This window comes from Hibiscus syriacus, unplaced genomic scaffold (genome assembly GCF_006381635.1).
Source record: "Hibiscus syriacus cultivar Baekdansim isolate YM2019G1 unplaced genomic scaffold, ASM638163v2 tig00110607_pilon, whole genome shotgun sequence".
NCBI lineage: Eukaryota > Viridiplantae > Streptophyta > Magnoliopsida > Malvales > Malvaceae > Hibiscus > Hibiscus syriacus.
The window spans coordinates 1,655,192-1,727,280 of NW_024062799.1; the positions used below are offsets into that span (position 1 = coordinate 1,655,192).

At 35.3% G+C, this 72,089-nt stretch overlaps 2 protein-coding genes and 2 pseudogenes across 2 annotated transcripts; all 4 read right to left on the bottom strand.

Moving 5' to 3' along the window:
• Nucleotides 1–24,792: 24,792 nt before the first annotated feature.
• On the bottom strand, nucleotides 24,793–25,646 carry LOC120135316 (NDR1/HIN1-like protein 12). Its single transcript, XM_039151599.1, has one exon. The coding sequence runs from the start codon at nucleotides 25,518–25,520 to the stop codon at nucleotides 24,891–24,893; it is 630 nt and encodes a 209-aa protein (XP_039007530.1). The 5' UTR covers nucleotides 25,521–25,646; the 3' UTR covers nucleotides 24,793–24,890.
• A 797-nt stretch (nucleotides 25,647–26,443) lies between these two features.
• Nucleotides 26,444–29,817, bottom strand: LOC120135256 (annotated as a pseudogene).
• On the bottom strand, nucleotides 29,815–30,830 carry LOC120135403 (two-component response regulator-like APRR5). Its single transcript, XM_039151667.1, has 3 exons — nucleotides 30,235–30,830; nucleotides 29,946–30,107; nucleotides 29,815–29,837 (listed from the first exon to the last, which is right to left on the bottom strand). Exons 1-3 carry the CDS (start codon nucleotides 30,401–30,403, stop codon nucleotides 29,815–29,817), a joined length of 354 nt encoding a protein of 117 aa, XP_039007598.1. The 5' UTR covers nucleotides 30,404–30,830.
• Nucleotides 30,831–48,980: 18,150 nt separating this feature from the next.
• On the bottom strand, nucleotides 48,981–53,330 carry LOC120135405 (annotated as a pseudogene).
• Between the last annotated feature and the right edge of the window lie 18,759 nt (nucleotides 53,331–72,089).

Genomic DNA, 72,089 nt, shown 5'->3' on the forward strand with positions numbered 1-72,089 from the left:
TGCGCTATTAAAAATTAAAAAACTAATGATGTCTTAATTTTTTTCATTACTAATATAAAACATCATCATTAATCTTTTAACAAAAATAATTAAAACAAAATAAAAAGCACAACATATATAAGATTCTAAAAATATAATAAGTAATAAAATAAAAATTACGTCAATAATTAAATGAGTAAAATAAATAGTTTACGTATATTATAATAAGACGCTGCAGCGTGAAAAAGGTAAACAAGTTAATTAAGTTGGGAAGAAATCACCATAGATGCTATAAAAGGCAAAAAGAAAATATAGACGGTGGGGGAAGTGGCGTTATAACTTTGAACCCTAAAAAATATTATTTTTGGAACAACTTCTAAACCAAATCTGTTAGAAAATACACTCAAATTATACACATAGGATTAGCTCTCGTCTTAGCTCTCGTCTTAAAAAGTGAGTAATGTCTCGCGTTATACGGGACTTGAGTTTTTTCCAACGTAAAAATATTTTTCAGATAATGAAATTGAATATTTAATTAATGACCCGTTGACACAAAAACACAGGTCCCCAAGATATTAAAATATTTTAAGAAATTATCGCGTGTACTATTTAATATACCTCGCGTTATATAAAACGTGAGGTATAGTTTTTCCAACCTAATTCACAAGTGCTTGTAGGCATGTTTGAGGGGTATTTTCAGACATTTAATCTCAAAATTTTCGTAATTTATCAGATTAGAGGCGTAGTATTGCAATTCATCTTTTAGTTGAGGCAAATATCAAGACATATTAGATTGTAAGCGAGTTAAATATTGTGTTGAAAATGGTTTCAAAGCTTGTTTTGTGTATGAGAATGCTAAAATGGTTTGATAGGCATATTGAGGGGGTTCGGGTAGTTAATCTGAAAATTTTCATAATTTATAATATTAGAGGCGATTATTGTAAATTATCTTTCAATTCAGGGTAATATCGGCACATACGAGACATTGTAAGCGGGGTAAAAATCGCATTCAAAATAGTTTCAAAGCTTGGTTTTCTACATGAAGAAGAATCTAACATTGTTTGATAGGCATGTTCGGGAAGGGGTAAAAATCATATTGTTGAAGGATAACTTAAACAAATTAATAATTAAAACTTAATTAATAATTTAAACAAATTTTAACATTATATTTGATTTGATGTTATATTTAAAACATAAAAATGTCAGTTTAAAACAAATTAACGATACTAGGGTGTGATCGATTAAGACATTTGTTCTTCCCTGGATTCCTACAAATACTATATAGCTTCGATTGTCCTGTTCTTTCTCGATGTTCGACTAAATCCTCGTCACAGTAAATCTTCGTTGATCGTGAACAACCTTTTTTTCACGTTGTAGTGCAAAATCTGATCGTAGTGTAGGTTCATCATCAACTTCATCTGGATCCCTTTTATTTCCAATGGAAGTAAACTCATAATTATACACATTGAATTCATTTCAAGTGACTATACAGGATCAATGAATTGCATGTAGTTAATTTGTACACAAGAATAAGCATGAATAAAGTGTGGACTAGAGTATTTGAATGTTTGAAATACTATGCAATTACATGTTCTATCATTTAGATTAACGATGTACGTTTTGTGTTGTATTTCTTCCAATGGCCTCAAATATTTCGAAACATATAATTTTTTTGTTCACGAGAGACATATGTCGCATTCATCATGTTTGAGTGTTATAGAAAAGTTTACAATTTTGTGTAGAAGTCTGGATGGATTGTGTGACCACCTACAATCTAGTCAATTACTTCTTTTCTCAAGATTGTAAATAGGTTTCAAACCGATAATATGTCGCTTTGACAGCGGAAGTGATAGACAAATGTTGCACTTCCTTCAATGATGAATCGATCGCCTCAGCCAAGTTCGTTGTCATGTAACCATATCATATACCCCCAACAAATGATCGAAGCCATTTCTCCCTTGGGATTTTAGTAAGGCAGTTGTAGCATTCTTGATTTATGTGTCTCAATTCTTGAAATAGCTACTAAACCTTGCATATGGAATACGAGTGACATATCCATTAAAAATGCAACAATTAATTATAAATAATAAATGAAAAGATATTTGAAACCCAAAAGAGTGAAAGACATACCCATTCGAAGCACCATTACACGTTCATCTTTGTTCCTAAATGTTTGCAAATAATTTACATCAATATAACATAAACAATATCAACGATAAATATGGGGAGATTGCCAAGACGGTCCCAAATACTCGATTGCGTATCTGATCCATATACCTCTATTAGAAATAACACATATCTAACTAGAATGCTTATGCAAAACATGTGTGAGAAAATTTTACTTAAGAAGAATTCTTAAGAGCCTATATCTTTCTTTTCTACTATTGTGAATAATATGGGAATAATTTTCCTATTGTCGTCTTGTGTAACTGCCAACAACATTATTTGTGTGTATATACCTTACAACCAAGTGTGTCGATCTAAACCATTGGCTTGCAGTGGCGGAATGCATTAACACACTTCGGATATGTCTAAAATAGCCATACAATTGGCACATACCTTGTACGACATGCTCATTTTTGTACGCCCGCACAGTTTTCAGTTTCACATTCGTTTCCGATATGTGTTTTCTTCATCGATTTCAGCCATAGTCGTAACTCTTGTACGATTCTTTCCATTGACCATACACTTTTTATTGAGTCTGATACTTACATACCATGTTTATAGTAGTAATGTGTAGTTTTATTGAAATGTAATTGCAATAATACAACTAAAAACTGTTATATGTAGATTTGCTTTGACCAGTGGTATAAAGGCGTCACAAAACATGTGAACATCTAAGTTTGAATGATCCTGAATGAGCCTACTAACGGTGCATGTATGAGCTTGGTCGTATTTTGTCAGTTTTCATAGGTTGTTCATAGTCTTCAAGCGAGATACATGAACCCTCTAATTACATGCATTGTACTTATGGACACATTAAGCCATGTACTTGTCCGTGTATGTTTTTTTCACAGTCGACGTAACCGAGCGTCATATATTATAGTTCTTAATGGCAGCCACAATGAGTTCTTTTGTTCTGAATGTCATTCCAATATAGAGCTCACTATCACCATGTTGGTTGTATTGATCAAGTTGTGGGAGTTGCAAAAATTATAAAGCGTTGAAAGGTTTCATATCAACCATTATGAAGTGGGATGATGGTTGGTAATAAGAAACATGAGGTACGTTATGTGAAATGTCATCATCATTGCTCCCACCTACATACGAGGGTTCTTTGGTTCTTCATTGAAGAGGTATGCCTTGTCACATTAGGGCTGATATCTTACCAATTATCATCAAGAATATCACCCTCAAATAAAATATTTTAGCATCATCAACTGCAGGATAACAAAAGTAACAGTTGTGTATTGATCATGAGACCGCTCACAAACTGTAATACCAAATCAAATTTAATAGCATTAACACAATAATGTCTTTATATAGATGCTGAGAAATCGTCAAATAAGTTAAACTCTTAATGTTCTTGCAACCTTATTTCCTGCTAAGAAGATTATAAAACCACACAAATATTGTATGGATTGTATGTTGCACGTTGCGTTGGTCATAGATTCAGGTCAAATTCCAAGCTAGCTACGCAAAAATGTTGTGGCAACGAAAACGATGATACACTTAAGTCATTGCCCCAACTTTGCGTACTTAATAAATTGAAGTCGTTATGTAAATTAGTTGTAAAACTATGAACATTAGGATCGAAGACAAAATCTATCCGTCTTTAATTTGGGACACTGGTAACATCAATATCATAAAAAAAATTGTGTATAGCTCAAGGGGCCCTCATAATGAATACTGCATATGGAAATCAAGTATCACATCACCATCGTCCTCAATGTTGTATATTGATTAGGTTACTAGTTTCAACAACGTTGATAGTCGATACTTCAACAGTTCAAGTTTATTCCTACGACCATATGGAACATTGTTCTTGACTTCTTTCATCAACTTCTTATACGTTAATTTCTTTGATAATGTTATTGCCACAGTATGTGTAGATTGAAAGACGATTCTAGGAGATCCATCACGTATCATTTTGCCATCATAGTACTAAAGCAGTAACACTTCATCTTCTCGATATATTTTAAAATATCTACGAATCATGCAAGAGAAGAAATATATGAGTGAAATTGTAACGACTTCAAACTATGTAATAAAATTGAGAAACATCAAATAAACTTACGATTAAAACAATTGTTGATCAGTTCCCTTATCTTTACATTCACTTCAATTATATATAATTCATTTGTTTATCTTTACTTGCTTGAAAGAATGATTCGAATGGAAGTTTCTTTTTTCAAAAGAATATATTCTTGACGTGATTTGGAAGGGATATGTAACACCCCCAACCCGTTTCTAACCCGGATTTGAGTCTGAGGTGTCACATTGACTTTTTAAACATTTTTCTTCTACAGAATAAATAAAAGTTAAATTCATAATTAAAAAAATGATTACTTTTTATTCATTTAAAATCCATTGGTTTACAAAACATATCAGAGCTTATACAATTTACATCTTTATACTACATGCCAACTACACTCTATATAACAAAACATTTATACTCCATTTTAATTCTGATATGTGGAAAGGAGAATCTGACCTGTCTTGCTCCTCTTTGCTTCTCTTCCCTTTTCCGGAACCTACGTGTGAAACACTTACACTCTAAGTCTGACTTAGTGAGGCATTAAACTTATAAGAGAAACTTTAGCTATCTAAACATGTATAAACATGTCATTTCATGATGACACACAAAACAATATAACATTAAATATAATGTAATATAAACATAAAAATATCACACATCATCATATAAATCATATAATACAATTCCTATCACACAAAAGCATATACAACACATGTATCTCTTTATTAGCCTATGTACACATGTGAGAACTATGGATATGTGAGTCTATTGAGGTTCTGCACTATGTTGTCAACACAGCTCGTATGGGGTCCCACTAGGGGAATATGAATTTGTCCCCAAAGATCACAATGAAATGTCCCGAAGGACCACTATGTTTCGAAGGACCACGTAGAACCCTCGACTCTTGGCATGACAACTATACCTCTAGCCCTCGTGACATATAACATGGGCATTATTATTTATCATTTCACACATTCACATGTATATATCACTGTTCATATGATTTCATATTCATATGCCACTTATCTTATAACACTTCCCATGTGTTCATATAACATGTATATCATTTTCATCTCTTGTTCACATATGTTCTTGTATATCATATATATCACATATGCGCATAGATCATTTTCATATTCACATATCACATATAACATGGCTTATCACATATGCTTGTATTCTTTTATATTCACCTAGATCATGTAACCTATTTCATACTTATATATATATATATATCACTTATATTATTTATTTTATATATAAATTAATCTATTTAATTCAAGTTCATCTAATTCATATAATCTTCTCATATTGCTCCATAAATATCTATCATATAACCCGTGTGTCATAATTTTATTTAAACATATGAATCTTCCTCTTCTAGCTCATCTTATATGTTCATATTATTACTTATGCTCAAGCCTTCTAGTTAATATATTATTCCCATCTCATCTTATAGGTCAATATTATTTAGCTTACTTCGCTCATATCATTTCTCATAAACTCACTTTTATCATATCCTCATATTATTACCTAATTTATCTCATATCATGTATTTACATAGTCTTATATTTTCATTTCCATATATCCCATAGATCTTATCACATAACTTATCCTTTATACTCATTTAATTTCTTAACTTATTTTATATTCTATTATCATCACTTAATAGTGTCTTTACAGAAATCACATAGCACATACAAGAACAAATCAATTCATATAAACAAGCATCCATACACTCATATTAAACACATGTTACTATTCATAAATTTATACGCAACACTATAGGAAATAGAATTGTCGCAAGTCTTATTTCCATCAACCATCTTATAATATCGAATATGCACTCACCTTAGCCTCATTAAGTTCCAATCCACTTTTATGATTTTATTTCTTTCGATCGAATCATAACTCGTTGATCGTTCTGGAACTTGTTCGTGCTCGCTATCTACATAATTATACATAGATCCATATCAGTATTCTAATCTTTTCATTCCTTAAACTAAAAGAAAGGTTGATTTCATCTTTTATTTAAGGTAAGCATCGATACACTCTGTAGTGTATCGATGCATCCCTTAACATGTATATCGATGCACTACCTATGCATCGGTACATAAATTACATTCGATGTTTTCATCTTACGGAGGTGCATCGATACACACTTCCTGTGCATCGATACACACTGAATAATTTCTGAAAATTTACCCTTGATGCATCTGTACATGTTGAATGTGTACCGATGCACACTAGCCCAACTAATTTATGCACGGAAATTCACTCTTTTCAGCTTAATTGCTTCATATATCATCCCTTTTCTTATTATTAACTTACATACACATGCTTAAACTCATTTATTCTCATTTATCACATCTTTATCCTCAAAATCCTATGTTCTAAATGGAATTCAAGAATCATACCAAATTTTCTATATGTTCTAAATCCAGATCTATCACTCCAAATCTCTTAATTCAACTATTGACAAGTCAAATTTAACTTTAAATTCTACTTATCAGCTCGTTTCCAAAATTTCATTTAAAAACTCCTAATCTTTAATCTCTCTTAACTCCTTCATCTTATAGTTTTAAGACAAATTAAGCTTTCCTTAAGCTTAATTATCATCTAATGATCATAAAAAATTAGCTGACCCTATTCCCATATATAATGGGATAAGGGGGAGGTAGGATAGTAGGCTGCCCCCAACGCCAGGTTGAGAGCAGCTTTCGTGGGAGACCTCCGACAGTCAGAATTATGAATTGCCCACTGTGGGACTTGATCCCACGACCACAAGGTTAAGAGCCTTGCGCTCTACCAACTGAGCTGGATGGCCAATTCCATCTAATCATCATAACCAAATCTTAAATTCAGATAAATATCAACCAACAAGAAATCTTACCTTTGCTCTTGGCTTCCACTCGTGAAGAAGAAAGGAGAATAAGAGAATTCTGGAAACTTAAACCTTATCTCTATTTACTTCCACGTGTTATATCCTATTTAAAGGGGGAAATAAAACCTTTCTTATGAAATTAATATTATACCCTTCAAGGATTTCTATAATTATCATCTAATCCAATAAGAATTTATTCCTATTTAAGTCATTGAACTTTTTAACTTGTTTCGAAATCGAGCATATAGTTTTTAAAATTTGCAATTTAGTCACTGATCATGATTTGGGATGTTACAAATCACTCCTCATTTTAAGAAAATTCGTCATCGAATTTTCATTGAACATATTGATAAAACATTACCCACATATAACTTCAAATTTCTTATTCTACATTTACTACTTCAATCTTTCACGGTTTGCACTTAATAACTTGTCTTTGATGAACCCCAATACATTCTATAATACACTTACTTTGTACCTTTATAAATTCTTGTCGTATTATTTACCATGTAAACAATATCATTCATTCTTACTCAAAGTCACAATTCAATTGATTTCCTTCATCATATAATTAAACATACACTTTTGTAAAATCAAACAATCTCTTTATTCAACCTTACCTATTTTTTGTTGTTTCTGTATCAACTTATAATCCATACTCTTGGTCCACATACTCTTGTCCTACCACTTATACTCATCTCTGAGTACCAATCTTCATTGCTTCTTCATAACTTTGATAATCCACTTTACTTACAGAAAACTTCATTATTTACCATCTTTTGTACATATAATTCATTCTTTAAAACCCTCTTTTTAAAACATACAAATATTTATTTTCTTGTCTACATCATATCTATATGATCAAAATACACAACCACATCTAAATTCATATCATACTTAATTAACTTAACTTTATCTTTCCTTCAAATCTTATAACTCTATCACCTTTACTAATACAGTTAGTTAATAACAACTGTTAAATCTAGCACAAGCACTGATCAACCACTCATATACATCCTTTCCAATCGGAATTATCCCAACCATAGCTTATTTAACTTATCAAATCCACATTTATTCTCATACACCATGAAATTTCCATTATTCAAATTTAACATTTTGACTTCCTTTGTCTTATAAACTGATCACTGATGTATCCATTCTTAAACTCTTCTTATCAATCCTTAGTTTTACTCAAACATACAAATTCTCATTTCCTTCACTATACCACATTACTATGATCCAAGTATACAACTGTATCTAGATCCACTTCATATTTGATTATCTTAACCTGACAATATCTTAAAATCTTATAACCCCAATACATTTTCATCCAATAATCTTGTTAGCCCACACTAACTCTTTCTATCTAAAATACAAACCCTTATTATATCCGCGCTCTTGCTTATACACAATATTATCCCTTCGTTTCAAACTCATAAGCTATAACTTTATACATATCTTATACGTTTGTCACTGATACACTTATTCTTGAACTCTTCTACCAATTATCACTGCATCATTTGATCTTTTAACGCTCATATGGTGACATCTGTTAACCATATTCTATCTTATTCACGAAATAACAAAAGTACTCCATATCACTTTTTCGATTCAAAACAGTGAAACTTTCTATCACTATTCAGATATGATTTTAACTTTCTGAAATCAACCTTCGATTTTACGATGCACTTCCTGAGGTGTCCGCTCTTCATCTGCCTGGCCAGGGCAGATGAATTACTTCCACCATTAGGTTTATCAGCTATCGATTCACTTCGACAATTCCTCTAATCAATTTTTGCTATATCATACTTCTATTATAACGTAATAATCTAATTCTATTACCAAGATAGCACACTCCTTACGCTATCTGATCAGAAATTTTTCACTTTGAGTTGACATGTACATATTTTAAAACTCTTTTACCTTTGGTTTAAGCCTAGAATCGGCTAAACCTTAGCTTTGATACCATTAAATGTAACACCCAACCCGTTTCAGACCCAGATTCGAGTCCGAGGTGTCACATTGACTTTTCAAACATTTTTCTTCTACAGAATAAATAAAAGTTAAATTCACAATTCAAAAAAATGATTACTTTACATTCATTTAAAATCCATTGGTTTATAAAGCATATCATAACTTATACAATTTACATATTTAGACTACATACCAACTACACTCTATATAACAAAACACTTATACTCCATTTCAATTCTTATCTGATCTGTGGAAAGGAGAATTTGACCTGTCTTGCTCCTCTTTGCTTCTCTTCCCTTTTCCGGAACCTACGTGTGAAACACTCACACGCTAAGTCTATGACTTAGTGAGACATTAAACTTATTAGAGAAACTTTAGCTATCTAAACATGTATGAACATGTCATTTCATGATGCCACACAAAACAATATAACATTCAATATAATGTAATATACACATAAACATATCACACATCATCATATAAATCATATAATACAATTCCTATCACACAAAAGCATATGCAACACATGTTATCTCTTTATTAGCCTATGTACACATGTGAGAACTATGGATATGTGAGTCTATTGAGGTTGTGCACTATGCTATCACCACAGCTCGTACGGGGTCCCACTAGGTGAATATGAATTTGTCCCCAAAGATCACAATGAAATGTCTCGAAGGACCACTATGTTTCGAAGGACCACGTAGAACCCTCGACTCTTGGCATGGCAACTATACCTCCAGCCCTCGCGACATATAACATAGGCATTATTATTTATCATTTCACACATTCACATGTACATATTACTGTTCATATGATTTCATATTCATATATCACTTATCTTATAACACTTCCCATGTGTTCATAAAACATGTATATCATTTTCATCTATTATTCACATATGTTCCTGTATATCATATATATCACATATGCACATAGATCATTTTCATATTCACATATCACATGTCACATATAATATAGTGTTGAAAATATTTTGATGTTTCGATATAACAAATTAAGTTAAATGAATTTTAAGATTTTACAAATGATTTTCTAAAAGTATATTCGATTTAATTACTCGAATATCAAGCTATTACTCCAAGTGTTTCAAGATCAATTTTAAACCTTACTAAATGTGTAAATTTGTGTTTTATACTTAAACTATTTTTAAACAAATTTTCACAAAGTATTTTGAACCAAAATCAAGCCTAAAATCAATTTTTCAATGGCATGCACCGATACACCAATCCATGCATCGATACATCAATTAATTTCTTGAACATCGAATGCATTTTATGCATCGATGCACATACCATGCATCGTTTCACAAGACTATGCATCGATGCACTCAGGCTTTTTCAAAACATTGAATACATTTTATGCATCGATGCACTCTTAGTGAACCGATGCACTGAGAGTCCAACGGTCAAAATATTTGAATTTTACACTGATGTACCTAGGGCATGCATCGATGCACAGACGCTCCTATCCACTTTCATTAATTATTTTCACACTTAAACGACTCTATTGACTCCACTAATCATCCCCAACGTTCAAAATCATTTGAAGGTGTATTTAAACAAGCTTAGAAGCCATTGATCAATAACAAGAAACATCAAGCAACTAGAATCAAGAGAGAATCAAAGAGAAAGCATCAAACCTCAAATTTGAGCATTTCAAGCCTATTTTTCATTCAATATTCATTTTTGCTTTCAAGAACACTACTTGTACTCAATTGTATTCATTCTTGAGTGTTCTTTTCTTTGTTCTAGAATTGTGCAAACAATCTACCTTGTGAGGATTTCCTTGTAAGTTTGCAAATTTGTATTGTTCTCTTTGGGAGAGAGTATTCTTAAAAATTTGGGGTATAATTCTTGAGGGTTTGTAAGGTTACTCTTTGTCCTTAAAAGAAAGATAAATTAGTGAATTTGTGTAAAATCCTTAGTGTGGATAGCTAAGGTAGTGGACGTAGAATTTGGTTGAGAAAGTCGAACCACTCTAAATCGCTGTGCAATTACTTTCAATTTTCTGCAAAAGCTTCCACCAAATTTTTAATTGCCAATTCACTCCCATCTTGGCCGATTTCGTCAATCGATTAACTCAACAATTGGTATCAGAGCCTAACTCATTTGAAGGTTTAATCGCCTCTTGAATCGATTCGGGAAGAGTTACATCGATAATCAAAGTCATCAATGGACTCCACTTCAAACTTCGACTCCGGTCTCGATTCGATGCCTGTCAATAAGCCTCCTTTCTTCAATGGGGCTAACTATGCCTATTGAAAAAAATAGGATGATGTACTTCATTCAAGCAAGTGACATGGGAGCATGGAATGTTGTAGAAGACGGATATATCAAGCCCCTTACTCATCCAAGAATGTGGAGTGAAGGAGAGACAAGATTGTTCCAGCTCAACTCTAAAGCCATTCATATCATATTTTGTACTCTTGGACCAGATGAATACGGAAGAGTTTCATCTTGTACAACCGACAAAGAAATATGGGACAAGCTTCAAGTCACTCATGAAGGTACCGATGAGGTAAAAAAATCTAAAATTAGTATTCTAACGCATAGCTATGAAAATTTCAGGATGAAACCAAATGAAGATATCAAAGTTATGACGGATAGATTCTCAACGATTATCAATGGTCTCAAATCATATGGAGAGATCATTTCAAATGAAAAGCTTGTGAGGAAGTTAGTCTGCTCTCTTCCAAAATCACGGTAATCAAAGAAGACAGCAATCATCGAGTCTAAGGACCTAACGTCCTTAACTCTTGAAGAACTAATCGGTTCCCTCCTCACTCATGAAATGATGCTTGAAGATGAGGTGGACCTCGATAAGATTGACGAGACACCAAAGGAGAAGGAGAAGAAGAAAAATATTGGAGTTACTCTCAAATTCACAAAAGATGAGAGTGATTCGAATGAAGATGACGGTGACGAGGAAATGGCATTGTTTGCCAAACGGTTCAGAAAAATGATGAGACCTTATCGAGGAAGAAAATTCAAATGAAATGAAGGCCTCAAAAATGAACCAAAAGAGAAGGACCCGATCATTTGCTATGAATGCAAAAAGCCGATGCATGCCAAATATGATTGTCCACAATTGAAGAGAAATGGTCAATCAAAGAATAAGCACAAGGCTCATGTGGCTACATGGAGCGATGAAGAAGGTTCCGATGAAGAGGAACAAGAAGTAGCAAACTTGTGCTTGATGGCATTCGGGGAAGATTCTAAGGTAACCTCTAACTCATCTGATTTTGATGATTTATCATATGATGAGCTATTATAGGAATATAATGGGTTGGCTTCGGATTATGAGAAATTGTTTTTAAAATATAAAAATGATGTTTCAAAATTGAAAAATGAAAACAAACTCATATCCAAAACCAACAACGATCTTTAAAGTAAAATCAAAGATTTGCAAATCAAACTAGAAGAGTTTGAAAAGAAAATTTTGGATTTGCAAAATTTACTTTCAAAGGTTAATGATGATCATCAAAAGAAAATTGATGATCTTAAAACTTCTTTTGTTAAAGTTGGAACAAAACGTTTTGAAAAATGAGAAAATTCAAAATCCAACTTTTTTAGAAAAGATTTTAAAAACTACAATCATAGAGGTCCCCAAAGAACCTCTAATGAAAAAATCATTAGAAGTATGTGGGTTCCTAAAGAACTCATTACTACTAAAGATAAAGATATCCTACACAAATGGATACCTATGGGGACTAGGATTTTGGAAACTAATGAATATGGACCCAAAAGAATTTGGGTACCAAAAATCAAAAATTAATCTATGTTTGTAGGGAAAGGAGCATTGCTACAAGGCACGGGAAACAAATTCAAATTCATGGTACCTTGATAGTGGATGCTCGAGACACATGACCGGGGACAAAAATCGGTTCATAGAGCTTAACGCAAAAAATGGAGGAGAAGTGACTTTTGGTGATAATTCAAAAGGTCACATTGAAGGTATAGGTACAATAGGTAATACCTCTTCCATACAAATTAAAAAAGCTTTATATGTGAATAGATTAAAGCATAATCTTTTAAGTATTAGTCAATTTTTTGATAAAGGATTCAATGTCATGTTTGAAACTAATGGTTGTAAAGTTATTGACATTGCATCTAATCAGATTATGCTTGTTGGTCATAGAATATGAAACATTTACATGGTGCATTTAGATTCTATTATTGTGACTAATTTATGCCTAGCTGAAAAAGATGAGCATGATAGTTGGTTATGGCATAGGAGACTAGGACATGCTAGCATGAGTGTTTTGCAACGATTAATTTAAGGAGACTTAGTAAGAGGGCTGCCTAAACTAAAATTTGATAATGATAAAATCTGTGATGCTTGTGCTAAAGGAAAACAAAAGTGAGTTTCTTTTAAATCCATTAATGACGTATCAACTAGTAGAGTATTACAATTGATCCATATAGATCTTTTTGGGCCAACTAGGACTACTAGCTTGGGTGGAAAACAATATGCATTTGTCTTGGTAGATGACTATTCTAGATATACTTGGGTTATATTCTTAAGTACTAAAGATGAAGCATTAGAAAAAATCATCACGTTTTCAAAAGTAATCCAAAACGAAAAATGTTACTCTATAACTAGTGTTAGGAGTGATCATGGAACTGAATTTAAAAATCTTGGATTTATTGAGTTTTGTAATTCTAATGGTATTAGCCATAATTTTTCAGCACCTAGAACCCCTCAACAAAATGGAGTTATTGAGAGGAAAAATCGAACTTTAGAAGAAATGGCTAGAACCATGCTTTGTGAAAACAATTTGCCAAAATATTTTTGGGCGGAAGCTACAAATACCGCTTGTTATGTTATAAATCGAGTAATAATTAGGCCTATTTTAAAGAAAACTCCATATGAACTTTTCAAAAATAAAAATCCTAACATTAGTTATTTTCATCCTTTTAGATGTAAGTGTTTTGTTTTAAACAACGATAAAGACAATCTTGGAATATTTGATGCTAAAAGTGGTGAAGGAATTTTTCTGGGTTATTCCTTAAATTCTAAAGCTTATTGAGTATTTAATAAAAGAACTTTAGTTGTAGAAGAGTCTATACATGTTGTTTTCGATGATAACCTTCTTCCGAGGAAGGATTCTTGTGTGAATGATGATGCAGGTGTTATAAATACAAATGACGTTAGACATGACGTTGAAGAACCATCATCAAAGGAAGAAACAAAAAATGAGGAAACTCATGATCCTCTCGAGAATCCAACCATTGAAGAAAGGAAAGTCTCTTACCCAAGGGAATACAGCTATGTCAAGGATAGTGAGATTATAGGTGATCCATCCAAAGGGGTAACAACTTGATCTTATATTTATAATTATGTTGCATTTATCTCATGCATAGAGCCTAAGAATATTAAAGAAACATTAAATGATGAACATTGGATTATGGCTATGCAAGAAGAGTTAAATCAATTTGAGAGAAGTAAAGTTTGGACACTAATTGAAAGGCCTAGTAATAAATCTACTGTAACTACTATATGGGTATTTAGGAATAAGCTTGATGAGAGTGGTAATATAGTGAGAAACAAGGCTAGACTTGTTGCTCAAGGGTATTCTCAAGAAGAGGGCATAGATTATGATGAAACATACGCTCCCGTAGCTAGGATGGAAACAATTAGAATGTTATTAGCATTTGCATGTTTTCATGAATTTAAATTATATCAAATGGATGTTAAAAGTGCATTTTTAAATGGTTTTATAAAGGAAGAAGTGTATGTGGAACAACCTCCAGGTTTTGAAGATTTAAAATTTCCAAATCATGTTCTTAAATTGACAAAAGAACTTTATTGTTTAAAACAAGCTCCTAGAGCTTGGTATGAAAGATTCTCAAATTTTTTAATTGAAAAAGGTTTTTCAAAAGGGAAGGTTGACACTATATTTTTTTTAAAGCATAAAGGTAAAGATTTGTTAGTAGTTCAAATTTATGTTGATGATATAATATTTGGTTATACTAATGATGTTCTTTGCCAAGAATTTTCTAAGATAATGCAAAGTGAATTTGAGATGAGCATGATGAGGGAGCTCTCATTTTTCTTGGGACTCCAAATCAAGAAAAGAAAAGATGGCATCTTCATGAAACAAGCTAAGTACGTCAAAGATATGCTCAAGAAGTTTGGACTGGAAAATGGCAAGTCTCATGACACTCCAATGAGCTCTTCAACAAAGCTTGACTTAGATGAAGGAGGTAAATGTGTAGATGTTAAATTATATAGGTCAATGATTGGATCTTTACTTTATCTAACTGCAAGCAGACCGGACATTATGTTTAGTGTTTGCTTATGTCCTAGATTTCAATCATGCCCTAAGGAATCACATTTACTAGTTGTTAAGAGAATTTTTAGATACCTTAAGGACACTCCTAGTTTAGGACTTTGGTATCCTAGAGACTCTAGCTTTAGCTTGCATGCCTTTTCTGATGCGGATTATGAAGGATGAAAATTAGATAGGAAAAGCACCTCCGATACTTGCCAATTCCTTGGAAATATTCTGATTTCTTGGTTTTCAAAGAAACAAAATTGTGTTGCATTATCTACCATTGAAGTCAAATACATTTCAGCTGGTAGTTGTTGTGCACAAGTTTTATGGATGAAACAACAACTTTTTGATTATGGAATTGAAGTAGGTACCATTCCTATCAAGTGTGACAATACTAGTGCTATTTGTCTCACTAAAAATCCCATCCAACACTCTAGAACTAAGCATATTGAAATAAGGCATCATTTCATTAGAGACCATGTCACTAAGGAAGATGTAGTTCTAAAATTCGTTGATACTTTGTATCAATTAGCAGATATTTTTATAAAGCCTTTAGACAAGGAAAGATTTTGGACACTTAGGAGAGAATTAGGTTTAACCAACCTATCTTCATTTAGTGTTTAAAATAATTTTAGCACTTTTAAGAATAAATGAAAAATTCTTATAATAATAATTTTTGATTGCATTCTATGCTATTAGTTAGGGGGAGTTTATGTTATTTGATGAAAATTAATTTTATGTTCAAATGTTGTTTAAAGATTAATTTGATTAATTGAACATGATTAATTTTCAATATATGAGTTGTCAATACCACTAGAGCTAATTAATTTAGCATTTTAAGTGTTTAAAACAGATTTTTGACATTTTTGTGCTTCATGCATCGATACACTTAACAGTGCATCGATGCATCCCTTTGAATGTGCATCGATGCACAGGGTCATGCATTGATGCATCCGTCGGGTTTGTGGGTTTATATTCCTCTTTTTCCTTTATTTTCAAAACCCTAAAACTAAACATACACCCGCCGTTTGTCTCTCTCTCTCTAAAAATCTCCTTTCTTACTCCAAAATCATCATTTTTGGTCGGAATCTTCAAGCTTTTAACTTCTAATCATGCTTCAATCATTAATTCGTGCAAAACATCATTACATCTCTCTCAATCTGAAATTTCAAGGTAAACTTTTCTAAAAACTCTATTTTATCAATTTTTGATCTTAGGGATAGTTTTTGATTAGTTCTAGATGAACATTATATCGGGCATTGGTTATATGATGATTTTAAACTAGATTTTACAACAAATTTGATCAAAAACACATAATTTTTCAAAATTTTCTTTGAAATTCGAAATTAAAAAAAATGAAAATCATTGATGTTTTTGACTTCATTATATTGTTTTTATAAAAACTATGTGTATTGCAATATTTCCAATGATATTTTCAAATAGTTTTCAAAACTTTGCCCATTAGGATTGTTTTAGAGAACTTTGATTATTGCAAACTCAATTGAGTTTTGGGATTGATTAAATTGCATACATATGTTTCAATTTGCAGGATATATTTCTTATTCCGAATCCTAAGCCATGTCTAATCCCAAACGCCCTAGGACTTCGTCAAGCCATTCTCGTTCAAACCAACCTCCTAATCTCGTTCCTCCTCCACCTACATCTCTATTAGGATCTTGTTTTAACATGCCTGAGCGTCGTAGAGACGAATTGTACTCTAGGTACATAAATTCTTTTCAAACTTATAGAATCCGGGAAGAGCGTATTCCTTCTCTTCAAGCTATGATAGATATTAACTTTGAATACCTTCCGATTCTTAAAGCTTGGAAGTTTGATAAATTGCTTCAGCTCAAACCTATCGTCTATCAACAATTAGTCCACATTTTCTATTCCAATGCGGTATATATTCAAAATGAAACTCAATGTGGAACTATATAGCCATTAGATCTTATCTTTTAGGCCAATATATTAATATTGACCCCGAGACTATATCTTTCCGTTTTAGGTTAGATGATGATGGGATATATAATGAGAATGAAACTGTAGATTATCCATATGTTCCAAACGCTAGTGTTAGTACTCTACGATCTCATCACGGTCGTTTTCTTCATTTGATGATATCTTGGTGGTTTAGACCATTCGGAGGTAGGTACTCCACTCTTCGTATTAGGGATTTGTGGTGGATGCACTGTCTCAAGAATAAAATCAAAATCAATCTACCCCATATTATCTTCAGTCAACTAGTTGATGTCATAAACATTGTTCCTTCAAAACATGTTGAAACATTAGTTTATGGATGTCTTCTTAGTAACCTCTTTATCAAACTTGGTCTAGATGTCTCTCTCGACAATCCTATCCCACTCCAAAACCAAATCAATCTTACTTTCTTGAAGAAAGCAGATTGGAAACAAGACGAGGTAACCGGTCAATGGGTTTTTAGACCCGGTAAGCAAACTCCGGGAGCTAGTTCCTCACGAGCTGCTCCAAGCTCCTCTCGTGCTCCTCCTCCTCCGGCTTCGGCTTCGACTACTGACGATGATCACGTACCCGATGACGAGGTTGCACCGGAACCAGCTCCACAAGAAGATCAAATGCCTCCATTTTTTCGTTCGTTTTTAGAGGCATTTGATTTACGGTATGCTTCCATCGAATCCCACTTAACTACTACTCACGAAGTAGTAAATCAACGCTTAGACACTTTGGAAGCTCGTCAGATGGAGTTTCAAATGGAGATGCTTGCACGCATGGATGCTCTCTCTCTTGAGATGCAAGCCCGATTTCCTCCTTCGCCTCCCGATCCTTCTATGGATGACTAGACTTATTTTATTTTGATTGTATTTGGGATTAAAACTTAAAACTTAGATTGTTAAAACATTTTGAATTGTTTAACTATTGTTGGATGTTTGAACTGTTTGGTTTGATCTTTATGAGCTTCATGTTTATTAATTTTTGCATTATTGACATCTTAGTTGCATTATGACCAATTTACCATTTCACATTTGATTTGAATATTGATTATGAACACTAATGGCTAACCTCTCTTTTGATCTTTGATCTTAGCAGCTTAAGCTATATTCAATTAAAATGTTTAATCAATTGGCTATGTTTTTCAAAGCCTTCAGTTTTGAGTCTTTATGATTTAACAAAAAGTGGGAGAATTGTTAAAAGTTTTAAAGGGGAGAAGTGTTATAGTAAGGGGGAGTAATTTGGAGTAATTTCAAAATTGATTTCAAAACTTATTTTCAAAGGAAATCTTAAAATTACTCAAGAGTTTTGTTATATCAAAAAGGGGGAGATTGTTGAAAACATTTTGATGTTTCGATATAACAAATTAAGTTAAATGAATTTTAAGATTTTAAAAATGATTTTCTAAAAGTATATTCGATTTAATTACTCGAATATCAAGCTATTACTCCAAGTCCTTCAAGATCAATTTTAAACCTTACTAAATGTGTAAATTTGTGTTTTATACTTAAACTATTTTTAAACAAATTTTCACAAAGTATTTTGAACCAAAATCAAGCCTAAAATCAAATTTTCAAGGGCATGCACTGATGTATGCATCGATGCATCAATTAATTTCTTGAACATAATGCATTTTATATATCGATGTACATACCAAGCATCGATGCACTCAGTACATTTGATGCATCGATGCACAAGACTATGCATCGATGCACTCAGGCTTTTTCAAAACATCGAATGCATTTTATGCATCGATGCACTCTTAGTACACCGATGCACTGAGAGTCCAACGGTCAAAATATTTGAATTTTACACTGATGCACCTAGGGCATGCATCGATGCACAGACGCTCTCATCCACTTTCATTAATTGTTTTCACACTTAAACGGCTCTATTGACTCCACTAATCATCCCCAACGTTCAGAATCATTTGTAGGTGTATTTAAACAAGCTTAGAAGCCATTGATCAATAACAAGAAACATCAAGCAACTAGAATCAAGAGAGAATCAAAGAGAAAGCATCAAACCTCAAGTTTGAGCATTTCAAGCCTATTTTTCATTCAATATTCATTTTCGCTTTCAAGAACATCAATTGTATTCATTATTGAGTATTTTTTTCTTTGTTCTAGAATTGTGCAAATAATCTACCTTGTGAGGATTTCCTTGTAAGTTTGCAAATTTGTATTGTTCTCTTTGGGAGAGAGTGTTCTCAAGAATTTGGGTTATAATTCTTGAGGGTTTGTAAGGTTACTCTTTGTCCTCAAAAGAAAGACAAATTAGTGAATTTGTTGAAAATCCTTAGTGTGGATAGCTAAGGTAGTGGACGTAGACTTTGGTTAAGAAAGTCAAACCACTCTAAATCACTGTGCAATTACTTTCAATTTTCTACAAAAGCTTCCACCAAATTTTTAATTGCCAATTCACCCCCCTCTTGGCCGATTCCGTCAATCGATTAACTCAACATATAGCTTATCACATATGCTTGTATTCTTTTATATTCACCTAGATCATGTAACCTATTTCATACTTATATATATATCACTTCTATTATTTCTTTTATATACAAATTAATCTATTTAATTCAAGTTCATCTAATTCCTATAATCTTCTCATATGGCTCCATAAATATCTATCATAACACTCATGTGTCATAATTTTATTTAAACATATGAATCTTCCTCATCTAGCTCATCTTATATGTTCATATTATCACTTATGCTCAATACTTCTAGTTAATATATTATTCTCATCTCATCCTATAGGTCAATATTATTTAGCTTACTTCGCTCATATCATTTCTCATAAACTCACTTTTATAATATTCTCATATTATTACGTAATTTATCTCATATCATGTATTTGTATAGTCTTATATTTTCATTTCCATATATCACATAGATCTTATCACATAACTTATCCTTTATACTCATTTAATTTATTAACTTATTTTGTATTCTCTTATCATCACTTAATAGTGTCTTTACAGAAATCACATAGCACATACAAGAACATATCAATTCATATAAACAAGCATCCATACACTTATATTAAAAACATGTTACTATTTATAAATTCACACGCAACACTATAGGAAATAGACTTGTTGCAAGTCTTATTTCCATCAACCATCATATACTATCGAATATGTACTCACCTTGGTCTCACTAAGTTCCAATCCTCTTTTACGATTTCCTTTATTTCGGTCGAATCTTAACTTGATGATCGTTCCGGAACTTGTTCGTGCTCGCTATCTACATAATTATACACAGATCCATATCATTATTCTAATCTTTTAATTCCTTAAACTAAAAGAAATGATGATTTCATCTTTTATTTAAGGTAGGCATCGGTACACTCTGTAGTGTATCGATGCATCCCTTAACGTGTGTATCGATGCACTACCTATGCATCTTACATTCGATGTTTTCATCTTACGGGGGTACATAGATGCACGGGAATCGATACACACTTCATGTGCATCGATACACACTGAATAATTTATGGAAATTTACCCTTGATGCGTCGGTACATGTTGAATGTGTACCAATGCACACTAGGCCAGAATTCCAATTTATGACGAAAATTCACTCTTTTCAGCTTAATTGCTTCATATATCATCCCCTTTCTTATTCTTAACTTACATACTCATGCTTAAACTCGTTTATTCTCATTTATCATATCTTTATCCTCAAAATTCTATATTCCAAATGGAATTCAAGAATTATACCAAATTTTCTATATGTTCTAAATTCAATTATATCACTCCAAATCTCTTAATTCAGCTATTAACAAGTCAAATTTAACTTCAAATTCTACTTATCAACTCTTTTCCAAAATTTCATTTAAAAACTCCTAATCTTTAATCTCTCTTAACTCATTCATCTTATATTTTTAAGACAAATTAAGCTTTCCTTAAGCTTAATTATCATCTAATGATCATAACCAAATCTTAAATTCAGGTAAATATCAACAACAAGAAATCTTACCTTTTCTCTTGGCTTCCACTCTTGAAGAAGAAAGGAGAAGAAGAGAATTCTAGAAACTGAAACCTTATCTCTCTTTACTTCTACGTGTTATATCTTATATAAAGGGGAAATAAAATCTTTCTTGTGAAATTACTATTATACCCTTCAAATATTTCCATAATTATCATCTAATCCAATAAGGAATTATTCCTATTTAAGTAATTGAACTTTTTAACTTGTTTCGCAATCGAGCACATAGTTTTCAAAATTTGCAATTTAGTCACTGACCCTGATTTGGGATGTTACAAGATATGTGCCTACAAAGATTCTTAAAGTAAAGTGGCAAGCAACTTGCATTTTGTAGAACACGAGTTCAAAAAAGATTCCTGATGTGGCGACAGTTGATTTGATGTGGTAGTTTAATGTGAAATGAAATAGACCTCACGTTTTGCATGGCACGATTTCACTACCACGTCACGTAGAGGTTCTTGACCTTTTTGAATTTTTTTATTCTATAGAACCTAACCATCTCCGCGAAACCTTCTTTTTCCTTCATAAATGATTTATCCATTCTAAAAAAACTTGAAAAAGGCATCCTCTTTCAGTGGCATCTTTTCTTTATCCACACTAAGATAGTTAACATAAGTGTCTCTACAACATCAAATATAACCAATATTGTTCTTCGTGGTCAAAACGAATCTGCACGATGCGTTGTTCAAGGCATCCTCTTATTGTGGTATCTAGATTTCTACTTAGGCCTGTCGAGAAACTTCTTGCTCCATCAATTAGGTCCAATCAAACACCTTTTCAGAAACGTTGTTGTGCTTTTTTCCTTTGCGTTTTGTACCCATGAGTTTTATTTGCGTTTCTTTATTGTCTTGGTACCCCTTTATTATAGAAGACATCCTCTTCTAATGGAAACATCTACTAGTCCCGTATGCTAATATATGCAACATACATCAACGACTTTAGATAATTTTTGGAGCTATTTACGCCACTACAAGTTATTTAAAAAATATGTTTGTTGGTTTTAAAATGTTTGAAATTTTTTTAATGCGATGCTTACAATTTCTCGTATGTGTCCATATCAATTTCAATTGAAAGATAAATTGCAATACTACGCCTCTAAGCTCAAACATTACACAAATTCTTTTATTAACTTCCTGAAAATACTCAACGAACATGTCTATCAATCCATTTTAGCTTGTTCTTCATGCACAAAGCAAGCTTTGGTACCATTTTAAACACGATTTTTACTCCACTTATAATGTCTCGTATGTGCTGATATTAGACTAAACTGAAATACAAGTTCATATATTATGCACTAATCTAATAAGTTACGAGAATTTTACAATTTATGATCTCGTGTTTTGAACCCAACAAGGTCAATTATGTCACGTTAGATTTTATTTGATTCAAATTCAACGTACATCGAGTCTTGTGTAACACGGGTTCCTTTTTGACACGTTGGATATTATTCGATTTAAAGCATTGTGCCTTTTCAAAGTACATTGCGTCTTGGAAAACCCAAGTTCTATCGATTCCTCACTTCAGGACGGGTGTGAGGACTATTATAAATAGGGGTCCATTTTGGAAGGTTTTCTAAACATATTTCAAAGAAAAATGACAAAGAAAATATGTTTTAATATTGTGGAGTTATTCCCGAGAGAATTGTTAAAATAAATTTTTATACATGTGGCTTCTAATTCTATCATTGATTTTGTCAATACGTAATTGAGTTGCAAGACTTTTCATGAAGTTACGGATCACAACTACATTTTTCAAAATGTTTCAATGATAAATTTCGACTTCATGCCATGAAATCAAGCCGAGAAAATGTTTCATGAAAGATGTCTTGTTGCTAATAATCATGAAGCTTTATATAGAGATGATGTAAGGTATGGCTCATAAATATACCGGTAAAGAGTACAGTGTTAATTTTGTAATTATGTACCAGATTTATTTATTATAAGTAGAGATGTAACCTAAACCTATGTGATATTGAATAAAAACTTCTAGCGCCACTTAGGCACCGAGGACGTAAGCACATTGCTGAACCTCGTTAAAATTCGTGTGTTCTTCCGTTTTATTTTCCCTATTCTTCAACAGATGACATGTATAATTATTTTAGTGGAAGGAACTCGGAGTTCGGTCTGTATTGTTTGAAGAAAGCAGACGATAAAAGTAATATCAACGTCATATATGTCTATGGTCTTATTCTAATTTATTCTGGTGGCAAATTAAGAGATGAAGGACTTTGAATCGTGAAAGCTCACGATTTCGCCAATTTAGAAGTTATTCGTTCAGAGATGAATCTGTTTTTACGCTTAATGTCGTGGAGTCATCACAACATTGCCTTTCCAAAACAAATCGAAGTTTGTAATTGTCCTAACAACTGTTTGCGTAATTCATACCAAGTTTGGAAAATGGACTATAACTATTTATGTACTTGTTATGATTCTTGTTTTTGGAGCCATGAAACAATTTTGTTTTGTAACATTTTACATAGATATTGAATTTTAATTTTAATTACTATTATCTATTTATAACGATAGTTTTTATGTTATTTTATTATATATTATACAATAAAAATATAATGATTAAATTAAATTTGAGGTTCGTCCAAAAGATGTGATACTTGAAATTTCTCGGGACGTTTCAATATCTTGGGGACCTCGCATTTTTTGTAACACGATTTTATTAAGTGAAATATTAAATTGCATTCTCTGAAAAGTGTTTCCTTGGGGAAAAAACTCGCGTCCTATATAACGAGAGGATTTTACTCGTTTTTAGGACGCGAGATAGTGCTAAGTATGCATTTTAAAAGTATTTTTTTCTAACAAATCTTGTTTGACGTACTGTTCCAAAAATTTTTTGGAATTTTTTAAACTAATAACGTCGGGGTAGTGGCCAACTTTAGTTGATGCTAATTATCAAAAAAAAAAAACTTTAGTTGATGCTTTGTGCCATTTCAAAAGTTATAGTACTAAAATTAGTCCTTAATTTTTATTAAAAGAGTCATTTTTTAATTTTATTTTAGAGCATTTTAATTCTAAAATTTTATTTTTTGGTAAAAAATTCATTAATATTTTACAAAATAATTACTTTAATTTTTATTTTTTTTCTGAATATTTTAGCTCTCAATATTTTATTCTAATTAAAAAATTCATATTTTGAAGTATTAATTACATATTAACTAATAATTTTTATTTATAAACAGCTTTTTATCAAAATACTAAAAAAATAAGGGATAAAATGGCCATTTGATAAAGGTTAGGCTAAATTTGACATTATATCATTCCAAAACTCTGCACCGACAGATCACTATTTACTTCACTACTACTTTACTAATTACACTCTGCACTGAAACTCAGCCACCAGATTGAAGAATGAAGAAGACCAATCCCATTTGCATCCATTAATACACTCTTGACCATTCCTTACATTTTCCTCTTAGAGTTCCATTTGTTTTTTCTGCAGATAATTTGTGTATTAATAAAACATAAAAGAAGCTTACAAAACTATGCAAAAGTACAAGGAACCAAAGCTGCACTAAAATTCATGAAACAAAGCCAGAAGAAAGAAGCCAGAATAAGCTTTTTAAAGTAAAAGCCATTTACATATGCTTCATACATCAACTTTACATGGAGGAGCTCCGACCAAAGGCACCGGTCCTGTCACCCCCTTCTTCAAACCAACCCAAACATCGCATTTCACATAAACGTCGTACTTCACTGTCTTTATAGCACCCGCCTTCCATCTCAACTTCCCCAACACCACCACCCTCATCGCCACCACTCCGTAAGTCTCATCCATCATCAGTCCATTCACCACCTCCACCGAAGCAGGCACCGTCGCACTGCCGAGAACCGGAGAAAACGCCACTGTGGTCTTCGTCTCGTGGAACAGTGGTGGTAAGTCCAGTGGGGGAGTGATCTGTTGGTTTTTGTACAGAACATAAGCTTGCAACTTGTCGTAAAGGATGGAGACTCTCCTGTTGGGGTTTCGTGTGACTATGGTGAATTGCATGGAGGTGGAAATGAAGGGTTGGGAAGTGGCGTTGAGTTGGTAGATGGCGGCGCTTACGACGGTGAAACGAGGCTTGTGGGGACGGTAAATGAGCCATAGGGTAAGTGCAGTAATTCCTAGTAAGAGGAGGAAAATGAAAAGACATAAGCCACAAGACCGGCCTCCGCCTCTTCCACCTCCTCCTCCGTGGCTTTGTTTTGGTGGCTTGTGTTTGCTTTCTTTTGGCATTTCGTCTTTTGGGTTTTCTTAGTCTGTCATGGGAAATCGAAGGTATTTGTAGTGCAAAATGGATGGAAAGTGAAAATAAAGAAAGGTTTTGGGTGGTGATGACCGGCCGAATGACAATTTTGAAAAAGATAGAAGGAATAATATGTTATTTGTAACGCGTAAGAAATAGAACAGAACAGGGGAGGATTGGGTCCATCAATGATGCCTCGATGGCTGTTAAAGTGGGCTTTGTGTTTTGATAAAAGCAAATGAAGCTTTCTCTTTTGTTTCTTTTGAATTTTCATATATTAGTCCCATTGATTTTTTTAGTTTCTAACTTATTCAGAGGGAGTGGGGTTAAAAAAGAGAATTAAAAAAAAAGCAAATGAAGACGTGATTTAGTCATGACCGATGAGTAACTGTAAGTTAGTTCTATTCACACACTATTGTAAAGTTAATTAGGCACTGATTTTATGCTATTCGAAGCCACGTGAATCAGATATGAACACGTACTAGTACAAAGTTGATAAGAAAACATAATTAACTTAAAATATGCTATTCAAAGTTGGGTAGAGCTACCAAGCTGAGTGGTAGCTTTAGTCGTTGGGACCACTTTTCTAGTAGGACATTTAAATAACACCTACAAATACAAATTATTATGCTTGTGATTTCCAAATTATTTGTCCAAACTTTGTAGTTTGTCGCCTTATCCAACATTAACGAAGTTGGGTTTTCGGTAAACTTGAAGGAAAAAACTTTCAAAAAGAAATTCGAGTTAAAACGTGGGAAATAATATAGAAAGAAAAGGAATAATATAGAAATAAATAGAAATTTAAATTATTTTGAACATAAAATAATGTTTATTAGTCGCAATAATGCATGTTTAAAGAAGGCACTAGTAAGAGAAACAAATCAAAAAAATCTCTACGATGCAGGGTAAGCAGATGAGTGGTGGAACTCGAGCACCGGCAAGAAACACCGACAAAATGGATAAGTTTTTTACCCGAATCCATGCATAGGTGGCTGCTGCTTCATGCTTGCTGGGCAGTTGGAACCCGTTCCCACAGTCATTGAATCGGGTCCCATTAATATTCAACTGTTCACACGTCAGACTTCCATGCTTTTCTTCCTTTCTTCCACGTGAAACAACATCCCCCATTTTAACTCGTATATTGAACCAAATTAAATTATCTATATACAACAAACCCTGCCAAACTACAATAAGTCGGTTGTCCAACGTATATTCAAACACACATCTGATATATACCAGGAAAAAGGAGACTACCTCACCACTCACGATATAATAATACCGCCTACTTGAGTTGGATGCAAAAACCTACAGTCATCATCCATGGCAAATTACTCGAGGAGCTGGCAAAATATTTCGGCTATCTGTATGATTCGTCTTTATTCCTTACAAATCAAACTTCTTGGAGATGTTGCAACAGCAATAACATGGCTTCATGTTTTCAACAAGACTTAAGATACTTGACATTGCCTACAGGGGTGTCATGTTGCACTTGACGGACAAACTGTCCTTTTACATGGGGACGCTGCTCTGCCAGACGCTTCTGGTTCTGATATCAAACCTGTTTAGGTTAAAAAAAAGGATACACTGTCATAAGTATAGAACCATAGTTCTAATCCTTGTACCTTACCAAAAGGAATATTAGTGTAGTAATATTAATGTACCTTTTTCTCAAAGCATCGATCTTTCCGCTTAAGTCGGAATTTTGTCAAAGCGGCTTCTCTTTGGCTGGAGTGATGAGCATCCATCCTTTTTAATCCATCATGAACAAAGCAATTGCTACTACTGGAAATATCCTCGGTTGTGCTGTCATTAATTGCTGCAGCAATAGCAGCACTGGCACTGGCATTGCCACAACACATACGACCTTCATGAGCGAAGCTCTTCTCATGATTTGAGACATCATTACACAAGTGACTGCAAGAACTCTGATCGTCAACAGGAGAACTGCACCTTAGTTCCTCAACAGGCTCCTGCTTGACCTGCCCTTGAACAGTTTGAACAACAGTAGAATTGGTAGCTTCATCAGACAAGAGATTACCCTGTTCTCTGAGTCATGAACAGGATTTGAATGCACTGAGGTGCTCACGGGAAGGGGAGAATGTTCTTGCATTGCTGCTTGTTTGGGACTACATCCAATATCCAGCCTCACCCCTGTAACAGAAAACAGCCCAAGTGATGCTTTTGAATATTTTCTCACATTGACCCTTCACTGGACTAGGAAGAATCTCCCAACTATCACTCGGTGTAACAACATGAAGTTCAGAAATACCATTGTTACCTTCCAGGTCTCGTATGGGTTTACTGTCATTCCTTTAATGCAACACGGTTGCCATCTACGGTAGGGAAAATGGACTTTAGTGACTTCCTATTCTTATACCTGTATTTCAATAAATAGAGATGTAGCACACAGCCATATTTCCTTCAAAATTGAATGAATTCTGTACGAAGAATATTGATAGAATTTATTTGATCCAAAAGTTTACTTCATCCTGAATTCAGTTGCCCGTTCACATCAAATTAAGGAATCCAATTACTTTATTCTGGTTTACTAAGTCCTTTATTCTGGTCCACTAAGTCCGTTACTTGGCACAGGCAAAATAAAGAATGCTCGCTACAGATCACGGAGGAGAAGGATTTCAGCCCCCTGAAATGTATATATATATATAGACATAGATATAGATAGATAGATATACCTTACCTTTACCTAATCTCTAATTCTCCCAAAAATGTTTCTAATAAATAGTGGTTCAAGAAACAAAATTTTCAGGAATAGCCAAAGAAATCCTTCATTAAGAATAATAAAATATGGAGAAAGAACAAAACATTATTAAATCATAAGATCAAGTAACTTTTTTGGTTAATTCAACAAAGATCAAATAAACAATAAAATCGCATCTTATTTTTGCCTAAACATCTATAGACCTCAAGCTCAATTATACAGAAAATAAAAGAAAGGAAACAGAATGTTTACCATGAGAAAGCTGATGCATCAGAACGATTTAATATATGCTTTTCACCGGTACCTTGATTCTTTGTGCTTACTGAACAAGATCTTCTCATAGAAAACTCCAACTGTGGAGAAAATTCAGACTTGTTTGGACCATCACTGATCACAAAGGTGCCCTTGGGGTGTTTATCAAATGAAGCAATTAAATCAATAGCTCCAGTAGAAGATTCCATTAATTTGTCGTTGCAGCCAACTCCCAGGGTAGCATGCCCATTTCTTCCTTCACTTTGTAGTCCAACAGTATCATGTGTCGTCCTTTCAAGGAAAGCAGAGCTTTCTTCCAATTTTGGTGCAATGGATTCACCAGTGTCACTGCAATGGGCAACCTCCTTTACAAATCCCTTTGAATTTTTGGAGACAAATAGCTTGCCATATATCCCTGCTCGTGAAGAGGAAAACATTTCTCTTTTAGCAGATATTAGAAAGGGAAAAATTAAGAAGAATTAAAACAGGGTAAAAAGAGATTGTAACATACCTTCAGCTTGACCCTCATTTTTAAGTGACTCTTGACCCAGTTTGAAAACATTTTCCTGATGCTCTCTGCCTGTATAGCTAATATATGAACTTGTACACTTCCATTGCGAAAGTCCCTGCATATTTCACATGTATGTACTCTAAGCTTCCAAGTAAGGCGTTCTACAAGAGCTGTGCACAAGTGGTGGCAACACATGCAGTCTCTATGTGGAACTACAAGAAGCCAATCTACTCTGGAAAAGAATGTTTGCTCACATACTCACCGAACCAACACTTGTCAAGTAGATTGCAGTATCATTAATGACCCCTCATAAAAACGAACAATTCTCGACTAATACTTAACTTGTCATAGTGGAAACAACTAACCAATTATTCATTTTCTTGGCTTTCGGACATTCAAAGAACACTACATGGATGCCTTTATTAAATCCAACACCAAAAGATAAGAAAATGCTCACTTGGGTATCACTTTCGTCTTTAATATTCTGTGTAGATGATCCATAATCACTGGATTGGTTACTCTCATCATTGTTCTCAGCCGTGGCTTCAACTTTATGTTCTGACATAGGCAGATTATGTGGAGCACATCCACCAGCTAGCGGATACAATGTAAAGCAAATACCAGAAAATTAAAAAAAAAATCAATCCAAGTTAAATGCTTGATTTCAACCAAGAAACAATGTAACAAAATGTGAGCAAATTGCATACCATATGTCATGCTGCCACAGATTTCTCAACTCATTCGTCCGAACAGGCTTGATAAGAAAGTCAGCTGCACCTTTAACATACACTTCAGAACCATGCTAAATGAATATTCCGATAGCATCTGTTTAGTTATATAAACAAAAAGGATTTTAGCTTCATTCCTAATCAAGTATAATTAATAAATCAAAGATGGTATAGCATCAATATAATTTTAGTTGAAATTGCATACTTATAACTGGAATATTATTGCAGATATCATGTTCCGTGACCAAAGTAAGAAGCGCGTATCCAGATATTGAAGGCAACTCTACTTCAGTCAATATATGATCAATGTTATGAGGTCGATCCTTTAGAGTCTCCCACGCCATTAAACCATCAGGAACAGCCGCAACTATTGAGAAAACAATAAGGCGTTAAAAACAGAAGGGAAATCAAACAACTAATATAATTTAATAGGTAGATCTAGATAAATAGAATAATAACGATTTAACAAAATGAAGGGAAGGTAAAGAAGAAACCTATGTAACTGCATTTACGAAGAAGAGCGGTGATAATCTGACGAGTTGAATCATCGGCTTCGACTAAAAGTACTCTGAGAACCATTCGCGGCAAGAATATTTCCCATAAGGATCCATCATTTTCTTCGTTACTCTTCTTCTCCGCCGCACCTACTTCCATTTCAACCATTTTCAGATACCATATTCAGTGGAAAGGAAGAAAGGAAATTTGTTAGCAGTGCAATTATCCAATTAACTTCATCCTCAATAAAAAGAAAAAAAAGTGAAGAATATCTGAAGTTTTGAGAGAATCGAAAACCGCCTGAGTGTAATTTGATATCCATCTTTTGTTTATAGCCGCGAAAACCACATAAAATATCTTCGTCTGCTTTGAATAAACCAAAAAGAAAGTGAAGCGAAGCGAAGCGAAGCTAAGACTTTGTGATTTTTTTTTCTTCATGCGGATCAAAACACAGGTTGGGGGAGGAATCGGATCAAAAGGTGAGCCGCCATTGGCTTCTGGTTGGTGAAGCTGATGTGGCGCAACTCGGACTACTGTTCTTTCACGTGATTCACTGTGATGGGAGTGGAGAAATCTAGTGATCTTACACGCTGTGAGGGGGAGCCGCGCGGGACATGTGTTGAATGGTACGATATTCAAGGTAAGATATTATCTGAAGTTTCCACAACGTGGTAACACGTGGTACCTCATGGTTCAGAATTCGACACGTGGAAAATCTTGGATTTGTGGCTTTCATCTTACGTTTTGGTTGATGTGAGGAGGGCTGTTGACTGTTTCCAGTACTATCAAATTTAAATTTTAAATTAGATCATATATTATTTGACAAATTCAAAAGAAATAAAAATTTTACCCGCGCGTATGAGGAAAGTACGGCTTAGGATTTTGCAGTTCCTCATTCCTTAGGATGGGATCGTAGTCGTAGATAAGACATGGTGGCTCTGGTCACATCAGTTTGAAAGTTTAATCAAGTAAATTTTATATAATATGTATGGTAAGCACAAACTCTTTAGAGTTCGTTTGATTCACGAAATGTAAACTTATTAATAGAAATAAAAATTTATAAGGGAATATGATTGCTGAGAATGTTGTATTTTATGTTTAGTTGATTTAGCAGGAATGTAAGATTACCGTGTTTGATTAAAGGAATAAAATATTATTGGAATGTATATTTAACCAAATTATCCTTATTATATATTTGTTTTTTCACAAGTTGAAAAATATTTATATATTTTCTTTAAAAAATTAAATTCATAAAATTTATATAATTTTTTTACAAAATTAAAAATATAAAAAAGTTTAATGAAAGGGTAAAATTTATTTTAACCCCTGAATTTCATATAGAATTTTAATTATAGATTTGTTTTGTAAATCTAAAATAGTTTAAGGATAAATTTGTAATTTAACATTCGTAAAATTTTTATTATTCAATGACAGAATAAGGATATTTTTGAAAGAAATTTTTTTAAGGGCATTTTAGTCCAAAACGTCGGTAATCCAACAATACCTAAAGAAATGGAGGTAATGACATTCCCGGTAATATACTCAAAAAAATCCACTATTGGTAATGTAAGATTACCGGGAATGACATTCCCGACTAACCAAACGGAGGAATGTGAATTTCATTCTTATGAGAATCTCACATTCCCCTAACCAAACACAGCCTTAAAAACATAACATATCCATATTAGGTTATTATCAATATAGGCCTATTTACATAAATATCACTAATTTAAAAATCAATTATTAATTTATTATTATATAAAAATTCAATTATTATTTGACATCCATTTTAAATTATTTATAAAAGAATATTCTTTTATGTCATATAAAATAAAATACTTCTTATAAAATGTATCTTTAATTTTTTTCGAAACTCATTTAATAAAATACGAAAGAATGTAGAAAACGACAACCTCTTTCGTCACCCATGATGGATGATTTTCCTGATATATCACCGTTGAATAGTATATTTTCTGATCAGGCACCGTTCAGACTATATTTCCTAATCTAACACCCTTTGCAGAAAGGTGCGGTCCCTGCAACGTGTTTTACGCTGATTTGATGTCACGTGGGGTAAGGCGCGCCCCTGAAGCGCGTCTTATGCTGACATGGTAAACACGTGTGTACAGGGGTATAGCGCGGTGCAGTGGCCGCACCTTACCCCAGAATCTGCCACGCGTCAGTAAGGTATGCCTTGGGTATAATTACCCACCTACCTCGACGTTTCACCCCCCATCCTCAATTATTTTCATCACACCAAATTCTCTCAACTTCTCTCAAATACTCTTATAATCTCTATCTAAAGTATATTTTATTATATTTTTAATATTTTGTATTTAATTTATTTAAGTATTTAATTTATTTAATATTTTATTTAATTAATTTTTTTGCAGATATAAAATGGAAGACGGTCTACTTCGCTTGGATGAAAATCATATATCTCGACACTTTGTTGATACGATAACATTTTAACGTTTTAATTTAATTTAAATTATTAGTAATTATTTGTTGATTTATTTAATGTATGATTATTAGATTAAGAATTAATTTTTGTAATTATTTAATTTTAGAAGAAGGACCGTGTATTAGATCCATTCATTGGGAATCTTAAGTTAGTGATACCTAGTCGTTTCTTGTCGTATTTAGTAGAGGCTGGATTCGGTTACATAGGTAGATATCAGGGTCACTGTAAGATAGAACCAGACCTTATTTCTAACTTAGTAGAGCGGTGGAGGCCGGAGACCCATACATTACATCTTCCGTGCGGAGAGTGCACGATTACACTTGAGGATGTTGCTATGCACCTGGGGCTTCCGGTGGATGGAGATGTGATATCGGGGATCGCGCAGGGTTCCTGGACTGCTTTGTGACGGGATAATCTAGGACGTGTCCCGGAAAGTTTTAATGGTGGTCGGATACCATTAAATTGGTTAGATGCCAATTTTCAAGAGTTGAGCGAGGACGCGTCAGATGATGAAGTTAAAATGTATGCATACTGCAACTGATAGGAGGGTTGTTGATGCCGGACAAATCGTGCAACCAAGTTCACTGTAGGTGGTTGCGACATCTTGTCGACTTTCGTCTGGCCGAATCACTCAGTTGGGGCTCGGCAGTTTTGGCTTTTTTGTACAGGGAGATTTGTCGAGCCACTGACTACAGGTGTAATGCTATCGGCGGATGTCTTCTCCTGTTGCAGTCTTGGGCATGATATCGATTGCCCTTTTTATGTCCCGTTGTGAAGAATCCATTCGTATTTCCGCTACTCTTGAGGTAATTATAAAACTGATTTCGTATATTAATCATTTTATATAGGGTATAATAAATTTTTTTTCTCGAATAGGTGGTCGACTGATTGGAAAAATCATCAGGAGCTACCCAATGATTTAGAAAAAATTAGGGTGCTCATCAATCAGAAAGCTGGCACACATGTTGAATTTTAATGTTTAAAAATCGATTTTAGATTATAGTTATATTTTTGATAAAAATTATATATATATATATTTGTTTTAATTTGAATGGGTTTCATATTCTAATGATGATGTGAGGACGGCGATCCCACCTGAGTTGAGGGGCCCATCAGATGTTTGGATGGCGATGGTCCCTTTGATCTGTTATGCGACCGTCGAGTGGCACTCCATTGATCGTGTGCTTCGGTAATTTGGTTATTTTCAACCAATTCCGGAAGCACCTCGCAATATGGACGAGTTGCATAGCACAAATAGACGCGGCAAGACCCATACAGATTGGTTGGTGAGGCATCATGAGTGGGTGTTGTTGTGAGAGGATCGACATTGGCGCCTTCCCCGTAAAGAGCCCATTTTTATGACCTCTTGATGGTTGCTGATGGTTATTATGACTGGTTCAACAGAAACGGGAAATCGTTTCTACTTCCTGATGATGCACGCGGGCGGACCTTTCCACGACGTCGACAGAGTCGTTCACCGATATAGTACCATCACCCTCCGACTCGTGGACGGAGAGCATGTGCTTCCGGTTCATCCTCAGCTGCACCAGCATGACCTTCACAGCAGCCACCATCTGCAGCGACTTACATACCACATCCATATGTTATGCCGTCACCGCCATTCCCTTACCCGATATCGCCGCCGCCACCATCACCTGGTTTTATGACCCCGCCGCCACCACCTTCATAGAGTTATATGACCCCTCCTGGATGCTATTATGGGTCTATGTTTGCAGATTTGACTTGGGGTTCATATGCTAGATATTTGACAGGTTCAGCCTAATCATCCATGGCCGCAGCACAGACACCTCCTGTACAGTTTTCACACTCAACGATGTCTGGGTTTTATGAGTTTTCCCAGTTTTTGCAGGCCGGAGGGATAGTCAGTCATACACCTCTAGGGTCCTTATTCTATGGAGGTGCTTCATCGTCATCAGTTTCTCATCAAAAAAATTTAGCTGCTCAGGACGACGACGACGACGATGATGGTGATGATGATGACAGTGAGGAGTCACAACCAGTGATACGAAGAAATCCTCCTCGAGACCGACAGCCATCGCCCTACGGTACACATTCGCGTCGCATGCATCGATAGATTTGTTTTTATTATTTGTATTAGTACTTTTATTGTAGTTGTTTATTGGACTTTTATTATTTATCATTTAATGCTTACTTTAATTCGTTAATATGGTTCGATTTATTTTAATTTATTTTGATAAATTTGTTGGACTTTTTGTTAATTTATTTTGCTTAATTTTGTTTATTACCATTTAATATTAGTTATTGTAATTTGATTATCATTTACCATTTAATACTTATTGTATCGTTAATATCAATTATTTGTTAATATAACGCCAACATCCAATCTCGTATAATTGTATCGATTTTTTAAAATTCATCAGCGGTTATCGAATAACATTAACTTGAATTAAATACAAATTAAAGTACAATAATTATTAATTGATAAACAACTACATCATTTCCTCATCAATTGTTACTTGATGACAACAGAAGTGGACATGTTTTTCTAGTGTGTCATAGGTTTCTACAATGTCCACATCTTCTGTCTTGTCTAGATCTTTCTCGAATATCCTTATCACAATGAATTCGATTGGATTTTGGACGACCACGCTCTCTCAATAAACTCCGATTTGGTACAATCGAAAGCCAATCTTGAATCTCATCAGGGTCTTTGTCATTACCTATGGGGGAACTCAAATTCGTATACCTTAAAAACTTCAGATAGTAGGTATACGTGATCCACAAAATAATTATAGTCTTGACGTGTATGCGAGCAAGCTGCTATCACATAAGAGCATGGATATTTCAGAGCTTGAAAAAACCTGCAGTCGCACGTTCTATCCCTTATATTTACTCTTAACGACACATCTTCAATCCCTTGAAGAGGTCGCGACAACTCTGTGACACGAAACATTTCATGTCTTCTAGAGAAACTTGTTACAGACATCCCATTTGATGCATCAATTTTTTTCTGTAGATCTGCAAATAATCTAGGGTGATACACATGACTGCCTTGCATCCAGGTTTGAGCTTGTCCCCCGAGCTTCGCAAAAAGCGCCCCCTAACGAAAATATATAGTCTTTACCAAAGCCGCTACAGGTATGTGACGTGCACCCTTTAAGGTTGAATTGATTGCCTCTGCCAAGTTCTTCGTCATGTGTCCATATCGATATCCACGATCATATGTGTTCGTCCACATTTCTTTATCGATGAGGCTGATGTAATCGTATCCTTCCTCGTTCTTCGCCCGCAAATCTTGAAGCATTGATTCAAACGTTCGAGGTAAAAGTTCGTAACCTGATCAAAAAATGTATAACTTACTAACCTGATCAAAATGATCAAAAAGAAAACAAACTACATCAGTTTCACATACCTATGCGCACAAGTAATTGACGCTCATCATTCTTTTTGTATCTTCCATAGTAGTTCGCAGCAATGTGTCAGAGACAATACATATGTTGGACAAAGAGTGGTTGCCACATTGGACCCAAAGACTCCATTGCTGCTTTGATCCCAGCTCCGCGATCTGAAATGACACAGATTTTTTCCCTCGTGATAACATGTGCACGTAAATTTCAGAGAAACAAAGCCCAAGAATCTGTATCTTCTCCTTCGACAAGAGCAAAAGCAACTGGAAGAATGTTGCGATTGTCATCTTGGACAACTGCCAATAATAAAACTTGCTTGTATTTTTCATACAAGAAAGTCTCGTCGATCTGGACCACAGGCTTCCAGTATTTGACAACATTAACACACTGTGGGTAAGTCCAAAAAACCCGGTAGAATTGGCATCGATCGCGGAGAACTCGATCATTATGGTATGCATAAGAGGTTTCAAAGTCCACAATTGTCCCAGGATTCAACCTCTGTACCAGTCTAAACCATCTTGGAAGTTCGTTGTAAGATGCATCCCATTCGCCATGAAGTTTGACATTGACATTTTGTTTTGCCAACCAAGCTTTTTTATAGGATACAGTGTACTCATACTGCGATTGTATAGCTGAAATCAACACAACAACAGCTATATGAGAGCTTGCTTTTACCATGAGCATGATGGCATGACATATCACTTCAGAGTCCAAGTTTGGATGATCTTGGTTGACCCCTCCAGCACAACATGTGTGAGGACCGTTGTATATTGTTAGCTCCCATCTGTTGTTTTTCCTCATCCTATTCGATACGCGAACCATCCAATTGCATCTGTTTTCGCGTCGGGTACAATAGCATACATATTTTTCTGTCGTGGAGCGGTCGACTCTCGATTGAATAGAATTACGGATATTGTAATTTTTTATAGTCATCATCGCTTCTTCTTTGCTTGAAAACTCCATGCCTAAATATAACTCACCATTATTTATTGATGAGTAATATCCATAGTCACCGAGATGAGTCATATCAAAAAATTCTGGACAATACATTGCACCATAATCAGCTTCATACATATGTGCTGGAGGGTCAGTTTGTGTCATATTTGCTGGAACTTCATCTACATCACCATCATCATCGGAGTTGAATTACGGTGATTTTGGGTGAATGAATAATCCAGTCTCAGTACCATTCGCACCAGGCTCACGAAGCGGTTCTTTTGGTGGAGATTATGGTTCCTCCATGTTCTCCACATTTAGGTCGAAGAACATACTACTTGCACGCATTCCCCTTGAACTGGAAGGCATATCGACATTCAGATCGAAAAAGCTAGCAGTCAAATGCCTCCCCCTGGAGCTTGAAGTCATCGTGTCAAATGGAAACTGCACAGATTGTTGCATCGATGGCATCTCCATATTAAGGTCAAAGGGATTTGCAGATGAATGCCTTCCCCTTGAATTGGACGTGATGTTGCCATACGGATTGTTCGTCGACTCACCTCGATACATATCGTAAGGAGTTGCGGATGAATGTCCCCCCATTATGGCATTAAAATCATCAAATGCCTCCCCCTGGAGCTTGAAGTCATCGTGTCAAATGGAAACTGCACAGATTGTTGCATCGATGGCATCTCCATATTAAGGTCAAAGGGATTTGCAGATGAATGCCTTCCCCTTGAATTGGACGTGATGTTGCCATACGGATTGTTCGTCGACTCACCTCGATACATATCGTAAGGAGTTGCGGATGAATGTCCCCCCATTATGGCATTAAAATCATTACACATTACTGTCGTCGGGTTGTCAACTTGATCAACTTGTTCAGCCAGCCCATAGTGGGAGCTTAATGATTGACCCCGAACAACACGCACTTGAATAAAATTTGCATACATCTCAATATCAGCATCTGAATAATTACTTTGAGCTTCAACCATCATTCAACATTATCATTGTTCAAAAGTTCGAATGTTGTATAAGTTAATGGCAACAATGATGTTGGAAATATGTACTGCAACGACGATATTCTTCTACTACTTCCAAAATGAATATTCCTCGAAATCTTTGTTATCAGCTCCTCAAGAGTTATGTTTCTCTTCAATGATATTTTAACACGCACAACATGTGTGAGGACCATTATATATTGTTAGTTCCCATATGCTGTTTTTCCTCTTCCTCTTCGATACGCGAACCATCCAATTGCATCCGTTTTCGCGTCGGGCACAATAGCATACATATTTTCTGTCGTGGAGCGGTCGACTCTCGATTGAACAGAATTACATATATTGTAATTTTTATAGCCATCATCGCTTCTTCTTTGCTTGAAAACTCCATGCCTAAATATAACTCACCATTATTTATTGATGAGTAATCTCCATAGTCACCAAAATGAGGCATATCCAAAAATTCTGGACCATATATTGCACCATAATCAGCTTCATACATGTGTGCTGGAGGGTCAGTTTGTGTCACATTTGCTGGAACTTCATCCACATCATCATCATCATCATCGGAGTTGAATTGCGGTGATTTTGGGGGAATAATCAAGTCTCAGTACCATCCGCACCAGGCTCACGAGCGGTTCTTTGGTGGAGATTATGGTTCCTCCATGCTCTCCACATTTAGGTCGGAGAACCTACTACTTGCACGCCTTCCCCTTGAACTGGAAGGCATATCGACATTCAGATTGAAAAAGCTCGCAGTCGAATGCCTTCCCTGGAGCTTGAAGTCATCGTGTCAAATGGAAAATGAACAGATTATTGCGTCGATGGCATCTCCATATTAAGGTCAAAGGGATTTGTAGATGAATGTCTTTCCCTTGAACTGGACGCGATGTTGCCATACGAATTGTTCGTCGACCCACCTCGGTACATATCGTAAGGAGTTGCGGATGAATGTCTCCTCATTATGGCATTAAAATCATTACACATTACTGTCGTCGGGCTGTCAACTTGATCAACTTGTTCAGCCAGCCCATAGTGGGAGCTTAATGATTGACCCCGAACAACACGCACTTGAATCAAATTTGCATACATCTTAATATCGGCGTCTGAATAATTACTTTGAGCTTCAACCATAATTTCAACATCATCATTGTTCAAAAGTTCGAACGCTGTATAAGTTAATAGCAACAATGATGTTGGAAATCTGTACTACAACGACGACATTCTTCTACTACTTCCAACATGAATCTTCCTCGAAATCTTTGTTATCAGCTCCTCAAGAGTTATGTTTCTCTTCAATGATATTTTAACACGCACAACATGTGTGAGGACCGTTGTATATTGTTAGTTCCCATCTGTTATTTTTCCTCTTCCTCTTCGATACGCGAACCATCCAATTGCATCCGTTTTCGCGTCGGGCACAGTAGTATGCATATTTTTCTGTCGTGGAGTGGTTGACTCTCGATTGAACATAATTACGGATATTGTAATTTTTTATAGCCATCATCGCTTCTTCTTTGTTTGAAAAATCCATGCCTAAATATAACTCACCATTATTTATTGTTTGTGTCACATTTGCTGGAACTTCATCCATATCATCATCATCATCGGAGTTGAATTGCGGTGATTTTGGGTGAATGAATAATCCAGTCTCAGTACCATCCGCACCAGGCTCATGAAGCGGTTCTTCTGGTGGAGATTATGGTTCCTCCATGCTCTCCACATTTAGGTCGAAGAACCTACTACTTACACGCCTTCCTCTTGAACTGGAAGGCATATCGACATTCAGATCGAAAAAGCTCGCAGTCGAATGCCTCCCCCTGGAGCTTGAAGTCATCGTGTCAAATACAAACTGCACAGATTGTTGCGTCGATGTCAACTCCATATTAAGGTCAAAGGGATTTGCATATGAATGTCTTCCCCTTGAACTGGACACGATGTTGCCATACAGATTGTTTGTCGACCCACCTCGGTACATATCGTAAGGAGTTACGGATGAATGTCTCCCCATTATGACTTTAAAATCATTACACATTACTGTCTTCGGGCTGTCAACTTGATCAACTTGTTCAGCCAGCCCATAGTGGGAGCTTAATAATTGACCCCGAACAACACGCACTTGAATAAAATTTGCATACATCTCAATATCAGCGTCTGAATAATTACTTTGAACTTCAACCATCATTTCAACATTATCATTGTTCAAAAGTTCGAATGTTGTATAAGTTAATGGCAACAATGATGTTGGAAATATGTACTGCAACGACGACATTCTTCTACTACTTCCAAAATGAATATTCCTCGAAATCTTCGTTATCAGCTCCTCAAGAGTTATGTTTCTCTTCAATGATATTTTAACACGCACAACATGTGTGAGGACCGTTGTATATTGTTAGTTCCCATATGTTGTTTTTCCTCTTCCTCTTCGATACGCGAACCATCCAATTGCATCCATTTTCGCGTCGGGCACAATAGCATACATATTTTCTATCGTGGAGCGGTCGACTCTCGATTGAACAGAATTACGGATATTGTAATTTTTATAGCCATCATCGCTTCTTCTTTGCTTGAAAACTCCATGCCTAAATATAACTCACCATTATTTATTGATGAGTAATATCCATAGTCACCGATATGAGGCATATCCAAAAATTATGGACCATACATTACACCATAATCAACTTCATACATGTGTGCTGGAGGGTCAGTTTGTGTCACATTTGCTGGAACTTCATCCACATCATCATCATCATCAGAGTTGAATTGCGGTGATTTTGGGTGAATGAATAATCCAGTCTCAGTACCATTCGCACCAGGCTCATGAAGCGGTTCTTCTGGTGGAGATTATGGTTCCTCCATGCTCTCCACATTTAGGTCGAAGAACCTACTACTTGCACGCCTTCCCCTTGAACTGGAAGGCATATCGACATTCAGATCAAAAACGCTCGCAGTCGAATGCTTCCCCTTGGAGCTTGAAGTCATCGTTTCAAATAGAAACTGCACAGATTGTTGCGTCGATGGCATCTCCATATTATGGTCTAAGGGATTTGCAGATGAATGCCTTCCCCTTGAACTGGACGCGATGTTGCCATACGGATTGTTCGTCGACCCACCTCGGTACATATCGTAAGGAGTTGCGGATGAATGTCTCCCTATTATGGCATTAAAATCATTACACATTACTGTCGTCGGGCTGTCAACTTGATCAACTTGTTCAGCTAGCCTATAGTGGGAGCTTAATGATTGACCCCGAACAACACGCACTTGAATAAAATTTGCATACATCTCAATATCGGCGTCTGAATAATTACTTTGAGCTTCAACCATCATTTTAACATCATCATTGTTCAAAAGTTCGAACGCTGTATAAGTTAATGACAACAATGATGTTGGAAATCTGTACTGCAACGACAACATTCTTCTGCTACTTCTAACATGAATCTTTCTCGAAATCTTCGTTATCAGCTCCTCAAGAGTTATGTTTCTCTTCAATGATATTTTAACACGCTCATTTGATACGAAAACAACGCCGGTTTCATCTTCTCGAATTTCAACATCATAATAAACAATAGCTGAAAGTCACACCATTCTTTGAGTTTAAAAGTGCGTCAATATTATATATGCAAAAAACAATTGAAACAATGCTGATTAAATAAATAATATATGAACGAAAATATAACACAATAATATTTTTAAACATAAACGTAAATAATTTAAATAATATAATTTTTTTATTATTACATGTACCGTAAAACTATTTCGAAGTATATTCCCGCTTTCTAATTTAAAAACACAGAAATTAATTGACAACAATTAGTATAATATTTTTCAAATAATCATAATAAACATTAAGTATAATAAAAAAATTTATCACAAAATTACCTTATAACGAAAAATCGCACGAACTTCTGAATAAAATATAAGAAGTTAGTCAGATTGTTGTATTAATTTTTTTTCTAATCGAGAGTAGATGTTAGGAGTTACCATAGGGGAAGAGTATTTATAGCTGGAAAAAACTACAAGACGTGGTACCTGCATCGCGCCTTACATAATTATATCAGATAAAGCTAAGGTGTGGCCCCTGTTCCGCGCCTAATATAATTGTGTTAAAGGTAAGGCGCGGCCCCTGCCCTTTGTCATACTCCTAGGTGGCCTAAGGCGTGCCCCCAGGGCCACACTTTATACATGTGTATACTATGTCAGCATAAGACGTGTTTCAGGGGGCGCGCCTTACCCCACGTGGCACCAAATCAGCATAAAACGCGTTACAGGGACTGTGCCTTTCTTCAAAGGGTGTTAGATCGAAAAATATAATCTAAACGACGTCTAATCAAAAATATACTGTTCAACTGTGATATATTGAGAAAATCGCCCCCATGATGATCCTGGCAACCATGAAAAAGCCAAGCGACAAGAAGATGATCCACCGGATAAGGGCGGATCTAACCCCCTCTAAACGGTGTTCAATTGGAATAAACAGGTTTTTGGTTACATTGGTACTAAAAATGTATCATGGCTCGCTTGAGAGGCATTCAAAAATCTCTTTGCATCCGTAAATCTTGGTTTCTTTCTAATTTGGAATCAAATCTTGATCAAGAGGAACTTCTTTGGAGGCAAAATCTAGATTTGACTGGACTTCTAAAGGTAATCGTAACACCCGTTACTTTCACCAAAGAGCTATTTACCGACGACAAAAAAAACAAAATTTCCAAACTAAGCTATCTTCCGGGGATTGGTGTTCAGATATTGATATCCTGCGCGATGAGGCTGGTTCTTTTTTCAATCTCTCACTAATGATCATACTCCTGTTGGTAACTTGCCTCGCAAATGTGCCTTTCCACCTATTCCAGAGTCTCTCCTCTATCTTGTTATAGTTCCTTCTCCAGACGAGATTCATAGAGCCCTTATGAACATGGCTCCCCTGAAATCGCCGGGCTAGGACGGTTTACATGGTAAATTTTATCATAAACACTGGAAAGTTATGGGCCCAATTGTTTGTAAGTTCATCCAAGATATCTTCAAAGGGGGTGACATCGATCCTGACATCAATAAGACTATTCTTGTTCTTATTTCAAAGTCGAACCACCCTGAAACTTTTAAGAATTTTAGACCCATAAGTCTCTGCACTGTTCTATATAAGCTTTTCACCAAGGTGATAGTGGAGCGACTCAAACCTATCTTCCCGAAGCTGATTTAATGTAACTAAACAAGTTTTATTCGGGAAGATCAGTTGTCGACAATATTATCCTCATTCAAGAAATCGTGCATGCTATGAGATCTCGCCTTAATGGATGGATTGCCCTGTCACTTTCCTTCGCTGGTCGTATGACTCTGGGAAAATCTATGCTATTAGCCATTCCCACCTATTTATGCAACCCACTATCTTACCCATGGGTGTTTGCAAAGAGATCGAAACTATTATCGAAGGTTTCTTTGGAGCTCTAACCCTTCTACTCGGGAAGTCTATCTTGTCCATTGGGAGGCTTTATGTCAGCCCCTTAATCACGGCGTTTCGGGCTTCTGAAATATGTTTGATTTTAATATTGCTTTTGTTTACAAGCTTAGGTTTAAACTGATGACCGAACCTGACAACCTGTGCACTCGCCTTCTCTGCCAAATGTATAAAATCACTACTTATACTACTTCGGTCTACCGCAACAATTGTTTGCCTTTGTGGCGAGCTCTCGCCAATCATCAGGAATTCCGGGCAAACATAGCTTGGTCCGTTGGTAATGGCTCCCTCGTTCAGGTTCTTGAAGATGAGTGGATCCCCCTTCTTAGTCCTCTTCGCCAATGTCTTACTCATTGTCGAATCCATGCTAATATTTCCTTTAAAGATATTACGACTAAAGCAGACCATTGGAACTTCGATACTCTCCGATCTTTGTTTCCAAAATCTGTTCTCCAATGTATTAGAGGAATCCGTTGCCCCGATCCGAACGACAACAATGATATGTATATCTGGAAAAGCAATCCCAATCTAAAGTTTGATATCAAGTCGACATATAAAGTAGAAGAGCTGCTACTTGGGATACGCCCTCCATGATCTAGAATAAAATTTGGCATCTCCCTATACCTCAACGAATTCACTGCTTCCTATGGCTAACTCATCATGAGAAGCTTTTAACCAATGCTGAGCGTTCCAAATGGGGAATCTCTGATTCTGCTCATTGCCAAATATGCTCAAGGGACTACGAATCAAATCTCCATGCCCTTCGTGATTGCCCTCAGACTTCCGCTCTGTGGAAACAAATCATTCCTCAAACATGGAGTCATTTTTTCTCTTTGATATGAGTTGCTGGTTACAAAATAATATTTCCTGTAACTTGATTCACCCTATTTGGGAGTTGCCTTGGAATCTTATTTTTGCTTCTTTTATTTGGAAAATTTAGAAGCGTAAGCATAAGCTGGGCCATGTACTATAATGACAGTTCAAATACTCATAACACTTGCCCTTTGCTGCAGGAAAAGCCTAGCTATTGGAAAGCTCCTGAACTCGAATGGATTTGCCTCGAGGTGGATGGAGTAATATCTCAAGCTACTGGAGTTGGATCAATCGGTTCTCTTCTGAGATAATGTTGGCTATTGGATTCTCGGGTTTTACAAAGTTTTGGGTATCATCGATGTTCTACATACTGAACTTTCGGAAATCTATTTTGGCCTTCAAATTGCTTGGCAGTATGTGTTGATTTATGTTTTATAATATTTTGATATAACAAATTATGAGAAAATGTTTTGAACTTAATTGAAATTGTTCAAAATTTTCAAAAATAATTCAAAGTCCATTAAATTAGAATTTGAGCATAAATTATTTTTATGCGTACGTAGTACCGATACTGTTCATGTGGTAAGATATCAAAGGTAAGAGAAATATCGATACTCTCTAGGTAGTATCGATACTACCAGTTGTTTTTCAAATTGCTCAAATTCCAGAATGCAAAATAGGTATCGATGCTCAAAGGGGTTGTCGAAACGATTTTTTTTCTAAAATAACATTTAATTATTTATGAAGTAATTTAAAATCTCGCCTCGAATAATATAGTGTTTTCTTTTTAAATTAGATAAAACACTATTTAAGAAGTCGCCACCCATATTTGATTAAGGTGTGATTGGACACCTAAAATATTTTTTATTTTAATAAAATTTATTTTAAAAATTATTAAAATAACACAAAAAAGGTCTACATAGCAGAAAATGAGTTTGGTAGTCAGTTACGTGTATGGAAGGATTAACACTCCTACAACGCCCTAAATTGGTACCTTGTCCATTAATTATTTGTCTTTGCAATAAAATTTGCAAGTTCAAATTTTATTTAATTTAAGATCCCTTCAAATAAAATTCTTGAATTTTGGAATGAAATATCATAATATTTAATTATTTCCTATCGAAAGAAATTGATCTCTCATATTTTGAGACAATCAACTCCTACTTCAATCGAAACAAATAAATATTATAATTTCACCCTGATATTCAATGCAAGAAATGAAATTAATTTAATTTAAAATTACCAATCCTTTTAGAAAGAAGAAGAATATTTGATTTATTTAAAGAATTTGAGATTATTGGTTCTATTCTCACTCATGAGTCGATGATAAAAGAAGAAGAAGATGATGATGAAGAAGAAAAAACAAGAAGAATGAGGTAGACATTGCATTCAAATCTACCAATGAGAGTAATCAATACTCAAGTGAAGAGGCGGATGAAGATGATGTTGAAGAAGAAGAGATGGTCAGGTTCTTTAAAAGATTCAAGACAATCATGGCTTCTAAGGAAGTGAAACATGAATCAAGGAAAAAGAAAGGTCCCCCGGTGTGCTTCGAATGTCAAAGAATGAGGCATGTCAAGTACGATTGTCCCTCCTAAAGAAGAAGATCAAGTAAGAAGAAGGCATTTATGGCGGCTTGGAGTGATGAAGATGACTCCAATGATGAAGATGAAGTAGCCAATCTATGCTTCATGGCCATCAAAGAATATTCAATGGTAACTTCTAGCTCTAGTGAATCAAATTCTTATTCTTTTAATGAGTTACAAGTTGCCTATGATGAATTGTATTTGGAATTTGAGACTATGAATTCCAAATATAAGAAATTGATTTCAAAATTCAAAGTTGCAAATGATTTTCTCTTGAAAGCTAAATTGGATTTTGAAAAGCAAAATGAAACTTTGAAAATGATTTTGAGCTTTCAAAAACCAAAATTGAAGATTTGGAAAAAGAAAATCTTGAATTGAAAGTTAAGCTGGAATGTTTGACAAAAGAAAAAAAAGTCATTTCTAAAAACAATTCATCAATGTTAAAAATGACAAAATACTCACATTGTCATTTTCATGGTCACAAGGAACATACTTGTCCTTTAAAGAAAGGAAAATGCTTTAAAATTAAACAAGTATGAATTCTTAAGGGAACAATGGACATTGAAACTAACGTTCAAGGATCCAAAGCAATTTGGATACCAAAATCCAAATGAATGTCTCTTGTAGGTGTGGGAGATATGGTGATGAAACTGAAGATATTCAAATGCTCTAGCCATACTTAAAAGGAATGTGTAATCTCTAAGCTTATTTTGATTATTTTGCATAATTGGTTGCTCATTTAGTTTAAGCATGCATGAGTTTTGATTTTAAATAATTTTACGTTTTCTATCTCATGTATGTTAAAAAGTGTTGTGATGAACATTTTCTAAAGTTTTAATGATTTTTCATAAGTGTTTGTTCATCATAATGAATTTTGGCCAAAATTGGTTTTAATGTTTTGTTTTTACAAATTTTAATTTTTGACCTTAATTTAAATTTTTATGCATGTGATTTATTGCAAATGATCTCTCTAACAATTAATATCAATTTTTCAAATGCATAACATTTTTTGATAGCTTTATGCACATGCACTTAAATACAACAATTGGTATTGCATAAAGTATATTAAACTTGGATATATTGAATTTCTTGTGCTACTAACATGTTTGTCCATCTTTGTTTAAATTTAATATCTTTTAAGTGTCAAGCTTTTAAAGTCAATTTTTGTTTGAAATTCTTTTATTGAGGGGAGCTTTGATTTTTCAAATGATTTCATGCTAAAATTTACCACTTACACTCAATTTTTATTTTTGAACAATTAAATTTGAATTATTTTTATATAATAAAAAGAGGGAGAAGTATGAGTTTGGAAAAATCAATTTTAAGAATGAAAAAAGGGGACTTTAATATTTTCCAAATATTATTCTTTTTCATTAAATATTTTATTAAGGGGAGTTTTGTCAAAACAAATTTTCAAATGTTTTTTTATATAAAAAATGGGAGATCGTTGAACTATGTTTTATAATATTTTGATACAACAAATTATGGCAAAATATTTTTGGACTTGATTGAATTTGTTTAAAGTTTTCAAAAATAATTCAAAGTCCATTAAACTAAAATTTGAGTACAAATTGTTTTTATGGGTATGTAGTACCAATACTGTTCTTACAGTATCGATATTACATGAATATTACCGATATTGTTCATGTGGTACCGATACCAAAGGTAAGAGAAGTATTGATACTCTCTAGGTAGTATCGATACTACTAGTTGTTTTCCAAATTGCTCAAATTTCACAATGCAAAATAGGTACGGATACTCAAAGGGGTACCGATATTACTTTACATTGTGATATCGATACCATGAAGCATAGTATCAATATTGGTCAAACCCAACGGTCTTTAACGACTAGTTTATTTAAATATTACAAAGGTAGTACCGATACTCATTAAAGGAGTACCGATACACTCTGTCCTGTGCAATTTTATTTTGCAGAAAATTATTCCCCAACGGCTCCAAAACATCCCAACAACTATAAACAACCACAAACTCATTCCAACATATAAAAACAAGTTGAGGACTCTTGAAGAAGGTTACACAACACCTATCCAAACAATTCACATCAAGAGAAGAACTTTTCACTCTTTTTATTTCCTTTTCTCTTGTACATATTTGTGTTTTGAGCTCATTGCAAATCTTTTATTTGTTTTCTTGTGAGCTTAAATCTTGTAAACATATTTTCTTTGAGAGGTTTTTCTTGTTTACATCTTATTCCTTTTGTAAAAGTGATTGATTCTAGCTTAGCCTTTGAAAAGCTAGGGAGTTGTAAATGTTATATCTTTATCCTGAAAAAAGAAAGAACAAATTAGTGAATTTGTTAGAAAATCTTTAGCAAGGAGATAATTTAATAGATGTAGACTTGGTTGAGAAGTCGAACCACTATAAATCATTGTGCAAATTATTTCATCTTTATACTCCTTACTCCCTAATCTAAAAAAAATCAATTCACCTCCTGTTGGCAAATCATTCGGCTGATCATTTGAGCTTCATCAGAATCCTAACAATGGTTTTAAAATTCAAGTTCAACCGGATAGTCAACAAGCAGTTCGTACGGTGAATAATATGGATGCTAATAACTCTCCTTTTTCCTTGGTTCGCGCTTAGCAAGAATCCGAGACACGGCGTGGATGACAGAGGTCGTTTGGACGCCTCGTGAAGGAAATCGTCCTGCAATGCTGCTGCAACATTGATCAGGACGGTATGGGTCCCAACATTAAGGCTTCTGTTTTTAAGCTGGTACTCTTTTAGTTAAAAAAAAAGGTGTATTCAACGCATCATGTGATTCAAACAAAATTAGTTAAGACTCTTTTGTGACATGGATCTATAGGCTTGTATCCATAGTATTCTCATCCCTCTTGACTTTTGAGATTATAAAAGCCCATTTTGTCAAAGAAGACAGTCTCGCACATGGTGGCTTTGAAGGGGCCTGCCTCTTAGGTAAAACAACAAAACACCAAACAGGGTACGACATCTATCATCCACATGCAAATAGACTATAACTAAAGCATGAAAAAAACTTTACTCGCCCACTCACTATTTCCAAGATAAGAATACACAATTTGCTCTTATCCACAGACAAAAAACATGCTACTCCATCAGTTTCACAAGAAACAGAGAGGTTCTAGCATGAACTAAATATATGAGATCCTGCAATAACAAAAAGTGTGCATAAATGGATTGATTGCTTAGACACGAGCAGTGCCTTCAGTGAACTTTGGATCCTCGCGTCTATATCGGCCATTAGGTTTGATTCCAAAACCTTTTGGATCGGCAAAGACATTTTTGAGAAGTTGGCTCCTAGCAGGAATGAGGCTTTCATCTGTTAACTCAACAGCATCCTCTACCACTTCATCTATCTTCTTATCTATGGCCTTTAACTCTGCTTCACTGGACAGACTGTTCTCAATGAGGTACTTCTTCAGGGCTTTGATGGGATCTCTTGCAGCATAGTAATCTTTCTCAGCTACCAAAGAAGTAGCAAGACATTGAAAAATTTCATTTCTAAAAAACACCCTAATTAAGAACAGAATCATGTACAATATTGCTCAGGATCAGTAATTGACTTCGAAACTCATTACCTTCATCCCTAATCTCTAAGAACACAATCATTTATCTTTCAATCGGTATGCTTAAACTGTGACATAACGAACCGATCTTTATGGAACATAGAGAGCATAGAAAACAAAGTATTCAAGACAATATTATAGGATCAGTACAACAGACATGCATGCAGATTGTTCTTGTTTTACCATTCAAAGTTGCAATGTAATAATGGCACGAAGCTATAAAACAATCGAATGGTTATCAGGTCTCGAAGCTCATCAGGGTCGGCCAATAAATGTCCTCTAAACCTATAAGTCTCGCATTCCACCAATGTCGGACCTTCACCTCGCCTAGCCCGACCGATTGCCTCCTTAGCAACTTCTCTGACCTTCAAAACATCCATTCCATCAACATGGATGCCAGACATCCCAAAGGCAGGTCCTTTCTTATAAATATGAGGATCATAAGTAGCCCTCAAATGGGACATCCCAATAGCCCACAAATTATTCTCAACAACAAACACAATGAACAATTTCTACAACGCCGCCATATTCAAGCACTCAAAGAACTGTCCATTATTGCAAGTCCCATTCCCAAAAAATGCCAAGGTAACATGATCGCAGTCGACTTCTTTTAAAACCTCCCTCTTGTATTTGGAGGTAAAAGTCGCTCTCGTGGCAATGGGAATCCCTTCACCGATAAAAGCAACCCATCAACCAGATTGTGTTCAAGGGAAAACATATGCATCGACCCACCTTGGTCGCGGCAGTAGCCGGTGGTCTTACCGAAGAGCTCACTCATGACGGCACGTAACGGAACTCCTTTGCTCAATGCGTGCACGTGATCACGGTATGTGCTCACCACAGAATCCTGCTACTTCAAGAGCTTAATAAAACCTCTGGAAACAGCTTCTTGGCCGTTGTAAAGATGAACAAAGGCAAACATTTTGCCTCTGTAATACATCTGAGCACACATATCCTCAAATGCTCTTCCTAATACCATATCCTCGTATAATTCCAAACCTTCCTCTTTCGTTATCGGCTGAAAATAAAAAGAGAAGCAAAATTGAACACAAATAGATTTGTTAGGGAACCATTTATGAACCATGACTTAATTTGACTATGACAGAAATGGGATTTTACCAGACTGGTGGAGGATTTGGATTTCTTCTGCTTAACATAATCGGAGATGGCGATGACAGTCTCTGATCAACGGATGAGTTTGAATTTGGAAGACGAAGTGTGGCGGAGTTTGCGGGTAGATTCGAGGAATTGGGAAGTGGGCTTGGCGAAAGCGAGGGGTTTGTCGTGAGGTGAAGTGGAGAAAGGTTGGGTACTGAACTTGGTTGCAGAAAAAGCGGTAGACACTTTTGTTCTGATACACAAAGAGCTCGGAGAAGAAGAGAAAATGGGGAGGTGAGGGAAATAAATGAAGTTAAACTGCAAGCAAGACAGTTAAATTTGTGATTATTTTTGGGTCGGAATAGGGATTAAATGGGACGAGATAGATTGAGAGGTATTCGAGATCGATTGATTAAGTCTCGATAAATACTCGGATCGAATGAACTCGATCAAGCTCGAGCTCGATACGTTCTTAATGAGTCGAAACAAGTTACTTGATATTCGACTCGAAAATCTTGTGAGTAGCTCGAAAATATAATATATTAAGATTTTATTTTTTAAAAAATAAATTATTAATAATATTAATATTTATGTATTGATTTTTTTTAAAAATACAGTAGATTTTCATGTATTTAAGGTTTAGGTTCGAGTTTGAAGTTTCAATCGAGTTAAGTTTAAGAGAAAAAAATTTGATGTGAATAAATGGTTTTGAAAATAATTTGGGAGTCGCCATCGGCCTTTTGGGTCAGGTAGGTCGAATACCTAAAATTATTTTTTAAAAGAGTTTTAAGAATACATCAATTAAAAAATGAACTGATCTGCGTTTATAACCAAAAATTCGTTCTTTTTAATAATAAGAAGGGATTCGTGGTCGGTTACGTTTAGGAAGGATTAGCACCCCTACAACGCCCAAAATTGGTATTTTTAATTATAAATTGTCTCTATTATTAAAATTTAAAAAATTCAAAATATATTTAATTTATAATCATATTATTTTAAAATATATTTATTTATTTAAAATATCAGAAAAGGACTTCTAGGTGCCTTAAGACAGCTCTTTTATTAATATTAAAAAAAATAAATATTAAAATGTAATAATTTTTCATAAAAGTGATTTAAATAAAACTAAATTATAATTTTTAATTTAAACAATATATATATATATATATATATATATATTACATGACTAAGATAATAATTAAAGTAATAATTTAAACATATTGAAATTAAAAGGATAATAATAAAATAATTGCAATCTAATAATAAATAAATAAATAAAATTAAAACTATAATATAAACACACTTAACGTTATATTAATAATAAAATACCATCTATAAATATAAGAAAAGCAATCTTTGTAAATGAATAGAATAAATACTAAAAGAAATTTATGTTTTAATAAATAGTTATATAAAAAGTCAAATATTAATGTATATTATGATTAAAATGGATGAAATGGAAAGTAAATTTAAGATACCAATTATAAATAAATGCAAAGAAAATAAAGTAAGAAAAAAATAAAGTCAAAGATACAAACATCAAGATTACAAATAATTAAGGAAATGAAACATTAAAGGTGAATTAATCTGTTATGAATAGTTAATTGACAACAAATTTGGGAAAGTATTAAAACAAAGATAATTTAAATTAAAACAATTAATCATATTCATATAAAATTCATAGTCAACGTTGAGAATTTATAAAAATTAGTGATTAATTTATAAAATGTCAAAATTAAGGGACATTATTCGAAATACCATAAAGCCTAAATATTATCAGTATAATTTAACCTATATAATTATATGAGACTAAAATTAAATTTGTTTAAAATTAAAAGGATTAATCATGGTATTTTACCTTAAGCATGTAAATATACAGATAATGATTAAAATAGAATAAAATAAAATTCGAAGATAATATTAATATGTTCATAAATTGATTTCAGTGGCAAAAATGAAAGTTTATAAACTTCAGATGACTATGCGTTTATTTTAACTATTTTGAAATTACACCCAGACCCCTCATCAAAACGACGCCGTTTTGATGAGGGTATAAATACCCTAAAAATCGGCTCCCTTGAGCCATTTCTTTCATTTTTCCATTTCAGCTTCTCTCTCTAGGAGAGAGAAGCTCTGCCTTCTCTCTAAAACAGAGAGGGGACCATCGGTCGGCAGCCGTGCTCCGGTACCGTCGACCACCGCCGCCGGCCACCGCCGCCTTTGGCCGAAAACACAAAATTTCCCCAAATATAGATCCGAGTGATCTCAACCCAAATCTGACCCTCGTTTATCCTAAAAAGCTATGTATTTTCGCAAATCTAAAGAAATACCTTTGGTATTTCGATTTTAACGGTGGCTGATATGGGTGCGTGGGAACGCCGGTGATGGCGTGGCTTCCTCGGTAAGTATCTCTCTATTTTTTATTTTGATATTTGATGGATTTTGGTGGCTGTTTGGCTTTCTGGCTTCCTTGTTCTCCTCTCCGTTTTTTTTTTCTTTCTTTGCTCTGTGTCTTGGTTGCTCCCCTCTCTTTATCTTGCAGGTGATGGTTGTTTTATAGCCTCGTCGGAGCTTGTCTCGGACCGGTCCCAAGAGTGGATTTCGGTGAGTCACCGAACTGTGTGGTGACTCACCCTGGGCATCGACGTGTGGGGGGCAGCTGGCTTCTGGAATCCTCAATGGTGTCATGGTAACGGCTGGACACGGCAATGGCAGAGGTGGCACCGCGTGGTAGCTGAAGAGTCGGCTGGAAACGTGGCTGTTCTGGAGGCAGCGGCGGCTGTAGTCCATAGGGTTATCATAACCCTAGGGTTTTTGTTGGAGAACTTTGGACCCTTGGATCTGCCTTGATCTGACGGTGGAAAATCAAGGCGGCTGGAGAAGAAGATGGAACCCTAATCTGTTTAGGGTTTCCAAACTTGGGCTAGTTCGGGTTGGGCTTCTCTGATTTGGGCCTATAATAAATAAAATTAATTATTTATTTCATAATAATAATAATATAATATAATAATAATAATAAACAAATTAATAATAATAAATAAAACAAATGAAAAAAAAAACCAAAAAAAAACTAGTGTCTTCAGCTGCCCCTCTTTGTTCATTCTTGTGTTAACGAGAATAGGGCAAAGACAAAAAGACAATAAGTTTTTTTTTTCATTTGACTTCACTTGATTATGATGGAAATGTTGAACAAGTTCTTCTTCTTTGGGATTAATTCTTCTCATTATGAATTTTTCCACTGGGGATGACAATTTATCTCCTTCTATAATGCAATCTAGCAAAGAGTTGAAAAAATTCTTCTTTTTCAGATGAGTTCTTCTCATTATGAACACTTCTGGCAATGTTGATGATGATCTATCTCCCTCTGTGATAGAATTATGCAAAAGATTGAACAAGTTCTTCTCATTATGAACTTCTTCTTTCTTCTTCAGATGAGTTCTTCTCATTATGAACTCTCTCTAACAAGTTGATCCATCGAGTGATGAATTCGAGCGAAAAGTTGAACAAGTTCTTCTCATTATGAACTTCTTCACTTTCTTCAAATGAGTTCTTCTCATTATGAACTCGACCTAACAATGCTGATTCATCGAATGATGAATTCAAGCGAAAAGTTGAACAAGTTCTTCTCATTATGAACTTCTTCTTCTTTCTTCAGATGAGTTCTTCTCATTATGAACTCTTCCGGAAATGTTGATCCATCGAATGATGAATTCAAGTGAAAATTTGAACAAGTTCTTCTCATTATGAACTTCTTCTTTCTTCTTCAGATGAGTTCTTCTCATTATGAACTCTCTCTAACAAGTTGATCCATCGAGTGATGAATTTGAGCGAAAAGTTGAACAAGTTCTTCTCATTATGAACTTCTTCACTTTCTTCAAATGAGTTCTTCTCATTATGAACTCGACCTAACAATGCTGATCCATCGAATGATGAATTCAAGCGAAAATTTGAACAAGTTCTTCTCATTATGAACTTCTTCTTCTTTCTTCAAATGAATTCTTCTCATTATGAACTCTTCCGGAAATGTTGATCCATTGAATGATGGATTTGAATCTTTGCTAAAATCTTTGAAAATTCCTGTCAAATATTCAACATGGATAAAATGAATGAAAATGTTCCTATTTTGAAAATGTCTAAATATGATGCATGAATGGTGATGCAATCTTCATTTGACTTCAAAGTGGTGAACTCGGTCTTCCTCCACTTCATCATTTATTTCCAGGGTTACCCTTGGATATCAGTGTAGCAACTTATGCTATCAAGCTTGCATTTCTGAAGAACCATCTGATCAACTTGTATCTTGGTGTCTTCTTTGCTTCATTTAAGTCTCAAAAGAAATGTTTCATTTGTGGAACTCTTGCTATAGTCAGAATTATGACCTTGATGCCCCATTTTGTCTTGGATAAAATCAGCTTTCTTTGTCGGGACTTATGTAGAAATCCAATAAAGCTTTCATATTTGAAAAGAGAATTTATCATCTTTAAAAAGAGAATCTATCATCTTTGAAGAGAGAATCTATCATCTTTAAAGAGTGTAGATGTAGATATGCCAAACTCAGCAGAGATTAAATAGGAGAACAATGTCTGTTCTGATTTGACTCTTGAAACATATCACAAGGAGGATTTATCCTAATTCCTTTCATGTCTCCATATCTAATTGGATATCGAACAAAGTAACTTGGACCATATCATGTCGAGATGCTTAACAACAACCTGTCGTTCATCCTTAGTTGGCTCCACTAGTTTCTTGTTGTTAAAATTTCAGTTTCCCTTCTGTGGAAAGAAATCTTCATCATATCTCGCTTCTAACCTTGGTTGGAGAAGACAGACTTCATCTTGGATCAATAAATGGAAATACCATATGGTTACAACATTGGTTCAGCATCATAATCACTGGTTTGTAAAACGTTTGACAACACATTCATCCTGTTGTAGCTTCTACTCAGATGTTCGTAAAACATTTGAAAACATTCATCCTTTCCTGTGGCTTCTGCCCGGATTTCTGGTCAATGATGCTTTTGTATGATGTCACAAGACCACTTGAGAACAAAACTCAGTGGGAATACAAATGAGATATTGGTATGGCCAAAAAGTTGCTCAAATCCACAAGATATGCTCGTATCGAATTGAATAAGAGATACCAACTGATCTTGATATCATCTCGGGCAAGGGCAAGTGTGATACTGATCATGTTTTCTTCTGTAATGAGCATTGTAGAAAGTAGAAACACTTCAGCTATAGGATCCATGTACGGAAGGGAGTTCATGGAATTCTTGCTGTTGGGGATGAAATGCACATGATAAAACCAAAATAGATGAAAACTCAGTTCACCCTGGCTGGCAATGATAACACCAGTAATAACGGGAATAACAGTAATATAAGTGAGTCGAGTCTCCCTTTTTCAATGTCATCAAGTAAGCAAAAATTGATGTGAAAAACAGCTTCATAACCTCAACAGTATGATTGAAACTAACTGTCAGGAATCTCAAAAAGCTATTTTCAATCATCACCAACACACATAATGCAAAATTCAAAGCTGAGATCTTGAGGAACTGAACCCTGGATCAAATAGTCTGCTTGGGGACCATCTTTATTCATGCAACCATGATGTATCTTAACAAAGAACACACTGTCATGTGATACATGGTTTAAGAAGATTGGGTATTTGAAACCATACTTGCTGAGTAGATATTTGTTCAACAACAGGACCCTAATGCAACTGCTTGATGAACGAAGCAATTATGTGTAGTTAGCTCGACTGCCACTGTTTTACCATTTTCATTCTTTATACATTTCTGTCTCATTGGAAATTATTTGCTCAAGTCAATGATCTTTAACACATGATGGTGTGGGCCTTCGGCATGCCCCAGTATTTTACTGATATAAACGTTCAAAATACATCAACATTTCTGATTCTAATTGAAAAGGGCTTTCAGCATGCCCCATCATTGGCTTCTTGTTAATCTGAGCCTTTAAAATGTCCCACATGGATCTGTCTGAAGAAACCTTTAAAATGCCCCAACATTTGCTGATACAGATGTTAAAAACTGCATTCAACATTACTTCTTGCTGAGATGAGCCTCCAAGAATGCCCAAATATTCATATTGTTGTGAGCCTTCAAAAATACCCCAATATTCTATCTCTGGTTAAAATGGGCTTTCAAGATGCCCCAACATTTTGCTTCTGGTTCACTCTCAACGTCTGTTTAACTTGAATATCATGATCCCCACTAGGTCCAATTTTGACAATGCACTGTGGTGGGTATTTGCGGCTTTATTCGTGCCCTAAATCTGTTTATCTTGAATACTCTCATTCTGGTGTCACTAAACAGCCGTGTTGTCAAGTAGCTGGAGGAATTCTCTTCATATTGTCACAAAGTTATGAAGTGCTCAATCATTCTGACAGAAATGTCTCAGATATGTGTCTCTTCTGAGTGAGGTGATCATTTACAGTGGTACAGGTTCTTGAAAAGTCCGCACCCATGCAACATGTTGATTCTGATAACTACTCATCTGATTATGAAGCAATCTTTCAGGATGATTTCACAGATATTGATAGTTCTTCTGATATCGAGGAAATCCTGAATTCTGATTCTGATGAGGAGAATAAACTGTTATACTTGACGAAAATGGGATTCTCAGAGGCTGAAACTTCAATAGCCCTGGAGAAATGTGGTCCAGATTCATCAATTGCAAAATTGATAGATTTTATATGTGCTGCTCAAATGACTAAGGATGATGACGCACTTCTTCCGGTAAAAGATGGGAAGCCATTATGTGATGATCCCAATAACAAGAAAAGGCGAAACTTGTGCTATGATTTTTGGGAAAGGAATAAGCAAAAGAAGCTTGAAAGAAGCTTCTTAATGAAGACGATCATGCAGTTCATCTTTTAATTCCAATGATTGGTTCTGTATTTCCTACCAAACCAGATCAGATAACTCAAAGAACACTTCCAGAAGATGCTATTGAGTCTCCTTATTTCTACTATGAGCAAATTCATCTTCCAAATTCAATGATTGGTTCTGCCAAACCAGATCAGATAACTCAAAGAACACTTCCAGAAGATGCTATTGGCAAATTCATCTTCTAAATTCAATGATTAGTTCTGCCAAACCAGATCAGATAACTCAAAGAACATTTCCAGAAGATGCTATGAGCACATTCATCTTCCAAATTCAATGATTGGTTCTGTCCAACCAGATCAGATAACTCAAAGAACACTTCCAGAAGATGCTATTGGCAAATTCATCTTCTAAATTCAATGATTGGTTCTGTCCAACCAGATCAGATAACTCAAAGAACACTTCCAGAAGATGCTATTGGCAAATTCATCTTCTAAATTAAATGATTGGTTCTGTCCAACCAGATCAGATAACTCAAAGAACACTTCCAAAAGATGCTATGAGCACATTCATCTTCCAAATTCAATGATTGGTTCTGTCCAACCAGATCAGATAACTCAAAGAACACTTCCAGAATATGCTATGGAGCATATTACATTTGTTCCAGTTAATGTTTGGACTAGGATATCACAGTGCTTATTCGATGTAGAGCCAGAATTTGTAGATTCGAAGCATTTCCATGCTACTACACTGAAAAGGGCTATATTCATAATTCTGCCAATTAAGAACATATTTTCTCTTATTCTGCTTCTCCATGTGCTGATGCTTTTCCATTGACAAAGAAATGGTGGCTTTCATGGGATCCAAGAACAAAGTTGAACTGTTTATAAACATGTACAGGAAGTGCCAAATTGACAGAAATGATCTGTAAGGGTCTTGAAGCTTATGACCATGAGCCACCTTCGAGTGTCCAGAAGTATGTTCTTGATGAGTGCTAAAAATGGAATCTAGTATGGGTTGGAAGGAATAAAGTTGCTCCACTTGAACCTGATGAGGTGGAAATGCTTCTAGGTTTCCTTATCAACCATACACAAGAATCTGTATAGAGACATGTTTCCCAGTGATATCAATGTCTTGTTTCTTTTTGCTGGAATCAGTGCTGCAAAGATCGTCTTCTACTGTCTTAGTATATATTTGAAAACAGATGTGCAAGAACTGAATAATGATCGGTTGGAGCAATTGATGAGTAGATTTGGAGGATTCAACCTTGTTGTCAGTGGCATCCAGTGTAACAACCTTACTGGAAGAAATAAACATCATCAAGATGAACTGAAGATTTTTGTTGGTGCATTTTCTTGCAATGATTGCTACAACGACTGTCTCTCTGCTGCTCCAAATATGCAATGCAATATCTCACTCTTCCCGAACCATGGAAAGGTCTATAAGTGTAGAATTTTCCAATGTCTTATTCTGTGCCATAAGTTCTCAATTTCAAGTTCAGCAATTTTCTGAAGGACCTAATGGATATAATCCTGGCAAATGATCAGCATGGAAAAAGCAGCAATGATGTATCAAGACTTGAGCCAGCATCACAGTATAACCAGAGTGCAGGTAATGACTTGTTCATTCCCATAATACATCTTACTGGGACTTATATCTCTGTGATGTAATCTTCTAGAGAACATGGATTGATGGCTGAGGAAAATAATCTATCTGGTGATGCTTATTGCCCTCAGCATGAGATAAGTGATAATCTTTCTTGATAGATTGCTAATAATGTCACAGGAGAGCGTTACAAGTTCCATTCTCCAGATTTTCTGACTTCTTGTACCACTTGTCTTCAAAAATGTGAAGTGTTTCATCATTCTGGCCTCGTTTATTATTATTTTTCTACAATTGAAGTAGAATGGGCATCAACTTGCTTCAAAGACCTTCCTCATTTGAGACTGTCCTGTTTGAAAATGTTTTTTTCTCCTTTCTTTATTGAAGAATGAAAGAATTTTGTAGAATGTTGCATATCATAGGTTCACAATAAAATCAAATCATAAACAATGAGTTTAATAAATATCAAATAAATTAACTACACTTTTAAATCATTCAAAAATCATAGTCCTATGGCAAGTGTCAAAATTATTGACTGATTTGAGGTGTAGGTTGATTCTGGTATAGTAAGGTCTCTCAGGTTTTCAGGTTAGTCCAGCATATATGTCTCTTTGGGCTTCCATTAACTTGAAGAAATGGTTGTTATGCTCATCTTGTAGAGATACTTCTTGATTCCAGAATCTCAAGAACGTCTTTGGGATGTGTGGTGCTTCATTTAAGAGCTTAAGATCATCTCTTATGTCGTTTGTTGCACCATTCAATATTCGAGCCGCCTTTTCAGGTTTTCAACTCGAATCCTCCTTTGGTTCTAAGATGTTATTTAAAAATTTATATCTTGAACCTCTTTTATCATTTTTCATATCATGTATTAAAGATTTTAAAAACCAATTTTGCAAATAAAAATCATCTTGAGAGGCGGAATGAATTCTGAAGATATATCTTTTACTTAGAAATCCATGTATGATTAAAATGGACTTTTCAGATACATAACGTAGGCCATGGCTTATGGTTACGAAAGAAAGGGATAAAAAGGCCCAAATAAGAGTTTAAGGGTAATCAAACCAAGGATCAATTCATTCTGATGCCATCAATCTTGTTTTGTTTGACTTGGATCTGCCTTGCTGGGGAATTTTCCATCAACTGGATCCCTCTAGACTGCCAAATTTTGGATTCATTTCCATTTTCTCATATCTCCAGCATTTCTTACTCTTCTTGTTTGTACTTGATCAACCTTGTAACTTGAGGCTCAATAAGTCACCCATCTTGATTCAATTTTCCTTTTTTTTTTCTTTCTTTGTTGGATGAGTATAATACTTCAATTGCTTTGAGCACCTCCTTTTCCTTTTGCATTTTGGAGGTTTTCCATTATTCTTGATTGGATTGATCTTCAAGCACTCTGTATTTGACATACTTTGTAGTTCAAAACTTTCATGACTTCATGGAAACTTGTCTTCGTAATAAAACTGTATTGACAATCTTTATTCTTATGAGCCAATATCCTTTACCTTGCCCCCCCAATGTAGAGGGTGATCCTTGATTAGGGTTGAATTAGAAGAAACATTATTCAGGCTCAAATGGGGACAACAAAGGATATATATATATATATATATATTAAAGGATAAATGAAACAATGTCGTTCATCATCTCATACACAGAAACCTTTGTAAAAAGAGGTATCCACAGGGGGATGAATATTCAGATTAACTTTATTTACATGAAAAAAATGTAATTAATGCATGATATATTATTTCAATCAATCACTTTCCCCTTCTTCTTTAAGTATGCCCCAATCACTCAAAATCATCTTCAATAAGTTGGTCCATGATGTTTCATCTCGTCTCTTCTTACAGTAAGATTCACAGATAATTGAAAGTTTGGTTCTTTTGAGATTTTTTTTGCTTGGATGGTTTTGTATTTGGAAGGATAAATGTGTGACTTATAAAGTCATGTATATGGTGGAAGGTAGTATCATCAATCAATCGACTCTAACCGAGAAGGTAAACATCTAGAGTTTGTGTCTCAAAAACAGGTAGAGATATTTCTTCAGAGTCTCAGATAAATGTAGTGTCAGGATTTGGTTTTGGTAAAGGTCGAGTATTGGTGTTGGATGGGATATGGAAGATATAATATCACTTGCCAATAGATCTATAACTCTTGCAAATTTAAAAGAATATTTAATCTATTCGATACTCAATAATCTCAAGATTAAAACTTGATTCTTTGCTCATAACCATAAAAGCAACACAATTTATTTTTTTCACAAAAGGCGGAGAAAGAAAAAAAACAAGTTCAAACAAGATGCTGAAAATAGAAAAGTACTATAGTGGTAGTTAACACTTCCACTTATTTATTTATCATGACTCATCACTCCTATATTGTTGGGTATGTACTTGGCCCAGGATTTTTATCCTTATTTGCTCCCCATTTCTTGATCATTTCTTGTGTCAAGACTCCCTTATCGACGAGCGTCTCTATTTCCTTTAACAGTGACCAACAATTCCCTGTTGAATGTCCAGATACTCCCAAGTGAAAATTACAGAAGCTATTTTGATCATAGCAATGAGCATAAGGCCTTGGTGACACCTTCACCAATCTTGGTGTAATGTATTGACCTTTAACCAAATGAGGGTACAGGTCTGAGATAGATTCTTGAAATACCTTTAGAGTTTTCTTGCTCGCGAGGCTATCACTTTCTTTGATCGTTCTGAATGAATGAATGCTCTCATGTTATTGAGGGGGTTCTGAATGCTCATTTCAATGCTCATTTCAGCTATAACTGGGGTAGTATTAACCAGACTCCTTAAGTTTCCCCTTGCCTTACTGGTTTTCGAAAAATCTGATATAGGTATCTGAGGTGTCTTTTGGGTTATATCTGCCTCATTCTTTCTTAGACCTATAGGCCAATCTCGAATTATATCCATGGGAGCCTTTTGATTTCTTTTCCCATTTTCTTGTGCCTGATATTCTTCGTAGGATTTGGTTATATTAGTTTCTGTTGCAACAATGGTTTCTGAACATTGAACCTTAACCCCTTCTTTTATCTTGCATTTTTGAATTGCTTGCTCTAAAGGGTCTTGGAAATTTCCCTTAAGGTTACCAGGAACCTTAGCTGAACAATTTGGAATTCTAGTCTGATTTATCCAAGGAACTTCCTTATAGGTCCAATTCATTTGGAGGCCATGTGATTGATCAAGTTGTGGAGTAATTGATCTGGCTGAGAGCATTTTTGGATGCAATTTTTCACTCGAACAGTGGAAGGGAGGAAATTGAAATCCCTGCACATTCTTTTTATTCTTGACCACTTTATAAGGTTTGGCACCATGTTTAACTGAATAATACCTCACTGTATTAACCCCAGCTTCTTTCTTGACTTTAGTATTGTTAGAGCCTCTTATCTTGCCATTCTTGATAGCCATTTCGATTATTTCTCCACTTATGATGATATCAGAGAAATTATTAGGGACAACCCCTATCATGTGATTAACATAAGGAAATTTTAATATGCTGATGAACAAAGTAATGAACTCTTTTTCAGTCAATGGTGGATGTACTTGAGAAGCAACGTCTTTCCATCGTTGTGAATATTGTCGAAAGCTTTCATTGCACTTCATATTCATGCTTTGCAACATTGTTCGACCAGGGGCCTTATCAGTCATGTGCTTGTATTGACCCAAAAAAGCTTGAGCTAAATCCCTCCAAGAACGTATTTGAGTACGTTTTAGCTGATTATACCATCTGGATGCAGACCCAGATAAACTGTCTTGGAAACAGTGGATCAACAATTTTTCATTCTCTACATAGCCAGTCATACGATGACAATACATAGTGATATGATATGAAGGGCATGTGGTCCCATTATACTTCTCAAAATCTGGAACCTTTGGTGGAATAACCAGGCCAGGGGCCAAACTTAGTTCTTTGGCATCAAACCCATAAAATGACTCAACTGTCTCTATAGATTTTATCACCTCTTCTATATTTTCCAGTAGTTGAGTGAATTTTTCCTTCTCAACTGATTTGTTTAGGTCAAGGACCTCATTACTAATACAAAATTCATCAGGCTTCAACTCAGAAGTAGTAGGACAATCAGTGGGGAACGATGCTCCAGCTTGATATGGTGAGTTCTTAACAGCGATCCTCCATGCCGGGTTAGTGATTAATTTGCAAAGTTTCAACATTTGGTGATTAAAGTAGAACAATTATATAGTTTAAAAAATAAAGGTTGGTAAATATGAGATTAAGGTGAGGACCAAATGGTCATTGGTAAGGAAAATTTTAATTAAAATAAAATGTTATGGGGTATATATGATACCCACGTGTGATTTTAGGTTCCAGAACCTCCCATTTCTTCTTCATTCTTCCTTATTTTCTTCTCTTCCTTCTCTCAGCGTGTGGCTTTCAATTAAAGGTAAGAATCTGAACCTTGATAGTTTCTTTGATTTTTAAGATTGGAAATGAAAGATTGGATGTTATATAAGCTAAAGGAAAGCTTATATGACATTAAAACAACAAGATAAGTGATTTAGAGAGGATTTGGAAATGAGTTTTAGATGAAATTTGATATGGATGAGTTTTTGATGTTTTGAATCAGATTTTTGACTTGTCAATAAGCTAATTAAGAAGTATGAGGGGTTAGAATTCAAATTAGAACACATTGGAATTTGGGTTGGATTCTTAAATGCTATATGGAGAATTAGATTTCTAAGTTTTAGAGGTATTTAATGGATAATAGTTAGTTTAAGTAAGTGTATGAGAGCTAAGAGTAGTAAAGGATGAATATGTATGTTTGAGTTGAAATGAGATGATTTTCGGGTTAAAAATAGGATTTCTGGTTAGGGGAATCGGTACCCATTCAAGGGAACCGATACCCCTCAATGAAATGAATTTCCAGAATGCTAGAGGGGAATCGGTACCCCCAGGGGGGGAACCGATACCCCCTCATCGTATATGAAATTCCAGATTGCTTGAGGGGAATCGATACCCCCAGGGGGGGAACCGATTCCCCCATGAGAAAAAGAAGAAGAAAGAAAAGAAAGCAAGACTAAGCTATAAATTCTTTAAATTAGTAAGCTATTAAAGCTTAATTGCAAGACATAGACATCTGATGATCATCTTAAAAAATTATGTTTATGTAGATACCGAGCCTACTCGAGTCGGGAACATCTACAAGTAGAATCGATCGAGGAAAAGGCAAAGAAGTATAGGTGAGTGCATATGCATAGCATGAATATAGTAGTATATTCAGTTCTAGACTTGTGATAAGTCTAGATTCCATATTTTGACATATGATTACATTCCATATTATGATACATGACATGAATTTGTATTAAATGTATTACATGACATGAATTCATATTATATGTATTACATGACATGATATGCAGAAAAGTTCTATGCACTATGTGATAAAGGTATGTAAATGATATGCCTATGTGTTAAAGGTATGGAAATACTATGTCTACGCGATATGAACTACAGGAAATGTATAAGCCATGTTATGTAGATGAGAACTATAGGTATAGTTGGCATGCCAAGGGTAGGGTATACTCGGTTTTTAGGACATATGTATATCCTTTGGAACCTGTGTGAAGTCTTGAAAGACACATACTTGATCCATAGTATATGTATATGATTCTTAAAGAATTCTACGTGGTCCTTATGGACATAATTCTACGGGCACTTCGGTGCATTCTACGGGCACTTCGGTGCAATTCTACGGGCACTTCGGTGCAATTCTACGGGCACTTCGGTGCATTTATACGAGCTGTGGTGACAGCATAGTGCACAACCTCACATTAAATAACTTAGGTTCTCAATATGCTATCATGGGCCAATAAACTATTAATACTGAATAATGAATGTTACAGTCATACGCTTACAGGTATGGATATTGATGAAGTATACTACATTGATTAGTTACATGTTTGCATCTCATCTCATATGATCTTGACATTTTCATACATTACATTGCCTTATTATTGTTGCCTCACTAAGTCGATGACTTAGCGTGTGAGTGTTTCACACGTAGGATCCGAGGAAAATAGAAGAGACAGGTGAAGCAGCTTGACAGTATTACTCCTGCAACCATCAGATCAGAAGCAACTTATCAGTAGGTTATTTTGTTATGTAAATAGCAGTTGGCATGTAATTAAGAGTTAAGTTGTGTATGCTCTGAATATTTTTGTAAACTATATTACAGTATGTATATTATTGTATTTTCTTAATACAAGTCCCAATATTTTACTATTATTTATTAAGTGTGTTTTAAAGTCAATGTAGTATCTGACTCATATCCGGGTCGGGTATGGGTTGGGGGTGTTACACTTAATGGTATCAGAGCTATGGTTTAGCCGATTCTAGGCATAAACCAGAGTCTATGGAGTCTTTAAATGGAATACATGCCAACAAATAGTGAGAACTTCTGATCTGGTATAGTATGAGTATGTTGTTTTGCTAATAGGATAATGTGGTTATTCTTATTAGATGTCCGGACATAATAGCTCCCGAAGTGAAGCGGGAGAAGATAGGCATGCTGAAAGCAGTAATTCACCTGCCCTGGCCAGGCAAGGTGAAGAACAGGCATCTCAAGGAGTGCCTGTGCAAGATCAAGATACGTTCTTCAGAACGTTAGACGCTATTCTGACGCGTCTTCAACCTCCTGCTCCACTAACTCCCAGAATTAATGTAGCAAAAGAATTGAGAAGTTTAGGAGCTCCCGAGTTTAAGGGAGAAGCTGAGGAAGGTCCGGTGTCAGCGGATCTGTGGTTGAATGATTTGAAAATCATGTTAGATGGTCTCCACTGTTCCGAAGTGGAGAAATTAGATGGAGCTGTTCTTTATTGAGGGGTCAGGCGAGGATATGGTGGACGAACGTCACCATGAGGATGTCAACCGACCAGTTGACTTGGTCTTTGTTTTTAGATGAATTTAAAAGCAAGTATATTGGAGATCAGTTTATCCGCCAAATGAAGTAGGAATTTATGAGTTTGAAGCAGATGAGTCGCTCTGTGTATGAGTACGAATGTGAGTTTAATAAGCTGAGCAGGTTTGCAGCCGAGCTTGTGCCTACTGAAAAAGATGCTTGCGAGTGGTTCGTGGAGGGCTTGCGCCCTAGACTTAAAGAAATGTTGATAGTATTAAACTTGTCCTCGTTCCAGGAGGTGATCAATCGTGCAAAAGCTCTTGAAAGGGCTCAGAATGAAAGATTTGGGGACTCAAGGGTTCAGACATCAAAGAGGACGACTACTTATTCTGGTTCAACACCAACAAAAAGGGGAAGAGACTCGGGATTTCGATCACAAACTAGATCAGAATCAGTTGCATCGTCTGCTAGGGGAGCAAGTCAGGCAAGACCTAGACAGACGCAGTCAGTAGAATCTGGTGCTGGGAGATCTACTCCGGGTCAAAGGAAACATTGTGAGCACTACGGGAAAAACCATTATGGGGATTGTCGTATGGCAGCTGGGACTTGTTTTCGATGCGGGGATGCCGGACATTTTGTCCGGGATTGTCCCTTGATTGTTGGTGAGCCGGCACCATCTGGAAGAGCTGGTTCTTTCTCACAAAGGGGATGAGGAAGAGGCAGAGGAAGGAACCCGTCTGAATTCTCTGCTCAACCTGAAGTTCGATCCACTGCTCGAGTATACAACCTAAAGACAAGTGAAGACCGTGATGACCCTGATATTATAGCAGGTACTTTTCAGTTGTATGATAAATTAGTATTGGTACTGATTGATCCGGGTTCTAATTATTCTTATATTACAAGTAAGTTAGTAAAGGAGTTGGGGATTCCCTTAGAAGCTACGAGTAATGAGAATATAGTAACAACTCCGTTAGGCCAGAGTGCCCGGGTGAATAAAGTTTGTAAGGGGTGTCCCATAAAGATTCAGGGAATTGAATTCCCTGCTAATCTGATGGAATTACCCTTTGACGAGTTTGAAGTGATTCTGGGAATGGATTGGTTGTTCCGGTATTATGGAGATGTTAGTTGCAGATTGAAAAAGGTAACTCTGAAAAGTCCAGACGGAATAGAGATAAGTGTGAGCAGTGAAAAGTTTAATCCGTTAGCGAATGTAATATCAGTGATGTCTGCCAAGAAATTATTGCTACAAGGATGTCAGGGTTTTCTGGCAAATGTGATTGATTCAAGAGCTCAAGAGAAAAGGTTAGAGGAAATTCCAATAGTTCGAGAGTTCCCTGATGTTTTTCCTGCTGAATTGCCAGGATTACCTCCGGATAGAGAGGTAGAATTCCAAATAGAAATAATGCCGGAACAGCTCCGATTGCAATGGCACCTTATCGAATGGCTCCGAAAGAATTGCAAGAGTTAAAGAATCAATTACAAGAATTGCTAGAGAAGGGATTTATCCAACCAAGTGTATCGCCTTGGGGAGCTCCGATGTTATTTGTTAAAAAGAAGGATGGATCAATGCGTCTTTGCATTGACTATCGACAGCTCAATAAGGTGACCATCAAGAACAAGTATCCCCTTCCGCGCATTGATGACTTGTTTGATCAACTAAAAGGAGCTTCGGTATTTTCAAAGATTGATCTACGTTCGGGTTATCATCAATTGAAGATCCAGGAGAAAGATACTCCGAAGACAGCTTACAGAACGAGATATGGTCATTATGAATTCATCGTAATGCCATTCGGAAGTAACGAATGCACCTGCTGCTTTCATGGATCTTATGAACGGATTTTTCAGCCCTACTTGGACCAGTTTGTTGTTGTCTTTATTGATGACATACTGGTGTACTCGAAATCCCATGAAGAGCATAGCACACATCTGAGGATCGTCTTGCAAATTTTAAAAGATAAAAAGTTGTATGCCAAATTGTCCAAATGTGAGTTCTGGTTAAGGGAAGTAATTTTCCTGGGGCATGTGATCTCGGCAGTTGGGATTAGAGTAGACCCTCAGAAAGTTAAAGCTATAATGGATTGGGAAGTTCCTAAGAATGTGTCTGAAGTTCGGAGTTTTCTTGGACTTGCCGGTTATTATCGAAGATTCGTTAAGAATTTTTCTATGATTGTGCTGCCTTTAACAAAGCTAATGAGAAAGAACGTACCATTTGTTTGGACTTCTGGATGTCAAGAAAGCTTCGAAGTTTTAAAGAGAATTCTGACGGAAACTCCGATATTGGTTCAACCGGAATCTGGCAAGAATTTTGTAGTATACAGTGACGCATCCATAACGGGTTGGGGTGTGTACTAATGCAAGAAGGAAAAGTGGTAGCGTACGCATCGAGACAGTTGAAACCACATGAAAGGAATTACCCCACTCATGATCTAGAAATGGCTGTTGTAGTATTCGCTCTCAGGATTTGGCGTCATTATCTTTATGGGGAGCGTTGTTACTTATATACGGATCATAAGAGCTTGAAGTACCTGATGACTCAAAAAGAATTGAATTTGAGGCAACGTAGATGTGTAGAGTTCTTAAAGGATTACGATGTGATAATTGACTATCATCCCGGAAAGGCTAATGTGGTAGCAGATGCTCTGAGTAGAAAGACGTTTGCAGCTTTACGAGCTATGGATGCAAGATTATCTTTAACGGGAGACGGTGGTCTTTGTGCAGAATTAACCCTTAGACCAACATGGTTGGAACGAATAGGAGAATTGCAAGGTAAAGATGAAATGTGTTTGAAAAGAATTGAGCAAGTAAAGAACAAAGAGATTAAAGACTTTGAGATTAAGTCAGATGGAAATCTTTATTGTAAAGGAAGAATTGTAATACCCGACAATGACGACTTGAAGAAGGAGATATTAACAGAGGCTCATTGCAGTCCGTTAACGATGCACCCGGGTGGAACCAAGATGTATGGATTTGAAGGATCGATTTTGGTGGTCAGGATGAAGCGAAGCATCACAGAATTTGTCTAAATGTTTGATATGTCAACAAGTCAAAGCCGAGCATCAAGTTCCATCAGGATTATTGCAACCGCTTTTCATTCCTCAATGGAAGTGGGAAAATGTTACGATGGATTTTGTTTCGGGGTTACCCTTGACTCCGAACAAAGAGAATCAATCTGGGTAATTGTTGATCGATTAACTAAGTCAGCGCATTTCCTCCCTGTTAGAACGGATTTCTCTATGGAAAAGTATGCAGAGCTGTATATTAGAGAAGTTATTAGATTGCATGGAGTACCTGTTTCCATAGTCTCTGATCGGGACCCTCGATTCACTTCTAGATTATGGAAATCTTTGCATGGAGCGTTGGGGACTCGTTTAAACTTTAGTACGGCTTTTCATCCTCAGACTGATGGGCAATCAGAGAGAACTATTCAGATATTGGAAGATATGTTGAGAGCGTGCGTAATGGAATTTAAAGGATCATGGGAAAAGTATTTACCGCTGACAGAGTTCGCTTACAACAATAGTTATCAGTCTAGTATAAAGATGGCCCCCTATGAAGCATTATATGGAAGAAAATGTCGTACTCCATTAAATTGGTATGAACTCAAAGACCGAAGTGTTCTTGGTCCGGATTTAATTCAAGATGTAGAACAGAAAGTTTGAGAAATTCAGCATAACCTCAAAGTGGCATCTGATCGGAAAAAGTCCTATTCTGATCTTAAGAGGAAAGACATCGAATTTCAAGTTGGAGATAAGGTGTTTTTAAAAGTGTCTCCATGGAAGAAGGTGTTGAGATTTGGTCGGAAAGGAAAATTGAGTCCTCGGTTTATTGGACCATATGAGATTGTAAAGAGAGTAGGACCAGTAGCATATCAGCTAATTTTACCACATGAGATGGAAAAGATACATGATGTTTTTCACGTTTCAATGCTTCGAAGATATAGATCTGACCCTTCTCATATCGTGACCCCAGAAAAGATTGAGGTTCGTCCTGACTTGACATATGAGGAAGAACCGATTCAAATCTTAGCACATGAAGTTAAGCAATTGAGGAACAAGACCATTCCTTTGGTCAAAGTGTTGTGGAGAAATCACAAAGTAGAAGAAGCAACATGGGAGCGTGAAGAAGATATGCGACATCAATACCCTCATTTGTTCGTGCAATGAAAATTTGAGGACGAATTTTCTTAAGGGGGAGAGATTTGTAACATCCTCCATGCCGGGTTAGTGATTAATTTGCAAAGTTTCAACATTTGGTGATTAAAGTAGAACAATTATATAGTTTAAAAATAAAGGTTGGTAAATATGAGATTAAGGTGAGGACCAAATGGTCATTGGTAAGGAAAATTTTAATTAAAATAAAATGTTATGGGGTATATATGATACCCACGTGTGATTTTAGGTTCCAGAACCTCCCATTTCTTCTTCATTCTTCCTTATTTTCTTCTCTTCCTTCTCTCAGCGTGTGGCTTGCAATTAAAGGTAAGAATCTGAACCTTGATAGTTTCTTTGATTTTTAAGATTGGAAATGAAAGATTGGATGTTATATAAGCTAAAGGAAAGCTTATATGACATTAAAACAACAAGATAAGTGATTTAGAGAAGGATTTGGAAAATGAGTTTTTAGATGAAATTTTGATATGGATGAGTTTTTGATGTTTGAATCAGATTTTTGACTTGTCAATAAGCTAATTAAGAAGTATGAGGGGTTAGAATTCAAATTAGAACATATTGGAATTTGGGTTGGATTCTTAAATGCTATATGGAGAATTAGATTTCTAAGTTTTAGAGGTATTTAATGGATAATAGTTAGTTTAAGTAAGTGTATGAGAGCTAAGAGTAGTAAAGGGATTGAAATATGTATGTTTGAGTTGAAATGAGATGATTTTCGGGTTAAAAATAGGATTTCTGGGTTAGGGGAATCGGTACCCATTCAAGGGGAACCGATACCCCCTCAATGAAATGAATTTCCAGAATGCTAGAGGGGAATCGGTACCCCCAGGGGGGGGAACCGATACCCCCTCATCGTATATGAAATTCCAGATTGCTTGAGGGGAATCGATACCCCCAAGGGGGGGAACCGATTGCCCCATGAGAAAAATAAGAAGAAAGAAAAGAAAGCAAGACTAAGCTATAAATTCTTTAAATTAGTAAGCTATTAAAGCTTAATTGCAAGACATAGACATCTGATGATCATCTTAAAAAATTATGTTTATGTAGATACCGAGCCTACTCGAGTTCGGGAACAATCTACAAGTAGAATCGATCGAGGAAAAGGCAAAGAAGTATAGGTGAGTGCATATGCATAGCATGAATATAGTAGTATATTCAGTTCTAGACTTGTGATAAGTCTAGATTCCATATTTTGACATATGATTACATTCCATATTATGATACATGACATGAATTTGTATTAAATGTATTACATGACATGAATTCATATTATATGTATTACATGACATGAATATGCAGAAAAGTTCTATGCACTATGTGATAAAGGTATGTAAATGATATGCCTATGTGTTAAGGTATGGAAATACTATGTCTACGCGATATGAACTACGGGAAATGTATAAGCCCATGTTATGTAGATGAGAACTATAGGTATAGTTGGCATGCCAAGGGTAGAGGGTATACTCGGTTCTTTAGGACATATGTATATCCTTTGGAACCTGTGTGAAGTCTTGAAAGACACATACTTGATCCATAGTATATGTATATGATTCTTAAAGAATTCTACGTGGTCCTTATGGACATAATTCTACGGGCACTTCGGTGCAATTCTACGGGCACTTCGGTGCAATTCTACGGGCACTTCGGTGCAATTCTACGGGCACTTCGGTGCATTTATACGAGCTGTGGTGACAGCATAGTGCACAACCTCACATTACTCAAATACCTTAGGTTCTCAATATGCTATCATGGGCCAATAAACTTATTAATACTGAATAATGAATGTTACAGTCATACGCTTACAGGTATGGATATTGATGAAGTATACTACATTGATTAGTTACATGTTTGCATCTCATCTCATATGATCTTGACATTTTCATTACATTACATTGCCTTATTATTGTTGCCTCACTAAGTCGATGACTTAGCGTGTGAGTGTTTCACACGTAGGATCCGAGGAAAATAGAAGAGACAGGTGAAGCAGCTTGACAGTATTACTCCTGCAACCATCAGATCAGAAGCAACTTATCAGTAGGTTATTTTGTTATGTAAATAGCAGTTGGCATGTA

Excerpts from the sequence above, each read along its gene's own strand:
- LOC120135316 (XM_039151599.1), bottom strand. The coding sequence starts at position 25,520 with ATGCCAAAAGAAAGCAAACACAAGCCACCAAAACAAAGCCACGGAGGA.
- LOC120135403 (XM_039151667.1), bottom strand. The coding sequence starts at position 30,403 with ATGGTTGAAATGGAAGTAGGTGCGGCGGAGAAGAAGAGTAACGAAGAA. Across the intron at positions 30,108-30,234 it reads TCGTAAATGCAGTTACATAG|TTGCGGCTGTTCCTGATGGT; the intron begins GTTTCTTCTTTA and ends TTTTCTCAATAG. Across the intron at positions 29,838-29,945 it reads CAATAATATTCCAGTTATAA|ATGCTATCGGAATATTCATT; the intron begins GTATGCAATTTC and ends ATAACTAAACAG.